At 46.8% G+C, this 71,921-nt stretch overlaps 1 protein-coding gene across 3 annotated transcripts; it reads left to right on the top strand.

The window, feature by feature from the left end:
- The first annotated feature begins 35,106 nt into the window (after positions 1–35,106).
- Dhrs3 (dehydrogenase/reductase 3) lies at positions 35,107–70,856 on the top strand. 3 transcript variants are annotated; one of them, XR_004386994.1, is made up of 7 exons: positions 35,107–36,256; positions 61,912–62,055; positions 62,651–62,770; positions 63,095–63,333; positions 67,249–67,374; positions 70,345–70,529; positions 70,687–70,856. XR_004386994.1 is itself a non-coding variant. In XM_032895020.1 (6 exons), exons 1-6 carry the CDS (start codon positions 36,062–36,064, stop codon positions 70,427–70,429), a joined length of 909 nt encoding a protein of 302 aa, XP_032750911.1. In that variant the 5' UTR covers positions 35,107–36,061; the 3' UTR covers positions 70,430–70,856. The 3 variants fall into 3 exon arrangements, 2 of the variants coding, with proteins under 2 accessions (XP_032750911.1, XP_032750917.1); XM_032895020.1 differs by having other exon boundaries at positions 70,345–70,856; XM_032895026.1 differs by having other exon boundaries at positions 62,496–62,770; positions 70,345–70,856.
- Positions 70,857–71,921: the final 1,065 nt, after the last annotated feature.

Here is a 71,921-nt window from a genome sequence, read left to right as displayed (position 1 = left end):
CTTGGCCATTACATAACCCAGAACAGATGTCTAGCCCCCTGTGACAGAACACAGCAGCTACTGAGAAGGAGAATGGCAAGATATCACAAAGGACATGGAAGTTTGATCAACAGGCAACAGCGGCATAATACACTATGTATTCCTCAGTTTGCTTAACAGGCAAAAAAAAAAAGCATAAATAGAGCCACTAAAGCCTTCTAATATCAAGAGATTTTCACTGTACAAAATCTAGCCTTCAAGAGGGACTGGTGATAGTTTATTCTGCCATATCAATCCCATAAGCATGCAATGGTCATAATTCCTGAAAGTGAGTTAGAAGAGAGAATTATACACATCTGGATATTACATCAGCATCAGTTTACCATATACATAAAGACATTATTCCTACCATAGACTGCTACCCAGCAACTTATTGTTGATAAAATTCCCTCCCTGGAGTAGGACATCTACCCCCTCCTCATAAATTCCTAAGGGCAAACCAAAGTCCGATTCCACCACATCCCATCCTGAAGATCCAATGAGTCTATTGGACTTCCTTACTGAACATGAGTCACTGACAGGAACATGAGAGACTCCAAAGCAGCCACACTGGAAAGTCTTCACCTAGAATGGATAATAATTTCCCCATAGCTGTATAGATGGAAGCCCCTCTCCATAGTCTTCTCACTTATGTATTCTACCCCCTTCCATATACCCAAGATCTCTGAGAATTACAGCAAATTTTCATACAGATGGCTGGGAGAAGTTACTGGTACCTTAGGTAATGGTTCCATGGCCCTTCCCACCTTCTCCTTCTATGAGGGAAAAGCAATAGTCAACATTCAACTAGAAAATGCAAAAATTTCCTTTGCACCCACCAGGCATGCAGATGCTACACAGAGTGAACACACCTACTTTGGTGAATGACATTGAAAGAATACATGCAAAATGAATATTCTACCAACTAATGGAGAAAGTCCTCAAAAACACACATTATACACAGACTCAGTCTAACTAGAACCCTCTGATCTGGACTAAAACTGGCTACTCTAGCTTGATAGACACAATTTGATCACATCTGAAGAAACCATTGTTCTTATCTCTAGAAATTACGTTTAGATTTGATTTGCATCATGAGCCTCTGTATTGCATGTGAGCAAGAAAAAAAGTAGTATATGAGAGGACAAAAGAAGTCTTCTTGCAAAACCAGTGAACTCTTGCTCTCATAATCAAGGGATGGGGTGTGGGACTCAGGCTGTCCCCTTTCTCCTTGATTCCACATCATGTAAAACAGTAATTTTTTTCAGGCTGTACCTTGCACAGAGAGACTACATTTAGCAAGCAGCTTTTGACTCTGGTTTGAATGTGAGCACAGAGATAGAAAAAGTCTGCATCTTGGTGGGCACATAAACAACACCACCTGTCTGGCACCACCTATAAGGACATGCTGAGAAATATCTTATTCCTAAAGATGGTAGGGGTGCCACTCTGCGTCAAAGTTAACTGGGACTATAGGGGATTTCGGACCTACTCATATATCCAGAATACCAGGTCCAAGAAAGAAAAAGCACACTACATAACAGAGTGCCTGCAACACTCTGACATGGACACCTAAAGAGGACACCTACGCTGTGATAGTGATAACAACAGCCCGACTGACCTGTCACCTGGTCACCGAGTGTATGTACCAACAGACAGGCAGAGAACTTCCAATTGCATAAGGGTTTCATCTCAGTTTCTACTGTTGACATTACCTACTTGTATTGCCATCCAACTGGATCTACTATCTTTCCATCTGCCCAGTGGTTCATTGGTTCCCTGCTTTACCCCACAACCTCTATTGTCTCCCATTTCACTTCTGAAGCTCAACTCTACCCTGACTTGGCTCAAACTTGTGACCCCGAAACTTGACTCTTAAGAGTAGCATTGTATTCCAGCAGAGAGCTTTCTGTGTCCCTATCAATTCCCGATTCTGCCTCAGTTAGACTTTTTTGAAATTTCTTGAACTCTGCAATGGTCTCTTCAGCCTTCTGTGGTCACTCTGTAATCCACGTATGGATGTATTCACTGCACAATGTGTGAGCTGAGAGTTAATGTTAACGATTAAAAGTATAATAAAAGAACCTGTGTTTGCTTTGGCTGGCTTTCATAGAAGTCAGGAGTGCTTAACAAATGAAACCATCATGCCCTGTAAATGTACCAGTATTCAATAAACTGTGATGTAAAAAACATGAATGTGTTTGATTGTGTTTTTGCTTTCTCATGGCTGGTAAACCAAACCCAGATCTCTGCCAGGAGATAATGCAAATGGCCTCTAGACCAGTTCTCAGGAGAGCCATATTCACCTCTCATGAGCCAGCTTTCACATTAGTCTACCTTTCTGTCAGCATTCTCATCTCCAAACTCCTACTAGAACGGTCTGCTAAGTTCTGCTTACATGAAACTGGAGCTTTTCTCATCCAGAGCTCCAAACTCTTCCACATTCCTCTTACAAGACAGCCTCAAAGGCCTAGGAACCACATAGGAAGATTCATCACAGCATCAACTCCACTTCTTGGTACCAACTCTCTATATTCGCTGGTTTCCTCATCGCCAAGACAAAAGCAACTTAAAAGAGAAAATCTGCACTTGGGCTCACAGTTTGAGGCATACATTGTAAAATCGTGGCTAGGGAGATGTGGTAGCAGGACCACACGGTAGCTAGCTGGTCACATTGCATGCACAGTCGGGAAGCAGAGAGAGATGGGTGAAAGTACTAAGCTCACTTTCTCCATGTTTCAAAACCACGGTTTACGGGACGGTGCTGCCCACACTGAGGTGAGTCTTATCCCCTGTCTTAGTTAGGGTTTTACTGCTGTGAACAGACACCATGACCAAGGCAAGTCTTATAAAGGACAACATTTAATTGGGGCTGGCTTACAGGTTTTGAGGTTTAGTCCATATCATCAAGGCAGGAACATGGCTGTATCCAAGTAGGCATGGTAGAGAAGGAGCTGAGAGTTCTACATCTTTATCTGAAGGCTGCTAGTGGAAGACTGACTTCTAGGAAGCTAGGAGTAGGGTCTTAAAGCCCACAGTGACACACCCACTCCAATAAGGCCACAGCTCCAAATAGTGCCACTCCCGGGGCCAAGCATATCCAAACTATCACATCCTCACAGTTAAATCTTCTTGGGACTATCCTCACAGAAATAGCCAAAGGTGTGTTTCCATGGAGGTTCTAAATTCTCCCAAGTTAAAAATTCAGGATTAACCATCACCCTACCAAATGGCCATTACCTGCTGAATGGACAAACAGCATAGATGAACCTTAATAACATGATGTTAAATGAAAAAAGGTCAGTCACAAGAGAGAGTCAGAGTCTATTCACCTGAAATATTCAGAATAAGATAATTCATGGGCAGAAAATAAATGGCTTTATAGAATTAGAAGTATATTTCAACTTTTCGTTATCTTGTTACAATTGATAACTTAAGTCACAAACCACCTTTGTTTCTCTTATATAATTTTTTTTAGTTCAAGGACTAGAAATGTATCTCAGTAGGTAGAATGCCTAGCATGTACAGGCATGAGATTAATTCTCAACACCACATAAACTAGGCATAGTGGCACACAGCAGTAACCCCAACTCTTTGGAAGTGAATCTTAGATGATCAGAAGTACAAGATCATCCCAGCTACATAAAAAAGAGTTCAAGGACAGCCTGGAATACATGAAAACTTGTCTGAAAAAAAATTCAAGGGCTGGCGAGATGCCTCTGAGGATAAAAGCACTTACTGTTCTTGCCAGTTCAGTTTCCAGCACCCACATGGTCGGTTACAACCATCTGTAATTCCAATTCCAGGGGATTCTATATCCTCTTCTGAACTCCTGGAGCATCAGGAATGCACAAGATGAACATATGAACATACACTCATATATCTAACGCGAAAAATATAAACCTAAAATTAAAATTAAACATTTGGGTTGCGCACCCTTAATCCCAACATTCAGAAGGCAGAGGCAGGTGATTCTCTGTGGGTTTGAGGCCAGTCTGGTCTACAAAGTAGTATGTTCCAGAATGCTGAGACTACATAGAGAGACCCTATCTTTAAAAAAAGAGAGCAACTTTAAAAAAAAAAAAAACTTCAAGCACTTACATTCTCACCAAATTTTACAACTCACATGTCACTCTGATTTCTTCATCTGCTACAGGAAGTGTTCTTATATTCCTTTCAAATCAAGCCTCTCCTCCATTCCACCCAGAAGCAACTGTAAAAGTAACTTTCATTCTCCTGAAGTAATTGTCATCTAGGAGGCTTACTGCTCCTTTCTCCTAACCTAGACCTAGCCCTGAAACCTTCTAGACTCCATACAATCGTATCTAGGCCTAGAATGTTTTTAGCCTCTGACACTACTGAATAAGCTCACCCTTCCTAGTGCTTTCTAATCTGCTAGCTGAGCTGGTTCGACTCAGCTGTTCTAGCTCAAACTCCTCTCCACACTGATTTAAACTCTCTCTCTCTCTCTCTCTCTCTCTCTCTCTCTCTCTCTCTCTCTCTCTCTCTCTCCCTCCCCCCCCCCCCCCCCTCTCTCTCTCTCTCTCTGCCTGTCCTCAATTATCCTTGGCATTGTTGGGGATCGAGAAATTGCCACACAAACCATATGTTTATCAAGAATAGTTTAGGGATTGGGGGTTTAGCTCATTGGTAGAGCACTTGGCTAGCTAAGGTGCAAGGTTCAGTTCTCAGCTCCAGAAAGAAAAAGAAAGGAAAAAGAAAATGTTAAAGAATAGTTTGCTGAACACACACCATAATACTGGACATCCAGGACCACAAAAAGGAAAGACGTAATTGGAACACCAGTCTACACAATGGAATATTACTCAGCTATCAAAAACAATGACTTTGTGAAATTAGTAGGCAAATGGTTGGAACTGGAAAATATCATCCTGAGTGAGCTAACCCAATCACAGAAAGACATACATGGTATGTACTCATTGATAAGTGGCTATTAGCCCAAATGCTTGAATTACCCTAGATGCCTAGAACAAATGAAACTCAAGGCGGATGATCAAAATGTGAATGCAGATCGCTCCTGAGAGACACAGCCAGAATACAGCAAATACAGAGGCGTATGCCAGCAGGAAACCACTGAACTGAGAACAGGACCCTGTTGAAGGAATCAGAGAAAGAACTGGAAGAGCTTGAAGGAGCTCGAGACCCCATATGTACAGCAATGCCAACCAACCAGAGCTTCCAGGGACTAAGCCACTACCCAAAGACTATACATGGACTGACCCTGGACTCTGACCTCGTAGGTAACAATGAATATCCTAGTAAGAGCACCAGTGGAAGGGAAGCCCTGGGTCCTGCTAAGACTGAACCCCAGTGAACTAGACTGTTGGGGAGAGGGCAGCAATGGGGGGGGAGGGTTGGGAGGAACACCCATAAGGAAGGGGAGGGGAGGGGATGTTTACCGAAACCGGAAAGGGAATAACACTCGAAATGTATATAAGAAATACTCAAGTTAATAATAATAAAAAATAAAATAAAAAAAAAAAATAAAAAAAAAAAAAAAAAAAAAAAAATAAAAAAATAAAAAAAAATAAAAAAAAAAAGAATAGTTTGCTGAACACACACCATAATACTGGACATCCAGGACCACAAAAAGGAAAGACGTAATTGGAACACCAGTCCATCCTCAAGGACATATAAAATGTCTATAAGAGAAACATATGTAAAAAGTTTTAAAAAGATTTTATAGATGTCATTTTAATTTTAAAATACGAAAATACGAATTTCTTTTTGTTATGAATTCAGGTGGGAATAAGAGCGCAGTCAGAGAGAAAATTCAGACATAAAATTTTACCCAGGATAGAGTCACTGACCACAGGATAGAGTATGAAGTTTGTGACATTAAAGTAATATTTCTGACTAGGCCTCACATAGCTTTGCTTCCTTAGAAATATAGTCAGGGGCTGGAGAGGTGGCTCGTTGACTAAGAGCACATTCCCAGGATCCATAAGATGGAAGGCAAGAAACCAAAGCAAGTTGTACTCTGTTCACACAAGCTCCCAGACACACAAACACACAAAGCACATAGTCAGGGAGAAGCTGCCTTGGTCCTAAATGTTGCTGCAAGTTGCTTCACGCATGGCTCTCTCCGAACACCTTCTCCCCACCTTTACTCCTTCCTTGCAGGAATGGCTAGGCCTTTTTAACAGTATATCTGATTAGTTGAAGCCCACCAGGACTGCATTATCTTTCATTAAGTCAAAGTCACCTTGCTGACTACTTAATCCCAGAAGTACTATTTCTTTAATGTTGCAGGTTCCATGTGTGAGATAGAGAATTACACGTGGCTAATACACCCAGGGCTTCATAGAATTATATCTACTACGATGTGTGAGAGAGTGTGTGCTGGTTGATTTGTTTGTTTGCTTTTTTTTTTTTTTTTTTGAGACCTGCTCTCACTGTGTAGCCCAGGCTAGCCTCATAGCAAGATCTACCTGTCTCTGACTCCAAGTGCTGGGAATGAAGGCACGAATCGTCACACCCAACTAATGTATATTCTTTTTATGTAAGCTGTAGAGCCAAGCTGTTGGAAAAAAATATTCTGTCAACGTTGCTTGAACAGCACTAGCTAAATCTCTCATGTAACCCAAGACATCTGAACACTAAAACAAGAGTGTTTCTCTGAGTCAGGCCAGCCTTGGGTACAAGAGGAAGACCCTATCTAAAACAAACAAACAAAAGAACAACAGTAATAGATATTTTTTTCATCTCATGGTCACGTGCAAGATAGTATAGTGCTCCACCAGACAACAGAGGAAGTGGTGTAAAATACACAGAACTTTATAAACATATTTAAAAAACAGACATCTCTCTTGTAAAACCAAGACTTTAGTTTTGGGTACAAAGTGGACAGACTCAAAATTACGAGGCTTTAGTTATTCCACTGGGTTTCTTTGCTAATGTATTAATGTTTTTTTAAAAAAAAAAGTTTGTAAGTTCAAGTTGAAAGGGCAAAAGAGGGGAACAGTTGGCTTACTAGAAAAGTATTATCAGCTAACCTTTAAGATGATTGGTCCTGAGTAAGGTAAGGGGGCGGGGGGATGGGTGGCGAACAGGGGAATTTCAGAATATTGAAATAACATAGCATGATTATTATTATAATCATAACTTTTTGACGTATTGGTAGCATTCTTCAGTGTCAGCCACAAAAACTACAGTGAGCTCATATGTAAGAGCTTCAGGAAGGACTGCCCGGTGGTCAGCTCTGACTCAAGGTATTTTAGACGTAACACTTCATGTTGACCTTTGATTTGATGGGTCCTACGTAAAGCTTTGTGGAACTTCCTAAGATTAGCATACCTCACACAAATCATTCATAACATACAGAACAAGATGGGGTATGTAGCTAGCATGTCCTTCTCTATGTCACTTCTCTATGTCAATGACTGGCAGGCAGGTTACTGCAACAATATGAAATAGTTGACAGACATGGGACAAAATGGCTACAGCTATTCTAAGGGGATTCAGACTATAGCAGGGATCATACTGACTTTGGCTATATGTTCTAATCCTCTGACTCCTTATTCTCTGACTCATTCTGTGTCTAGCTTGTTCTCTCTTCAGCCTATCTCTGTAAAACTCTCCTGGTAAAACTGCCACCCTCTCCTTTTCTCTCTCTGCACTGTGCTCTCTCTCTCTCTCTCTCTCTCTCTCTCTCTCTCTCTCTCTCTCTCTCTCTCTTTCTTTTATTTATATGAATACACTGTAACTGTTTTCAGACACACCAGAAGAGGGCATCAGATCCCATTACAGATGGTTGTGAGCCACCATGTGGTTGCTGGGAATTGAACTCAGGACCTCTGGAAGAGCAGTCGGTGCCCCTAATCACTGAGCCATCGCTCCAGCCCCTGCACTGCTCTCTCTTAAGTAGCCTCTTTGTCCTCTCTCATGAGAGTTGGACATACCCTATTCTGTCAAATATCGCTCTCTGATTCATCACTTTGTCTGCCATTCAATTGGACACCACTTTCAAACATCATTGCTTCCTTCTACTAACTAACCCTACTCTAATTGTTTGGGATTAAAGGTGTATTTGTATCCCAGATAGTGATTAAAGATGTGTCCTGGGGTTGGGGATTTAGCTCAGTGGTAGAGCGCTTGCCTAGGAAGCGCAAGGCCCTGGGTTCGGTCCCCAGCTCCGAAAAAAAATTTAAAAAAAAAAAAAAAAAAGATGTGTCCTAAAGGCTGAGTCACATCACAACTAGAAACAGATTTTTGCAGAAAATAATACAATCTTGAGGTTCACAGTATGATCAAATACCCTGCATCAGGCAACCACTGCTACAAGTTTTCTCCCATGCTGGGTTAGTTTTGCCCATTTCAGAGCTGTGTCTGAGTAGAAGCACAAGTATGGTTTTTGTGAAACCTGGCACGTGAAATATGCCTTCGAGATTTATCTGTTATTTCAGATATGTTAGTCTTTCTATTCTTTTGATAATTAAATTCCAAAGCATGAAAATACAAGGTCTGTGTATCTATTATCCTATTAGTGGATATTTCAGATATTGCTGTTGGGATCTGGGAATCACTACACAAACCACTTTTAGTCAAACAGGGATGGTTTTTGAACACCACACCCTAAGACTGATCGATAGAGCTGCAGACCAGAATTGAGAACTGGCTGTCACCTTGAGCCAGGATTCCACAGATCTTTTATACCCTGAAATCCACAAATGTATGTGCCACGTTATTCCACCAATGAGAATTTAGGGATAGGGGCTTTCCTTAGGAATGTGTCTTCGTTGTACAATCATCCTGTTCCCATTGGTTGAGGTATTCAACTATGGCAGTAAACTTGCTTGTCTGACATTCATGTCTTAACAACCAGGATATCAGTTACCCACATACGTATCTGTTTCTGCCAAGCAGGGTGTCAATTCCTAGGGAGGTCTTGGTAACTTCAACTTTACTCTGCCCCCCCACTCAAAATGGAAGTTTTATTCCAAATAGCTTCTTGTATTGGTGCAGGTGTCTCTCTTATGTTGGGGTCCATCCCAGGGGCAGCTTATAAAGCAGAAAACATAAAAATTTATACATAGGTGCAGGAAGTGCTACCTGGTTGTTGGTTCAGGTCCAAGTTTATTGTGGCTAACTACAAAGCATTTCTAACTGACTTCTATTGTGACTGGTTTCCAAAACACTAAAGCACAGAACATAACGGAGTATGCAATCAACTTGCGCATGAGAAAGTTTTCTAGTAACAGCACATGTGAACGTGTCCTTATGATATTAGTAATAGCATCAAATGGCAAGCTAGACAAGTAACACTTACCTAGGCCTTAACAATCTTCAACTTTTTATATTTCAGTTTTTACAAGCAATTTTATAGGCATATTTTTCTATATCTTGCAGAAACCTCTACTGCACTAGTTATCTTTAATTGTCAGCTTGGCACAACCTAGAATTACCTGGAAAAATAATGTTGATGTCTGAATTGTCTTGGCCTGTAGGCATATCTATGGGGGATTGTCTTATTGACACTAATTGATGTGGGAAGACGTAGCCCACTATGGGCAGTACCATTCCCTATGCAGGAGATCCTAAACTGTATGAGAGTGGAGAAACTGGACTGAGGACAAGCAAGCAAATTAGTATGGATGTATTCATTTCTCTTTTCTCATGGTAACGAATATAATATGAAGAGTTGTTTGAAGCTCTTGCCTTAACATCCCTGAAACTGTAAGACAGATAAAGTAGTCCCTTTCTCCCCTGAGCTGTGTTTTTTAGTGCCATTTATCACTGCAACAGAAATGAAACTAGACACCTAGCAGAGGAATTAGCGATTCACAAGTTCCTATCCTCGTTGGAAGGGAAGCAGGTACAACAAGGTTTGCTTTTTAGATGCTGATAACATTCTACTTCTTCAAAAGTGTGTTGCCTACACAGATGTGCTCCCTCCCTGGGACTCCATTAAGATGTCCACCTATGACCCATGCCTACTTCTGAATAATTATTAAATCAGTAAGCACTGGAACAACTGACACAAGTACAAGATCAATCAGCATAAGCTATTTGCTATGAAAAACACATATTATACCATGATCATCACATATGTAGTGTCAGGAATCTTTATAAGTAGACTACATGCTGTATAACTCATTCATTCAAATCAGCTGTGGGGTGGTGCACGTCTGTCATTCCAGCACCAGAGGCTAACACAGGAGGCTCCAGCTTTGAAGCTAACCTGGGTTGTATCGTGGCATACTCCTTTAACCTCAGCACTCAGTAGGCAGAAAAGGTCATTTGTTTTTGCTTCATCTCCTACATTCTTGTGTCAAATTGAATAGTGGCCAGCTGACTCAGTTGCTGGTGGTAAATTGAGCACAGTGAAGTAGATGAGAAGCCACATGGATGAAGGACTCCTACTCAAATCTTCGTGTAGGGAAGGGCATCATGCCAATGAGGGGGTTGGGATGGGCACAAGGCAAGAAAGCTTTGAGTATTCAACACACAAGGTACTCGTCCACTTTGCAATGATTTTCTCGAATCTGTTGTTCATGTGCATGCACATGCATGTACTGGTGCATATTCACAAACGGGTAGAGAACAGGGATGCATGTGTTGAAGTCAGAGGACTTCAGGTGTTGGTCCTCAGGTGTCTTCCACTTTTTGTTTGAAACCGAGCCTTTTCTTGGTTTGGAGCTTGGCAGTGAGAGCTTCTGGGAATCAACCTGTCTCTACTTCCCACCTGTGACACGTGGCTCTTGAATCTCAAAAAGGTGATGACACAATCCGAAGGACTTCTTTGAGACAAAACATTTTACTTCTGCAGAAGGGTGTCAAGTACACCCAGTGGGTTATCCCTAAGGCAGACGGGTCCTATGCCTCACCCTGAGTTAACAGGACTCAGTCTCATATTCACGCACTAAAGTAGTTCTAAGAAGATATAAAACTTGAGCATATATTGTGATTTCAAGAACTGCTGACGCTGCAGAAATGTGAATTTCTTCCAAGTGGCTTCTTTGCCTTTTTAATGAAGTTTTGTATGATGATGATGATGATGACAATGATGATGATAACAATGATGATAATGGCAATGACAAAATGTTTACAATTTGCACACATCTCTCATCACTGGAATAACAGGATTATAGGACCATAGTACTACTCAGCTGGCTTTTTATGTAAGTGCTGAGGACCTAAACTTACTCAAAGCTTCTTTTACTCCCAACAGACAAGAAATTGAGCAGCATAATCTGATGTGTGTGTGTCCATATGTATATACGTACATTATTCTTATTGATATGTGTGTGCATGTGTGCCTATGTGTAGTTACATGCACATGAGTGCAATGTCTGAGAAAGCCTGAAGCTGGAATTACAGGCAATTGTGAGCTGCATAACATGGGTTCTGGGAACAGAATATGGGTTCTCTGAAAGAGCACAGGCTTTCTTAACCATCAAGCCACCACTCCACAACAAAGTTTTGTTTTGTTTAACAATTTTTATTTTATATCTTTCTCTGTGTATCTGGGAGGGGGTAGTTTGTGTGTATGGAAATGTACACGTGAGATGTGAGTACGGGTTCCATGGAGGAGAGAAGAGAAGAACATTAGATGCCCTGGAGCTTGAGCCCCAGGTATTGTGAGCTACCCCACCTGGGACCTAGGAATTGAACTCAGGTCTTCTGGAACTACTGAGGCATCTCTCCAGCCCTTGTTTATTCTTTCAACAGATATTTGAGGGTCTATTCTATGTCGAGAATTGCCTTAGGCCATGAGAATATGTGAGTAAACGTCTTAATCTGTTGTCCCTTGCTGTGACATAACACCTAAGACTGGATAGAATGAGGTTTATCTTGTCACATTTCAGAAGTTTAATAACAGAAATTCAGGTAGTCACATCCAACAAGGGTCTTGTGCCACTTAAAATCATGTTGGAAATCAGAAAAAGAAGGAGACACAAGCAGAAGAAACATGAGAAGAGGGGCCTTGGTTTATAATTACCTACTGCAGTCCTACTGTAACTACTGCAGTCCCTCAAGAGCAGGATTCACTCACATGAGAAACCCACTAGTCCATCCATGACATCTCTGTCCCCATGTCATCAGCTTCCAACACTCCTGCATTGTAAAACCAGGATCCAACACAAGCTTGGATTGGGACAAATTATATTCCAATACAACAGGTTGTTTACTCCAAAGCCAATTACATGGAACAGACATTTTTATGACTATGCTTTGCCAGGGTCTATTTTATGCCATACATTGTCCCTCACCCTTAATTCAGTGTCTCAAACAATTTCACACAAAGTTATGAGAAGGTCATTCTGACTATTCTCATCTTTCCCATGAAAACAGTCAAAAAGAGGTTTAAGTAATTCCATCAACGCTTGCACAGCTAAAAGGGGCAGGGATTTGAGTTCAGACAAGCTAACCCAATTTACAAAACTCCATTACCATGTTGTACATTGTGATGGAGTTCTAGTTTATTCCTTGCAGACTTCCATTTTGTCCAACAGGTATGTAGCATAGGGTGTCCCTTGGAGAGCCATGTAAGCTGGCCCCATCTTCCTTTTAGCACCTATAAAAGCCAACACCACTCACAAACTCTGCAGATTGCTTACCTCACTTCTGTGGCCTACAGGAACTAACCCTGTCAACATAGGCACTTATAGACAAATTCCTGAAAACCATGAACAGCAGCATCCAAAGAATCCACTTGCCACCGTGATGGACAGAGATACAGAGACAAGCCTCCTCTATAAGCACGCTCATCACAGTCCAACATGCATCATCCAAGCCATGGTGACATCCCAGAATAGTCAGTCTGGGTCTGGAAAGATGGCTCAGCAGTTAAGAGCACTTACTGCTCATGCAAAGCATCTGAGTTTGATTCTCAACACTTATATTGGACAGCTCACAACTACCTGTAACTCCAGCTCCAGAGAATTCCAGGCTAGTTTGGTCTATAGGACAAGTTCCAGCATTTCTTGGACTACACAGAGAAAAGCCCCCGCCCTGTGTGTGTGTGTGTGTGTGTGTGTGTGTGTGTGTGTGTGTGTGTCTGTCTGTCTGTCTGTCTGTCTGTCTGTCTCTCTCTCTCTCTCTCTCCCTCTCTCACACACACACACACACACACACACACACGGACACACATATACAGATAATTTAAATTAAAATCTTTCATTAAAATTTTCTTTCATTTAAGTATTTATGCCCACCACATGGGTGGAGTCAAAAGCCAAGTGAGAGAGGAAAAAGATGAAGTGTTCCTAAACATATAACAAATACTGTTGCGTGTTTCTACATTGTCTTAAGCTGGCAAGTTGGGAAAATAATGATAATGGTGGTGGTGATGGTGGTGGTGGTGATGGTGGTGGTGGTGATGGTGGTGGTGGTGGTGATGATGGTGGTGGTGGTGACAATGGTGGTAATGATGGTGGTGATGGTGGTGGTGGTGATGGTGGTGGTGGTGGTGGTGGTATGGTGGTGGTGATGATGGTGGTGGTGGTAATGGTGGTGGTGGTGGTGGTGGTGGTGGTGGTAGTGGTGATGATGGTGGTGGTAGTGGTGATGATGGTGGTGATAGTGATGATAGCAACTATTGTCATTGTACCATTCCAAAGATCAAATTCTTCTGTGCACTCACCTCGCAACTGTAAGAAAAGCAAAGTGGTCTAGCGACACGCCTCCAGTCCATCTTTGGGGAATTGACACTAAGTTTAAATTAAATAGCAGCTGGCTACGCATAAGCCAGCAGTCCTGGTGGAGGTGTGGTCCTGCCCATTGCTGAGCTATCATTATGCCAATCTGTCTCTTCAGCAAGGTGGTCGGACAACTTACCAGAACTGTGTGGAGTCTCTTCCTGAGAGACAAGCACTCTCTGGCAGGCACCAGGCTTCAGCCTTTCCTTGCTCCCAGCATTGAGATTCCTGGGGTAATTCAAATTTCTTGGGGCCAGCTTTTTTGTTTTCCATAGTTGGATGGAGGGGCACAGGTGTTCTCTTTTCTGCAAGAAAAGAAACAGCAGAGCCATTTGCCTTCTGAGTTCACAAATCTTGACCAGCTTCTATCCTTCATCCTTCCTTCCAACACAGGGCCCTAGGGGACAAAAACATTGAGGGGAGCTCAGCGCTTTAGAGTTTTAACACCTCCCTCCATCTCTCCCAAGACCTCCACCCCTGTGGCTTCAACAAGACTATATTTGGCTGACTTCACACTTGGAAAGGCTGTGAGAGAAGTCCTGGGAGATGGGCAGAGCAGCATCATACTAACATTTCCAGTAGACACCAAGGGAAGTGTGCACAGGCGTTTGGACACATGTGGGTTGGGAGGGCTGGTTTGCTTTTGTTTCATTTGTTTTCTGTTGGTAGGGTCAGGCTTACCTGAAACTCTCCATGTGGAGCTGCCCAGCCTCAAACTTGCTGTCTCCAGAGTGCAGCAATTAACGGAGTACATTGCTACACCTGGCAACATTTGGGATTCTTGTGGCCAAAACTCTGGCTGCTCAGAGGTTCATTGCAGCTTAAATAGTGGGTTTGCTGAAGACTCTTCCTCCATGTGAACTAAGCATGTTAGTAAAACAGCCAGTAGAGGTGAGCACACAGAAATGAAAACAAAGCTAAATCACTTTTCTTTAAAAAAAAAAAAAAAAAGAAAGAAAGAAAGAAAGAAAGAAAAAAAAAAGAAAAGAAAACTCACTGCTAGTGACTCCCCACCCCCAAGTCTATGATATTGTGTGTTACTTTTGCACAGTTGCCATAGCAATGCAATAAACATTTAAAAGTCCAACTTTGAGAAGCACGGGTCCTGGATGAATTTGCATAAGGACTACAGTGTCCTCTAGAGGTAGATACTAGTAACGTCACTACTTACCAATGCCAACACCAAAATCCAAAACCCAGGTTATTAAAACGACTTGTTGGTATTTCCAGAACCTGAAACAGAGGGGCTTAGCCCAGAAGACGCAAAGCTACTGTGTCTCTCCAGCTGTACATATAAACAGAAAGACAGACAGAAGCTCGTCTTTTGGCTATTGTTTGCCTCCCGCGCCAGAGCAAAATGTATCTTTATTCTTTACTGCATCTCAAATCAACTAAGAGCCATGTCTCTGGGTGGATCTATGGGAGGTAAGGGGTTTGCAGTTTCCAGGAAGGATTCAATGAAAGAGGGACAGTGTCTTAGTTAGGGTTGTACTGCTGTGAACAGACACCATGACTAAGGCAACTCTTTTTTTTTTTTTTTTTTTCCAGAGCTGGGGACCGAACCCAGGGCCTTGGGCTTGCTAGGCAAGCACTCTACATCTGAGCTAAACCCCCAACCGACTAAGGCAACTCTTATGAGGACAACATTTAATTGGGGCTGGCTTACAGTTACAGAGATTCAGTCCTGTATCATCAAGGCAGGGAGCACAGCAGCATCCAGGCAGTCATGGTATAGGAGTTGCTGAGAGTTCTATTCTGAAGGCAAACAGGAAAAAACTGATTCCAGGTAGCTAGGAGGAGGGTCTTAAAGCCCACAACCACAGTGACCCACCTCCTCCAACAAGGCCAAACCTACTCCAATAAGGCCACATCTCCAAACAGTACTACTCCCTGGGCCAAGCATATTCAAACTACCACACATAGCCTCCCCCAGAGTGAATAGCCACTTCCAAAAAGTGTGGCTGCTGAGTGCATGGGCTTCATTGCTGCCAACCTTGCTGCCATTCTTACTGATATCAGAACCCAGCTTCTACAGCATTCCTACGTGGACTGAAGATCAGAATCTTTACACGAATCCTCCAGGCCTTTGATGCCAGACTGAAACTATGAAGTATCCAGGCTACGCACTGGGCAACTACAAGGTTCTCAGCCTGTAGACAGCCATTATTGGACTACCCAGCCTGTACTGTGTGAGACAATCTAATGAGTCCCATTTGAAATAGATATGTTCTGTTCCCCCAGAGAACCCTAATATAAATGCTGTCTGGGCACACCTGGCCTTTGGCATGGGGCTTTTCTTTAACCAAGAACTAGTGATCCAAAACGCATCGCTATAGCCCAGGACTTTGCATGTGCTAGGTAATGGAAGGTACAAGTCTACCACTGAGATCCTTGCAGCCCCACAGTGGGGTTTTTTAACCCATAGTGTGAGGCAGGCAAGCATGGGGATTAGTTTAGCAGCCTAGGTCTCTAGTGGGAAGTGTTATGCTCTCTCTCTCTCTCTCTCTCTCTCTCTCTCTCTCTCTCTCTCTCTCTCTCTCCTCTCTCTCCCTCCCTCCCTCCCTCTCCTCCCTCCCTCCCTCCCTCTCCCTCCCTCCCCTCTTCTCATAGTGCACTTGTCAGCCTAGCCCCTTCACCTACCCATTCGATGTTCACACCCTTCCCCAAACAATGTACCTATCAACACCTGAACCTCGTATGTATATCAGGCCATACATACTTGAGTCTCTTAACAGTACTATAGATTTCTCTGCTCTTAGTAACAGTCTAATTGAGACAGCTTCTAGTCAAATACGTTCCCAGGGTATCCTCTATGAAGAATAAAAGGGGCGGCCAGCACGAACTAATGTCAGGTGCATGTGCAAAAAGGCAAACTGTGCCCTTCAAGTGAACATTCAGAGCTAATCCTTTATTTTCAATGTTAGACCTATGCATAACTGGGCATGCATATAATTAAAGTCAGATGCATTATGGGAAAGGATGAGTTCTGTAGGAAGAATGAGCATATGACTTAATCTATCAATCAAGATACAGAACCCGGGCTGGAGAGATGGCTCAGTGGTTAAGAACACTGACTGCTCTTCCACAAGTACTGAGTTCAAATCCCAGCAACCACATGGTGGCTCACAACCATCTGTAATGAGATCTGCTGCCCTCTTCTGAAGACAGCTACAGTGTACTTATATACAAGATACAGAACCCCTCAAGCCACTCCCCACAGTAGTCAGCCCCTCCTTCCTTTAGACCCTATAAGAAAGAGACACCAAGCCATAGCCTAAGATCCTTCAGTATTCTCACTCTTTTGAGCAGCTGTTAATCTTGATGATATATCCTCTCTAATCCATACTAACCCTTCATTTCTAATAAATTTCTATCCCTTTGCAACTGTGTAGCCATTATTTTCAGTTCTTGTAGTAATAGGCAAAGATCCTAGAAACATCCACTCAGACCCTCCCACCTCTAGGAACAGTTGTTCCAGAGAGCCCATTCTAAAAACAACAGCCAGCTCCCAGCATCCATCACCACGTAATTACACCCCAGCTACCCAGTAAATCTCCATCTTGCAATGTCTTGGGAGAGGCAGGAGAGAGAAGGACGAAGCTAGAATTTCCCAATAACTTGTTGTGCTTGGCCCAAAGTATCTGGAGAAGATGTGATGAGGCTCATGCCCTATAGGAATGCCCTGGTCTCACCAGGCTATCATGAGGCATGTGCCTGAACCCCTTTCCCCACTGCAACCCATTCTGTGGACCAAGCCAGGCCCTGCATGCTGTAGTGTAAATCCTCCCGACTACCCCAGGCTTGGGAGCAGATCCCTTGGGGTCACTACCAAGAGCCAAGAATTCTGAGAATTCAGGGTGGAGGGAGCTCTCAAGAAAACAAGTGAGTGACTTGATCCTTGCACCAACACATTTCTATTTTCAGCCTGGGACTAGGCTCATCCCCCTTGGGGAGAAGACCAGGCAGGAGAGAGCAAAGGCCAAAACGTGCATCCAGTTTATTATGGCCTTGAACTGTGTTGACTGTGGAATAAAAAGAGCTCAAGGCTTTCCTGGGTGTGAACTTCCCTTAGAAGAAAGGAGGAGGCAAGCAGTGAGGCGGCAGTTTTGCCTCAGATGGAAACTTGATGGGGTTTCAGACCCAAAGGAATGTCCTCCAAAATGAATGTGGCCTTTATTCCACCACCACACAGCATTTTCTAGCACTGAGTTAGACCCTGGTAAACGCACAACGAGCATTGTGTCTGTTTTATAGGCCAGGAAAACAGGGCGCGGAGAAGTGTCTGATGTGGATGACAGGAGCTGGGGGAGCAGCTCATGGTAGCACCCAAAACCCAAGGTTTGCTCCATAGCACTTCATAACCTTGGGCATAGCGGTGTATAACTCTAATCTCAGCACTTGGAAGTGGAAGAGGATGAGAACTTCGAGGTCATCCTTGTCTATCAGGGGAATTTGAGGCCAACCTGGACTGAATGGACCCTGTCTCAAAAGAAAAAAGAGAAAGGAACAGAAGGAGGTGTAATTTGGTAGCAAAATGTCTGTCCAGCGTCCAACTTTCTTTGCTGATATTGTGATATACAATACTTAAAAGCAATTTAAGGAAGGAGGAAAAGTTTATCAATAAATACATTTTTATTTCACATGTACATGTGACATGTTTGTGCCTGAGTGTGTATGCACGCAATGTGCATGCAGGAGGTCTCTGGAGGCCAGAAGAGGGCAACAGATCCCCTTGAACTGGAGGTACAGATGGTTGTGAGCCACGATGTGGGTGCTGAGAACTGAACCCAGATTCTCTGCAAGAACAAGTACTCTTAACCACTGAGCCATCCTTCCAACTCCAAACTTCAGAGTGAACATCTCCTTTCTATTCCCGTGTCCCCCATGGTTTTCTGTCTTCACCTCTGGATCATGTACACATGCCACCATTGTCATCTAATTCTATTCTAATCTCTGTCACTAACATCATGACATCTAATCAATTGTTTTAGTAATTTATTTATTTTTATTTTATGTACATTGGTGTTTGGAGTACATGTATGTCTGTGGGGGGGGTCCTATCCCCTCGAGCAGGAGTTACAGACAGATGTGAGTTGCCATATGGGTACTGGTCCTCTGGAAGAGCAGTCAGAATCCTTAACCACTGAACCATCTTGCCAACCCAAGCACATTATCATCTTTTATTGTTTGTTCATTCGTTTGTGTTTTTCAAGACAAGGCTTCTCCCAGGCTGTCCTGAAATTCACTCCGTAGACGAGGTTTGGCTTCAAATTCACTGAAATTTGCCTGCCTGTCTCCTGGGTGCTGGAATTAAACATGTGTACCACCTCTGTCCTATTCCTAATTAGTATTTTAAAGATCTGTTTATTTTTATTTATGTGTGTGTGTGCCATGAATGTGGGAACCAACAGAAGCCAAAAGAGGGCTTCATATCCCCTAGAACTGAAGTTACGGAACCTTGTGAGTCCTTAAAGTGGATGCTAGGGAATGGACCATCTAGAAATGGATCTTGTGGAAGAGCAGCAGGCACTTAAAGGTTGGGCCATATCTTCAGTCTCAGATTTACTTTTTTCTTTGTTTGTTTGTTTGATTGGTTGGTTGGTTGGTTTGATTTTTTTCAAGACAGGGCCTTACTATTTAGCTCTGGCTGCCCTGGAACTCAGGGCCTTACTATTTAGCTCTGGCTGGCCTCGAACTCAGAGATCTGCCAGCTTCTATCACCCAAGTGCTGGGATTAAAGGCACGCCCAGCTCTACTTTTATTATTTTTAATTGTGTATACATCTGCATGTGGGTATGTACACGTGAGTGTGGGATAGCAGACGGTGCCAGGAAACTCTGTAAGGTTGAGTATCTTCGGCTCCCAGATACCCACCTGAGAGGGTAGGCGGCTCCTTGATCCCTGCCAGATTCCTGGCCTGGAACATGTGCCACACTAAACGTGACCTGTGGTCGCATAGCCCAAAACAGAGTTCTCCATACTAGTGAAGTATCTAGAGGTCCTGAGGGTTTAGCTAATGAGCTTCCCTTCCCAGACATTCTTTCCTACAAAAGGTATATAATCTCGGGTCCACCCTAAGGAGGTGGCATGCACCCATTTCCCACGATAAGCAATCAATAAACAATTTGGAACCAATGACTCTCTTTTATCAAGAACCACTGTGAGGAGCACAGGGAAGGCTTTTGACTACTGAGCCACACTGTCTAAACCTCCAGCAGAAAGCCCTTCTACGCTCTCAGACACCAAGCTAAGGACAATCACCAGTGAGCTAAGCTGGAGTTCCCATTTCTCCAGCTTGTCATCCTCAGTCCGTGGCTTCCAACTCCTCAAGACCCAGAGATGCCTGGACATCCAGGAGTTTGAGAGTCCCCTGTCCCAGCTTCATATTGGGCCTGTAGACTCCTGATCCTTGGTTCCTGACTCTTCTGTGTGGTTTTCCAGCAGCAACTAGATGCCCAGGAGCTTAGAAACCCCAGCTTCGGCTTCACCCATCCTAGGCTGTATTTTCCCACCCCACCCCCACCCGGGTTGGTGTTTCAGTGCTTCCCTGTAGGCCAGCGGTGCAGGATAAACACAGTCAAGTGCTCCCTGAGTTTCCACTCCCCAGCAGCGCTTCTATACCTCAGCAGTGTGGCAGAACATGGATACACGCATGAGTACAGGTGTTCATGGGGGTTTGACACATCAAATACACTGGAGCTAGAGTACTCATAAAGCTGTGAGCCCCCTAGGCATAGTGGGCACATCTATAATCCTAGCACTGAAGACATAGGAGAACTCTAGAGGCCAGCCAACCTAGCTGAAATGGCATGTTCCAAGTCCACTGAAGAAACCCTATCTCAAAATTTAAAAGGTGGAGAAGTGGAAAGGGAAGATATCCTGAAGCCAACCTCTGGCTCTGCACGTGTTTTCGAGGGCAAGCATACCTGAACACACATGTGCTCAACACACATACATACACAGGAAAACAGAAATAGTATCTCTATACCATCAAACTTAACAGGAAAGCCATTTAAAGAACGAGACATGTCTTAGTTCCTTGTGAGCAGAGTTTTTAATCTTATCAGATTGTAGGCCCATCCAAGACACCTCTAAAGGGAGCTGGAGGGATGGCTCAGTGATAAAGAGCACTGGCTGCTCTTCCAGAGGCTCTTAATTCAATTCCCAGCACCCACATGGCAGGTCAGACCTGTCTGTAACTGTAGTACCAGGGCTGATAACCTCACACACACCTACCTGCAGGCAAAACAGCAAGGAGCATAAAATAAATTATATATATATTTTTAAATGGGGGAAAAAACAACCTAGACATCTCTGGAGCCATCCTACAACCCAAATCATCAGAGAGAGAGAGAGAGAGAGAGAGAGAGAGAGAGAGAGAGAGAGAGAGAGAGAGAGATCTCTTAGCAACCCTTTGAGATGTCACCTAAGAGTCACCCAAATGTTATATATGGTTTCTGCTGAAATTATGTACTTGTACTTGGTATGCTTAGAGCCCATGTTTTTAAAACCTGTGGTGTGTGTGTGTGTGTGTGTGTGTGTGTGTGTGTGTGTGTGTGTAGATGTGTGTATTATATGTGTCCATGTACATGTGTATATAATACATGCATGCAGGTGCACCCATGGAGACCAGAGGCAGTTGGTTTCTGAGTGTCTCCATCAGTCATCGTCCACCTTAGCTTTTGAGGCAGCATTTCTCAGTAACCTGGAGCTCACCAATTCAGGTAAGCCCTGCTGCCCAATGGATCCAAGGGATCTGCCTTTCTCCATCTCCCCATCTCTGGGATTACACACATACCACTTCCCCCAGCTTTTACACAGTGCTAGGGATCCAAACTCGGATCCCTTTGCTTGCATGGCAACTGCTTTCCTCACTGAGCCCCTAAAGGTCAACTGTTAATAAACTCCAATTCCGTTTCAGTCTGGCTCAGCCTGAACTCGTTTTCTGCAGTGAAATGCATGATTTCTTTCCCAGTCTTTTAACTCTCTAATCGATGGAGGAAAAAAATGGACCTGCTCCTGCACCTCTTGGTGACAAGGACACAGCTCCACACTGCCACCCTCAGAACCCTGGGAAGTTACCTGTGGTTTGTGGGGGACTTCAAGTTAGAGCAAACTGGGGTCTGTGACTTTAACACTGAAAGGAATGTCAAGACTAACCACTGTGGAATAGAGCTGGAGATTATTGGAGATATTTTTTTTTATCATTAGTTAATGTTTTACTTCACAGATAAAATAATGGTATAGTATTGTAGAGTTTAATAATAGTAAAATAAAATATATTTTTTGATTTGTCAATACAAAATGAAAAATTATCAAATATAATCATTAGCATTGTCATTTTAAGCTTTTCTAATGTTTATGTTGATGTTTATGATATTATATAGATAGTATTGATTGTTGTTAACTTCATGAAGTTAAGTTAGAATGCAATCATTTAGAATGCTATAACTTCATGAGATTTATTGACAAACACAGAAATGTTATAGAAGAGTTTTAATCCAGCAGTATGGCTGCTCTGGCAATAGATGACATCTTTCTAGGTGTATGTGATCTGGCTGGAATGAAACACCTTTAATCCCTCTGACTGGACTACAGATACATCCTTTAATCCCACACCATGAAGATAAATTCAGTTTCAACAAAGAAGCAAGCAGCCGTATTTGAAAGTGATGTCTGATTGCAGGGCAGAGAAAGTGACAAATCAGGGAAAGATTTGACAAAATAAGTCAGAGATGGGATACACACAACTCACACAGGAACACAACTCACACAAGAACAGACAGGAAAGAAAGCCTACTGAGGAACAGCGCATAGTGAGCCAAATATGCAGAAGGGATCTGTGAGTGCCGTGGGGTTGTGTTCAGACACTGCAGTGGAGTTCAGTTGAGTTCAGTTGAACTTGGTGCATTTCAGTTGAATGCAGTTCAGTTCAGTTGACTTTGTACAGCTTCTTTTACTTTGTTTTTTTTTTTTTGATATTTTAATATAAGCTTAAGAGTGGGTGCTCAGAACAAAGTCCAGCACACCCAAGTGGGGTTATGTGCTTCCCAAGAGAGTATGGGAAAGTAGGACACGTCCAAGTGTGAATACAGGCTCCTCAGGAGAGAAGGAGCAATGAATTGTCCCAGCATCTGTGCTGGTTTGTAATTCTCAAGTTATAGCCCTAAACATAGCTAAGGAACTATTTTCCCTCTTTTCTCTCTCATGGTAAGAGGTCTATGTGAGGTGGTTCTGGATGGACTTAGAATAAGCAAAGATGAACAAAATGCCACGGGTGTTGCATGAGGGTTTCACTGTGTGTCTTTCCCATGAATGAGGTTTCTAGGAAGGGTCCTCCGAAAGTTCAGGCTTACAGCTAGGAATAGGAAATGGCCTTGAAAGGCTGATTTTGAGATGGAGCATCAGAAGCCATCTAGGAAAGGATAAAGGCATGCAAGAGAATTTTCTAGAGATGTTCCGCTTTTTTGCATTGCCTGCCATGGGTGAGCTCTAAGAATACAGGGTCCTTGGAGACTTCATCCCAGGATTGCTTCTTGCTGCTGATACACCTTTCCTGTCACTATTACATAGCCTAATGATTCCTGAGCATCAGCCCACCCTAGGGGGCAGATTTTCTGCAGATCAACATGAAGATGTACTCGTGTAGTAATGCTCTGTAGACAAATTGATGATTACATAATCCCTGATGATTTTATTGAATTCTTAAATTTATACAAGTAATTTCAAGTCCCCTATAAAATAAAAGCTGCAAATACAGCTCTATAAACCTTAGTGTGTCACAGGCTAATTGCACTAGAAAAAGAAAGCAGGCTTGGAACAAATATATGATCAAGTGAAACTTTCCTTCTAGGGTGGGAAAAAGGCCTCTGTCTGGTAACTAAACGCCATAAACTGGGAATGGACAATTTATTGTAGGTACAAGGACAGAAAATAAAATATTGACTAGTTTGTCTATACAAAACTTCAGAATAATAAGACACAAGGCAGATGATTTGTCTCTTGACAAAGCCAGGCTAACTCATGACTTAAAAATTATTGCTTTAAACTTATAATGAACTCATGGGGGGCTAGTAACAGATAATGAATGTTTAGTCAGGTACTACTCTTAATGGAAAGGCATATAAACAATTCTGCTGTTCTTCCTTAAGTCTTATCGATTTATGACATGAATTATTGCCTTAAACTTACTATGAACTTATTGGAATGTTAAAGTATTTAGAAAATCATGTGATCAATTATCCTGCTGTAATGATTATACTTTATAGTTGTATGAGGTAATTTTTTTAGAGAGAGTATATATACTGACATCAGAAAATTAAGGTGTTGGAACTTCTTTTCCTGCTTCATTCAGAGTGAGTGGGTGTTCATTGTGCATGCATGAATTTTCTCTCTTTTTCCTTCTTTCACTCTTTCTTTCTCCTTTTTTCTTTTCTCTCTGGTTCATAAAGAGTTAATGAACTTCAAGCCTCTCACATGGCCAGTGAGGGGCCCTAGAGCCAGAGAAAAAAGAGCCCCAGCAACTAAAACTTCTTTATTGACTCCCCTGCTGCTAACAGCAGGAGTTAATTGTCAGAAACCAGTGGCAGTTAGCCACAGAATAGTCAGAAACCAGAGGCTTTTAGTCACAAAATAGTAAGAAAGAGCTACAAGGCCACAGGTCACCAGTGTCCTACCTCAGAACCAAAGAACCTCTAAAGGCTGGCAATGGAGTTCTGTTCCACTACAATAGGAGGCCCCAGCCATAACTACAGACACCTGGGTGAAGGGCTTCTCTCTTTGTCTTGTATCCCCGCAAAATTTTCCTCTCCTTTTTCATCCTACCTGACTTTCATGAAGCCTGAGTTTTATTCCTAGCATAGCATAAACTGAGAACAGTGGAGCAGACTTGTTATCCCAGCACTTGGAAGATGTAGGCAGGAAGATTGAAAGTTCAAAACCATCCTCCCCTATATAGTGAATTGGAGGCTATCTTGTGTTACCAAAAGAAGAGGAGGAAGAGGAGGGGGAGGAGGAGAAAGGGGGGAGGAAAAAGGGGAGGAGGGGGAGGAGGAGGAAGAGGAGGAGGAGGAGAAAACAAAGAAACAAAGAAAAAATATGATGGTTAGATCAACAGCTAAAGCTCTTGCTGTTCTTCCAGAGGACCAGAGTTCAATTCCCAACACCCACATCAGAGAGCTCCAAAGAACTTCTGTAACTCTAGCTCCAAAGAGTATGGCACCCTCTTCTGGCCTCTATGTGTATGTGCACACATCCATACACACTGACACATGAAAAATAAAATGTATATAAAGATGAAAGGTACTTTAAACTCCTTCTGTTTTTACAACTTTTCTGAAACTTTAATACTGAGTAAGGAGAACTAAGCGGCAGGTGAGTGTCTAGGGGGAAATATGGCAGGGGCAGGGAGGGAACTGAAGAAACAGTAAACACCAAGTGTCAGGTGATGACCATGTTCTTAACAACAACCCTACAAGATAATCAAAACTCATCTTAAACCTGAGGAAACCAAAGCATGTGATGTCTAGCTAAATAAAAAATATTTTTTAACCTTAAAAAAGTATTATGGGGGCTAAAGAGATGGCTCAGCAGTTAAGAGCACTGACTGCTCTTCCAGAGGTCCTGAGTTCAATTCCCCGCAACCACATGGTGGCTCACAACCATCTGTAATGGGATCTGATGCCCTCTTCTGGTGTGTCTGAAAATAGCTAGTACACTCATAAATTAAATAAATCATTCTTTTAAAAATATTATGGGGTAAGCTGGGTGGTGGTGATGCACTCCTTTAATCCCAGCACTTAGGAGTCAGAGACAGTTTTATCTCTGCAAGTTCGAAGCCAGCCTGGTCTACAGACTGAGTTCCAGGACAGCTGCATGCTGCGTGACTATGGTAGGAAAGAAGACTGACCTGGACCTTAATTAATGGACACCTTCAGTTAACTTCTTTTGTAGGGAGAAGGCCACAAGTTCTTTCTACCTTTTATCCTTTTAGACAGGGAGGAATATCTGTGCCATGCAGACATCTGTCTACATACAAATATGCTCATCGCGTAAACAAAAGGCCAGTCTGAATTTCACTTCCCTCCTTTTTCTGAAGTCATTTGAGGTTTACTTAGGCAGCATCAACTTCTAGAAAGACCTGCCAGGTGGGGCGGCTTCCAGATATTCACACTCTGTCTGTCCCACTTAGCTGCCTTTCAACCAAATCGGCCTCAGGAATATCCTTAGAGAGAAAGGAGTGAGGGTAGACAGGTAACCATCCGTACCATCAAAACCTGTTATTTTCTCTCTGTCTCAAAGGCCTCAGCTCCTCACAGCTCCACAGACACCAACATTCACCTGGAAAGAAGCAGAGACCCTGCTGTATCTGAGCACTGTTTTTATAAACTCATGAAAAGAGGCTTTATTGGAAAGAACTTAGGCAGGAGACGGGCACAGGGCCTGCGACACGTCTGGCGGTTTCCTGTGGGTTCCTGGCAAGCAGTGATCATTAGCAGATTCTGTTCTGGGCTCAGGACTGGCTCCAAGTGACGGGGTTTTATGGGACTTATGCTCTTGCTAAACACAGCATTATAGGATGGATTACACGGTTCTGAGGAGCAAAGGGCCTGGCTCCTTCTCTGACTTATTTTCTGAAGTTCGTAGAGGCTTCATGGTTAGGGCCTCTGTAACCTTACACCGGGACTCCTGGTCTTTTTAAAAGCCTACTTTTTTTGAAAAAAAAATAAAAAAAAAAAGTAAATCACTAGAGATAAAAAGAAAAACAATCACTAGGTGGATGCTTTCCAACAGCTCGGTGTACAACACTGGTGATATGTACATAAGAAGGTATTTGAATAGAGAGACTGCACGAAGCGGTCTGGGTGTAGCTCATTTGACAGAGTGCTTGCCTAGTACACATCAAACCCAGCAGCACATAAACTGGGTGTAGTGACCCACACCCATAATTCCAACACTCAGGGGGCAGAGGCAGGAGGAGTGGAAATCTCCAGCTGCACAATAAGTCGGACATACACACACACACACACACACACACACACACACACACACACACACACACCACACACACACACACACCCAAGAAGGGGGCAGGGAAGGAGGAAGAAAGATGGGGAGGAAATCATAAACAGTGCTGTTATCAAGAGAGGGGCAGAAGGCTAGAGAGGTGATTCAGGAGTTAAGAACACTTGATCTTGCAGAGGACTGGAGCCCAATTCCTAGTTCTCACTTGGTGGCTCACAACCATCTGTAACCCCAGTTGCAGAGGATCTGATGCCCACTGTTGACCTCCAAGAGCTCCTGGTGCACATACATACGTGCAGGCAAAACATTCATACACAGAAAAAATAAAGAAGCCTAAAAATAAAAAGAAACAGGCAGTGTTAACAGGCTGCCAAGTCCTGCATTCTTTTTTTTCTCTGTCTGCAGGTATGTGCATGCATGTGTGGTCATGTGCATGCATGTGTGGTTATGTGCATGCATGTGTGGTCATGTGCATGCATGTGTGGTCATGAGACGCATGTATGGTCATGTGGATGCATATATGTGGCCATATGCATGCATGTGTGGCCATATGCATGCATGTGTGGTCATGTGGATGCATTTATGGTCATGTGCATGCATGTGTGGTCATGAGATGCATGTGTGGTCATGTGGATGCATATATGTGGCCATATGCATGCATGTGTGGTCATGAGATGCATTTGTGGTCATGTGGATGCATATATGTGGCCATATGCATGCATGTGTGGTCATGTGGATGCATGTGTGGTCACAAGACGCATGTGTGGTCATGTGGATGCATATATGTGGCCATATGCATGCATGTGTGGTCATGTGGATGCATGTGTGGTCATGTGCATGCATGTGTGTTCTCATAGAAAGAGACAGAATTGGAGGAGGATACTTTGAATCAAACCTCAGCTAAAACCTCTATATCTGTTACTCCTTGTCTCCATGACCTTAGCTGAGTTCTTCAACCTCCTTCCCACTGATGCAAGATGGGTTACAGGCCCTACCTCAAGGGAACTATTCCACTAAGTGAAATTAAGTTAGAAACTAAACAAACGTAATTTCTGTATCTTGTTACCTTAGGTGCTTCATCGCTATAGATGTGGGGAAATGGCCTTCTGCCATGAATTGATGAATGTCCCCACAGGCTGCTGTGTCAGTGGTTTGACCCCCATGGAGGTGCTATTGGGTGGTGATGGGCCTTCAAAAGGTAGAGGCTAGAGGGAGGCTTCTAGCTCACTTGGGAGCATGCCCTCAAACTGTGAGACCTAGAGCTCGCCTGTCTGTCTTCAATGCTTCTTAGCTCATGCAGGTAGCTCTTTAGGTAGCTCTCTGAACATAATGTTCTACACTCTCCAGAGGCTCTATGGTGACCACTCCAAAGCTGTGAGGCAAAATAAACCTTCTCTCATTACAAGCTAATTGCTTCAGCTACTTCAGGACAGCCATACAAAGCGGGCTAAAATAACTTCTATTCCCAAGGAAGTAAATTTCAAATATAAAAGTTTGTAAATAACCACATTACTACAAAGGCAGAGGATATCATGTATCCCAGGCTGGCCTCGAATTTGTTATATAGACAAGGATGTCCTTGAACTTCTGATCCTCCTGCCTCTACATCCCCAATACCACTGTGCCTGGTTTGTGTAGTGCTAGGTATCCACCAGTGCATGCTAGGCAAGCACTCTACTAACTGAGCCATATCCCCAGCATTCAATTATGTTTAGATGATGTCGACTGTCAATGGCAAACCTGTGCTTTTGATCCATTCCTTCATGACAATAGTCTCACAAGCACTGATACAGGCTGCAGGATCCCAGCCTCCAGAAAACCGGCTCCTTGCACCCGTGTTCCCATTCCCATCATTCAAACCTCCATGATGTGGAGAAGTGACTCCTCTCCCCTGACCTCTGTAGCTTTGTCTGCTAAAGGCGTGTGCACGCACATCTCAGCAGTAGACAGCATGGCAACTATGCAAAGCAATGGAGCCTGTGTTTGGAAGAGTCTCAGGAAATGGTAGTTATTAACCAAGTTGGAGACAGCATTTTTTTAAACTTATTTTCATAAAATTTTACTGACTCGTTTACTTTTAGTCAAGGTTTCACTTTGTAGCTCAGGCTGGCCTGGAACTTATGATCCTCCTTCTGCCAACCCCTGGAGGACAGGGCTACACGTAGGAAACCAGAGCCTCACGTGTTAGAGAAGCACTTCACTATCCCTAGACTGAGAAAGCATGCATTTGTAGCCAAGATGGCTCAGAGGATAAAGCAGCTTGCTGACAAGCCTGGTGATCTAAGTTCAATCCTCAGACCCTGCAAGGTGGAAGAGAGAATCTACTCAAGCAAGTTGTTCTCTGACCTTCAAGTGCATGCCATGGCACACATGTGTGTGTTTGCACACACACACACACACACACACACACACACACACACATACAAATACAATCTAAAACAATGCATATACATACACCCTCATATTTGTCTGCTCTTTGTGTTCATTATTATTTTGGGTTGGGTTGGGTTTTGGCGTGTGTGTGTGTGTGTGTGTGTGTGTGTGTGTGTGTGTGTGTGTGTGTGTGTAATTAGAACGAATCTACTCAGAAGCAGAAGTGGCCAGAGTCTTTTCAGTGACAGAGTGGCCGTGAATGGAGTCACAGCTGGCAGCAGCACCTCTAATTGCCGTACCCACTGGCAGGCAGCAGGCCAGACACAGCTAAAGAAACAAATGGCCAAGTGCCAGGGTGGAGCCTTTGCGCCCCACAGAAGACAGGAACAAAGCTCTGCCTCTGGCCAGAGAACACTTGTGTTTGTGTTCACAGGAAGTCTCCAGACACACCGATTGTCAGGAAGCAACAAGCTTAGGCTCAGCACCCAAAGCAGCTCCTGCAGGTCGAATGAACCCTGTGTTGCCACTGGCAAATCTGGGGCCATAGGGAAACTACTGTTGGCCTCTGCACCCTCATCCATTAGGAGTAAGTGAGATGTGAACTTTGAGAAATTAGAACGGCATCTAGGGCATAAGAGATGCTTTCAAAATGTTTGCACCCGCTGGGTCTTTTTTTTTTTTCAAGAGTTCTTTTATCATTTTGAGTTTTTTATTTTTTAATATTTATTTCCATGTGCGCTTGAGTGCACACACACGGAGGCCAGACGGCAACTTGCAGAAGAAGTTGGTTCTCCTTTTAGACGAGGTTTCACTTTGTAGCCCAGGCTGGTCCTGAACTTAGGATCCTTTTTCTGCCAACCTCTGGAGTACAGGAATACAGGTAGGGATGGAAACCAGAGCCTCACATGTTACACAAGCGCTTTACTACTGAGCTCCACCTATCCCTAGTCGGATAGCCAAGGAGGCCGGAGGAGGGCATAGGATCCCCTCGAACTGGAGTTACAAACAACCGCAAACTGACACGGATACACCAACTCTCCCACCACCTCCCTGTTTCTGCCACGTCTCCAGCCTTGTCTCTGGCCATGCTTACCCGTCCCTGGCATCCACAACTCTATCTGCCCCTGTGTGTCAGCTCATCCAGGCCTGAGACCTGAGCAACACAATGTAAGTCTTAGCCTAGGTACAGCATGGGGTGAGAGTATAGTTGCATGAAAAATACCCACCTGTGTGCTCAGGGCCCTGGCGGTTAGAGGTACTGAGTGGGATCAAAGGAGCCAGTCTACCTGCTTCTCCTTCCTCTAGCCCTAGCAGCCAGGCCTGGACAGAGGGAAAAGAGTCCTGTCGACAGATGTTCTATATTAGAAGAGGAGGTGTTTTATAGAGGGGTTTGAAATAGTCTGGGGGCTTTGCAGACTACTTTCCTGTATCCTGAAGGAGCCACACACACCCTCCCCACAGGGGCCTCCACCCATCCAAAGTCTGCCTCTCCTTGTTTCCTTTGGCCTGGCAAGCTGCCTAGGCTGATTGCCTCGTACAGCTCACGTGCCCCAGACATCCACCAATTGGGAAGACCCTCTAGACCACAAACCTTCAAACTTTTCAGCCTAGAACTCACTATTGACCTGGGGCAGACCTCAAACCTATGATCCTCCTGCCTCTGTCCCCTGAATTACCGGTGTGTATACCGCATCCAGCTCAATGTAAACTTGGGTTCTCCACTAGAACAGATATTTTTTTCCAGACCCCATTCATTCAACTCCTCTGACTTGTTCTCTTCAGGGGGTAGCTCTGTGCATCTGGTGTGTGTGTGTGTGTGTGTGTGTGTGTGTGTGTGTGTGTGTCTGTCTGTCTGTTTATGTCTCTATCTCTGTCTATGTCTTTCTGTCTGTCTATCTCTGTGTATCTGATGTGTATGTATATGTACGTCTGTGTATTCTGAACGTTTCAAACTCTGTTCCAGAGCTCAAGAGCTGGGCCAGGCTGGGAGCTCAGTAATAGATCCCTTGCCCTGGCCACACCCTGGCTTCTATTCCCAAAACTGCAAAAAATGAAGGAACTGGAGATGGGTGAGGGGGCAGAGTAGCTCAGTAGTGGGTACCAGTATTGGCTTCTAGGATACAACTTCCCAGATGCCAGTCCCTTTGGAGGGAAGGGAGCACTGCAGGTCGCCGAGCTCATTGCTCCAACTGTCTGCCTGTAGCATGGAGTTACCCTGACACTGAGCAAGGCTTGAGGCCTGCCCTGCTATGTCTTAGAGGATCCTTGAAGGCTCAGTTGCAATGGCGACAACGCTTGGTGCTGGGTGGAAAACAGAGCAGGCTCTGTGGTCAGTAAGCCGCTAGCTGCCTCAGGACCATGTAAAGGGGACTCGTTAGGTAGTCCGCCGCCGTGTCTGAGTGCGCAAGCTCACTCATGGGAGTGACTGGCTAGCTGCCAAGCAAGGATCCACCCACCAACTGGCCCCGCCCACTTCCACCCGCTGTCCTGGGACTATAGGAGCACTTGGCCACATCTATCCTTTTACATTGATCCTGAGAACCAAACCTCAGGTCCTCATGCTTGCACAGTGTCTTGATTAGGTTTTCTTTTGCTGTGATGAACTATCATAACCAAAAGCAACTTGGAGAAGAAAGGGTTTATTTCACGTCTACTTCTACATCATAGACTGTCATCAAAGGAAGTTAGGACAGAACCCTAGAGGCAGGAGCTGATGCAGAGTCCGTGGAACCGGGCTACTTAGTACTGGCTTGCTCTCTATGGCTTGCTCAGCCTGCTTTCTTATAGCATCCAAGACCACCAGCCCAGGGATGGCACCACTCACAAGGAGCTGGACCCTCCCACATCAATCAGCCTAAAGCCTGATACTACGGAGATGATTTCTCCATTAAATTCTCTTTCTCTCAGATGACTCCAGCTTGTGTCAAGTTGGCATAAAAACTAGCCGGCACACACAGCAAGTGCTGTTACCCACCAAGAAACATCTCCCCAGTCCCTAGACAGCCTACCAAGAAACATCTCCCCAGTCCCTAGACAGCCTACGTAAGTCCAGCAACCTCTTTTCACTGTCCTTAATTGCAAACCAGCACAGTTGGAAGGCAGCTCAGCCACAAGGTTAAAACTGGCCCTACAGGAGGGTTGTTTCTTGCACCTCCCCAGCTGTGCCCAGCCCCAGCAGGGCTGAGTCATGGAAAAGTTAGTTCTGCTCACTTCTCCCATCAAGCCCACAAAGGCTCCTTTCACGTTGTCAGGAGAGAAATGAAAAAAGTATGGGGCCCTCCGCCCAAGGCTGGGCTGCAAAATTTCAAACTTCTCTCTAGAGTCAGACGCTGCACCTCCTGCGTCAAGAAAGCAGAATGGACAAATAGCACATATCTCATACTACAGTGTTCTTATTGGAACCAGCCTACTTAACTGTGCATCCCTACCCTAGTGCTTCTCCATCCCTGTCTTCCTGGGAACTGAGGTGTGGGGAGCGGGCTGGATAGAGACAGTTACAGCTCATCTCTGGAAAGCTGATGCTGGAGGAAGCCTTAAGCTCACAGACACCAGGACTGCAAAATCCACATCCTGACAGTAGACCAAGTAGAAACAGGGCCATTCCTTATCCTAGACCAGACCCCTGGATCTGACAGTCCCTTTTGGAATTGCCTGGCGGGTTTTTGTTTGGTTGTTTGTTGAAGGGGTTGTTTTTCTTTTATTTTGGGTTGTTATCATTGTTGTTGTCGTTGTTGTTGTTGTTGTTGTTGTTGTTGTTGTCGTCGTCGTCGTCGTCGTCGTCGTTGTCGTTGCTGCCCTCTGACTCCAGCTCAGACCCAACAGGGAGCAACCTGAACGAGTTACTTGTATCTGTTGGGCCCAACTTCCTTTTTGCGTTGAGAGAGCACGTGACACCCACCTCCCCAGACCATTCAGGAAATTAGGGCACCTGTGAAGGTCCATTGGGGCTCACAGTGTGTCTTTCCACCTCTGTCCCAAACACACACCTATGGGGACATGAACAGGAGTCCGTCCTGGTCACTCAGCTGGTCTGGCATCTGAAGCGAATGGGATGAATATGTGTCGTTCTTTGACTGGCTGGATCTCTGGGTCTTAGTGACCTTTGCTCTGAAAGGAGGCTGTGATCTTTACAAGTCCTTAGCTTTGCAAGGCTTGGGGTGTTCGCCTTAAATGGAGAGAAAGGCTCATTAGCCCCACCAGGGTGTTGAAAACTCTAGAAGCTTAGAGGTGCAGTGTCCCATATTAGCCACTAGGTGTCTCCAAGGATAAAAGATGAGGGCAGAAGCGCTGCAGAGTTTTGGGGTCTCCTCTAGTCTCCTACAGAGGCCTTAGCAACTACTGGGCGCCAAGAGTCTGACTCTCCCTGGCTGCCGTTTCTTTCCTGTTGTTTTATAGACCTGGAAGATGGGGAGAAATGGCCACCATGGTGGGGTGGGATCTAATGAAGGCAATGGCCAGCCCTTCGGACAGTCCTTTAAAAAGAAGAATGGAGCCTGCGGGGACTCTTCATTGCAGTCCTTGGCCAAGCCTGTCCTCCACCTCTCTCTTGCCTTCTTGCCAGAGTGGGGTGGGATAGGAAGAGAAATTAGGTCTGGATTGAATCCCTCCCTCCTGTACTTCCTGGCTGGGTAACCTGGGAAATGAGATGACAAAGTCCCCAAAGTGAGGTCAGCTAGAGGGCGGAATGTCAGACCAGATCACAGGAGAGTGGCTTCCTAGCCCCTTCATCCCTTTTGCCTCCACCAAAAACTGGGAGTTCTCAGGACAACTTCTCCCCAGAACTACAGTAGTTGACAAAAGAGGAGGTGATCTCCACCACCTTCCCAAATCGGCACTTCTCAAAGGGATTTGTTCACACCCAGGCAGGGAATAGTAAAAGCACAGTTAGTTCCTTGTGCACCCAGGGCCTGCTGGATCAGTCTTTGGGGCTGAGGCCCAGGAGTCCCAGCCTGAACACGTCTAGGGCTGGAAAGGGCTGCCCCAGATTACAGGGCAGGCTCCCTGGCTGTCTCTCCCTCTCCCGCCCAGAGATGTGCAGAGGGGGCGGGCGGCAAGTCTCATCAGCACTTTTAACTGGGCCTGCTTCTCTGACTCACCTCCTAGACTTCCCGCAACAGGCAAGTCTAAATAGCTGGGTCCCTCCCTCCCAACAGGGAGACGTTCTTGCAAGGGGTGGGCAAGAGGTTACAAGGTGGGTGTCTAACAGGTCTGTGAAGGAAGGGCACCCAGAGAGGGGGTGAACCGAACAGTGGCATAGGTCTGAAGACGTGTTATTTACAGGCTTTTGTTATTAAGGAAATTGCTGTCAGTCAAGGTAATTCTAGCCCAGATAAGCAATAAATATGCTCCCAGCTAATCTTATGGGGATTTTATTGGCACCTGGGGTTAGAGGTTCCTTTACCCTGCTCCCCTTTCTCTCAAAGCAAAATCCTGCTTCCAAGAGGTCCCTCTACTGCAACGTGAGAGACTTCACGTTGACACAACTTCAGATGCACACTCTTTGAAGGAAAAGGGGAATCAAGCAATGATGAAACCTTAACTTCCTGGTCCTACCTGGAGGCAGGAGGATGACCAAGTGACCTGAAATGAACCCTTGGCGACCCAATTGCAAGCTTCCCCTCGGCTTGCCCCGCCGCTCTGGGGTGGTCACCTGGCCCAGGCTGGAAGGAATGTCTGATCCTGTAAGCTGGCTTGCCTGAGTTGGTTGCAGCGTGTTCGAGTTCCGGCTGCGAGCCCTCGGGGACTAGGGCAGCAAGTCCCAGCTTGCAGAAAAGAGAAGCAAGTCCCAGGAGAGTGCAAGACGCAGCGAGACCGGGTGCGCGCCCAGGCGCGTGCCCCGCCAAAGCGCAGGGGGAGGGGAAGTCGCCGCAGCCACTCAGAGGCACGGTAGTGAAGCCTCCCAACAACTTTAACTGTCAATCAGACTTAATGGGGGATTAAAAAAAAAAAAAAAAAAAAGGAGGGGGCGCCCTTTAGGTCCTCGCCGCAGCTGCCCCGCGAACGAAGTAATACGGCGGTGCAAACTAGGACGTCCTATCCACGAGTGCTCCACAGTCCGGGCTCGTCCAAGTTGGAAAGAACAAAAAAGAAGGCAATAAATACTAAAGGGGAGGGGGGAAGAAAGAGGGAGCCACACCGAGCGGCAACTCCCAGCCCGGGCTGCAAGAGAGGGAGGAGGGAGCCGGAGAGAGCGGGCGCGCGCGAGGGCGAGCTGTGCACGGGAAGAAACTGACACCCGGACCCCCCACTTCTCCTGCACGGTGCTGGCAATCAGATCGCGTTTAAGCAATTTCCTGAGCCCAAGAATAGCAATGAGTCGGGAGACTTTCGCGGACTGAAATTGGGAGCTGCAATCACTCCCCAGGTTTTGTGTGTGGTGTTTTTGTGTGTGGTTTTTTTGGTTTTTTTTTTTTTTTTTTTTTCCATCCTTTCTTTTTCTGGAGAAAGTTGGAGGGGCGCTTCAATTGGGAAACAGCTTTTTGTTTGTTTGTTTTTTTAATCTTGCACTTTGAAACCGCGGACTGTAGCTGTGTGCGCGCTTGTGGTTGGTGCTTTTTTTTTCCGTCCCTGGCCTTGCCTAAACTCCTCTGTCGGTCTGTAAACATTACCTGTGAATTTCCCAGCCGAAAGGCTGTTGGGGGCAAGAAACTTCTTGTTAAAACTTCCCACCCCTGGACTCCCCTCCGCCCCTCTCACCGTCCCAATCTTCTGAGACGCTTTTTTCCTCTCAACCGAGCAGAGTTTATTTTTTTTTCTTTTTCTTGTTCTTCTTTTTCCCCCCATTTTTCCTCGCCCAGTCCTTTGCATCTGGAAAGAGATCAGTTCAAGGTTGGCCAGGTGGGACGCCTCTTTTTCTTTATTTAGTTTATTATTGTTTGGGGGTGTTTTCTTTCTTTCCTTTTTTAATTCCTGTTTTGCTTAGTCCGGGGAGTTTTGTCCACCGCCTCCTACCTCCTCCCCCTGTGCCCGGCTCCGCCGCGCGGAGGATGGTGTGGAAATGGCTGGGCGCGCTGGTAGTGTTCCCTCTGCAAATGATCTATCTGGTAACCAAAGCAGCCGTGGGACTGGTGTTGCCCCCCAAGCTTCGGGACTTGTCGCGGGAGTCAGTCCTCATCACCGGCGGTGGGAGAGGCATCGGACGCCACCTCGCTCGGGAGTTCGCAGAGCGTGGAGCCAGAAAGGTACACGGCGTGGGGGCGGGGTGGCACTGCGACACCTGGAAGTGGGCGCGGAGGGTAAAGGGACTCTGGCTTGCGAGGAGGGGGAGGCGGTCGTGGGGGGTGCTCCCACCTGCTGCGGGTGCGGAAACCAGCGCCAACGATCTGAAAGTCTTAGGCCACCCACTCCTCGCTTCACCTGGGACTGCGAAGCAAGTCGGTTTCAACCTTCGTAAATTTCCCGGGCACCGGACACGCTGTTTTGGCAGGCCCTGAGCTGCTTGGCTCCCCCAGGATTGGTATCTCGGTGGCTATTTACCCCTACCAACTACCACACCTAGGATACCCACAGATTCTGCCGCATAACTCCCTAAGGTGTAGTACCTCCCCCACCCCGCCCTCTCTCTCTCTCTCTCTCTCTCTCTCTCTCTCTCTCTCTCTCTCTCTCTCTCTCTCTCTCTCTCTCTCTCTCTCTCTTTGCGGGTACCCTGCTGAGAGCGGTGTGTGCGCGCCCCTGGGTAGAGCTGGAAGCCAAGCCGCCTGCTAGCTTGCGCTTGGTATTTTGCTTGGCAACTCGCTGGCTAGTCCCAAGCTGAGAGGTTGCGCTCTGCAGGGACATAGAGGGGGTACTCGGTTCAGATTTGTAAAGGAGGGAGTTGACGTGGATGGTCTATCCCGGCTGAAAGACTGGGAGGCCCAGGTGCTTAAAATCCTGAAAGAGGAGTAGGGGGGAACCAGCCCCTGATAAAGAGCCCTTGTCCTCACCTTCAACCTTGACCCCCCACCCCCACTGGATTGGAAGGTAGCACTGTGCCCCACTGACCACTTCCTCTTATTATGTGGGTGACGCCAGTTCCCCTTGCTCCAGATTTTGGAGACGTGGTGTAGCAGAGTATTGGAGGGAGAGCCAGCTGTCACCCAACTTGCAACTGCAGACCAAGCTGACTCACCCAGTGGCGAGAGCAATGGAGAGGGATTTGAGGCCGGCAGGCCGGACTGTCTCCAGCCGGCCCGCGAAGACGAAGAACAAACTAGGGAATTAGTTTGAAATTTAAACTGTTGCTAAGGAGGGGGGTGGGAGGACCAGGCTAGCCAGCTGATCTGACATGGAGCCGCATACCTTGGGGATTAGAGTAAACACGCTCTGTGGAAAGCCAAACCTTCATGTAATTCCAGGTTGCTTTTGTTTTGTTAAATACCGCCCTGAGATTTACAATTCCTTCGGTGGCTGGGACTGAACTTTGGAGTCTGAACCATCATCCAAAGCTGATTGCCCATTAACTCTCCCCTGGCCAGGCTGTTCTAGCACAGCTGGGGCCGGGGTCCTCCAGCTGTCCAGGGCTCCTGAATCTCCTTGGGTGGTTTGGACAGCTGTTTAACCTTGCCTTTGGAAGGGGAGTTCAGAAGTGTTTTTAACCCTTGGAGTTGCTGGGAAATAAGGGTTGTTCTCACCAGTTTCTCTTTTGGGGGGGGCGGGGGATGCAGAGTAGGGTCTCTGAGGAACTCTTCCAAAGCTCTTTGTTGGGGGGATACCAAGAAGACAGAGAAGGGGACCCTCGTCGAGGGGATACTTGGGGACTGTTGCTTATGCTTGACACAGTGTGTGTCTCCGTTGCCTGAATCTCCCAGCTGGCTCTGGTCCTGCCGCTCTTCCACTGTGCTTGTGGCAGACTGCAGTAGCTTATGAGAAAGGCTTTGTCAATCTGGAAAAACTTGACCGACTGTAAACAATCCTAAATTAAAGGCAGAAGTAGGCTGGTTGGGGGGAAGGGGGCATGAGTGCCGAGTGGATCCGACAGGTTCATACCCTGGAAGGCACAACCCCACCTATCCTGGAAAAGACAAGCTTTTCCAGGGAATGAGCCCAGGCTGATGAGAAATAGGCCTTTAATTGGTGGCACAGTCACCCAAAAGAAAACCGGGGGGGGGGGACTTCTGATGCCATTCACTTGGCTGGAAGAATAACCCCCACCCTCCCAGAGCTCCCTGGAATTATAACCATGTGCAGTTACTGGAGCCACTGCATTCAGTAAGTCTTTTTCCAGGTCTTTCCGTGGGAAGGGGGACTCCTATCCTCTTGGCTGAGTGCAACTGGGGCCAGTGTAGGGACAACCCCCAGACCCAGGAGTGTTTAGGGCCCTGTAGGCTTGACAACAAAGGGTTGAATGCTGTGGGGGTTGGAAGTTTGCAGTTGATTGGGGGCACAGGTGTGAACTAGGCACTGGGGGTTGGCCTAGGAGTGTGGGAGGAAGCCAGGAGAGGTCGTGGTGTCCCAGGTGCGAAAAGGTAGTCACCAGCACCAGCCTTGGAAAAAGTAGAGGCTGCCACTGAGAGAGATCCCTGCCTGGATTCTGTTGAGATTGAGTCTATGAGAGATGCCGTAAATGGAGAAAGAAAAAAGGCTCAGCCTTCTGCAAACAGCTGGCTGGCATGTCCAAGAGGGATAGCCCAATTTCCCATAATGACCTTGAGTTAAAGAGGATATTTGTAGACCACGGGGAGCCTTGGACTACAAAGCTGACCCAAATAAAGGGTTTCTTAAAAAAAAAAAAAAAAAGAATTATTTCATTTGTGTGTGTGTGTGTGTGTGTATGTGTGTGTGTGCACGCACGAGCACACACAGAGACAAGTGCTTGTAAAAGGCAGAGGTATGATCCCCTAGAGCTAGAGTTATAGCCTGGTGCGGGTGCTCAGAACTGAACTCTGGTCCTCTGAAAGAACAGCATATGCTCTTAACCACTGAGCTATCCCTCCGGCCCTTAACAGTGTCTTAAGGAACACTGATGTCTGGAATTCAAAAGTTCTCTTATCACAAAACATCTCTCCCTACCCACAAGACACCAAGATGAGCAGAGACGGAAACAGTAAACCTCAGGGACTCAGGGGCAACGTTGTTCTTGTTGGTTCATCCCCTGAGCAAAACTCTTTTTTATTTTGCTGTGCCCCCATAATTGCTCCCCACAGAACAGTCAAAACTCAGGCCCATCCTCGCCGTCTGTGGGTTTAGCAAGGTTCTAACAGGAGCTCTTGACTGAAGCAGAAGGAAGATTTGTGGGGGAGGGGGGGTCGTTTGGAAGAATTTGGGTACCCCACCTGTTGGTCCAGCTAGAGGTAAGCATCCACATACCATGACTGAATTCCTACAGAAGCAAGAGTACCAGGTCACGTATCTCCACGGAGGGCCCAAGGTCCTATTTCAGGGAGGCAGTATAAGAAGCAGCCAGAGTTGCATCTGCCTCTGTATTAGTGCATTTCTAGTACGTGTGAGCATGAAGCAGACAGCCAGGGCCTGGCCTTCAGGTCCATTGGTAAGTTTCATTCTATTCCCTTCCTTCCTGTGGCCTCCTTCCTACTAAAGTGGCTCATACTCCCCATTGCCTTGACTTCAGACCCAGTTCAAAGCCTACCCATGGCATCCGGCAGGTGAGGACGGCACAGCTCTGGGCTGGCAGCAGAGATATAAGGCAGGTAGAGATTTATCACACCTCGATGGTACAGCAAAGGCACAAATTAGTACGTGGCAGCTTCCAGTGGCCTTCGCCATAACCACACACCAAGTAAGTAACTTGTGACAGGTGACGTATAGAGAAGCGGAAGGAACTGGACCTTGTCAGTGATTGTCTTAGTCTTTCCTGCTAGTCATCAGATCTCTCTGACTGAAGAAAGAAAGGTTGGGAAGACACACTGTCCTCCCCATTCATAGTACACTCCACACCCACTTCCAGCCCCTTCAACAGCCCCTAGCTTGCCACCAACCATACACTTTGAGAAAGCAGTCTCTGCACTTATAAGAAAAAAAGTGTCCTTCTACCTAGGAAAGGGGTCTGGTTGACACAGTCCTTAGAAGTCATCCCTAAAGCCGTCAGAGTCCTTCACAGTTGATGGGTTTCTCCTGGAGATTTTCAGGTTGGTGAGATGTCTCAGCAGTTAAGGGGGAACGGATTATTCTTCCAGAGGACCTAGGTTCGATTCCCAGCATCGACATGTCATCTCACAACCATCTGGAACTCCAGTTTTAGGGGATCTGACGCCCTCTTCTGGACTCTGCAGGCACTGCTTCGTGTAGTGCACCCACATGCGGACAAAACATAAACAAATCTCAAAAGGGGGAAGTGGTTGCTGCCAACACTTAGAAGACAGCCAGCCCTCCCGGCATGCCCTCACCAGGACCTAGGGCGGTTACGGCTTGCCTTTACCAGGTTTTTCAGGGTACAGTAAGGAAGTATAAGTAGGCAAGCTCATGTTCACAGCCTTCACCCTCAGGTTTAATGTTAACATACTGTGCGTTTCTAGAAATGCATGCTGACATCTACTTGGGCTCCTGGGTCCTGGTGATACTTTGAACTGTAAGGCTGGCTGTAATCATCTGTGTAACTGGTGGTGTGAATGGCTGAGGTCACGTGTCTGATTATGGTCATAAGCATGTCTGTCATTGTGCACAACAGTCATCCCTACCCCGGGCTGTAACACTGTAGGAGAGGGAAGGATGACACGTGGCTGTGGCAACATCTGTAGTCCGGTGACACACATGCCCTTTTGCATCATTGTTTTGGGTGGACTCGATGGCACTCGGAGGCAGGCGTGACATGTAGCTTGCGTCCAAGTTGAAGATGAAGTTGGGACAAAGGCCCATCGTTGAACCCCTGATTCACAAACCCCAGTTTCACAGCCAGAGTTTCTCTTTCTGAGCCAGATAATCTCAGCTCCACCCAACTGCCTCCCTCTGGGTCACAGAGAGGTCAGACAGGAGCTATTAAGTCCTGGGGCCTAATGTACAGAGGGCTCTGGAGAGGGAGTCTGAGGAACAGGGCAGGAGTCAACAGGATGCAGGCAGGATGTGGATAAGCCCGCTTATTCAAAGAACCAAGCTGCATTTAAATACAATGGGCGGAATGCTTGCCAAAGGGTCAGACCAATTTTAAGTCAGGCTTGGCAACCCAGGCTTATAATTCCGGCACTTGAGAGGAGAAACCACAGAGATCAGGAGCTCAAGGCCAGCCTCTGCTGCATGCAGTTTTATTTTGTTTTGTCGTTGGTGGGTTTTTTTTTTTTTAATTTTATATATATGTGTGTATGCCTAAATGTTTGTAAGAACCCCACCTGTGTGCAGGTGCCCTTGAAGGCCAGAAGAGGACTTTAGATCCCTTGAAGCTGAAGTTACAAGTGTTTGTGAATTTCCCTGTGTGAGTGCTGGCAACAGAACCCCAGTCCTCTACAAGAGCAGCAAGTGCTCTTAACTGCTGAGTCATCTCTCCAGCCCCCAGAGCAGGCAATGACTGAACAGGTTTGAGGCCATCTTTGGCTACATAAAGCTATCAGCCGTCCCCTAAAAAGGAGTGACCAGCTGGAGTAGAACACGAGAGATGCATGACCCACTGTTAAAGAATTGCTAGTGGGTTCTTAGGCCCAAAGTCTGGGTCCTGGACACCCTAGAAAGTTAGGCTGCATGGTTCCAGCTGCATATGCAGCAGAGGATGGCCTTGTTGGGCACCAATGGGAGGAGAAGTCCTTGGTCCTGCCAAGGCTGGACCCCCCCAGTGTAGGGGAATGTCAGGGTGGGGAGGCAGGAAGAGGGGTAGTTGGAGAGGGGAATGCCCTTATAGAAAAGGGGGATGGGATGGGGGCTTATGGATGGGAAACCTGGAAAGGGAATAACATTTGAAATGTAAATTTTAAAATATCCAAGAAAGAAAGAAAGAAAGAAAGAAAGAAAGAAAGAAAGAAAGAAAGAAAGACAGACAGAAAGAAAGAGAGAAAGGAAGAAAGTGAGGGTTGTCCATCCTTTCTCAATACATCAATTAAACAGACAATTACTAGCAAGTAAGCCCATCTTTGGGGTACTGTTATGGGGTTGACCTCTTAAGTAAAGAACCAGGAATATACATAAGTAAGTCCTGGTCAGAAATAAAAGAGGAGGGGGGAGGTGCAAGTTTCTCTCTTTAGGTCATAGGATGAGCCCTCGCTCCCTCTTGCCAAAAATGAGACCACCAAGCTAGAGCCTCACACTAAGAAATGATCTATGACCTCTGAACCTGCAGGGACAGAAAGGTCACTATGCAGGGAGGGACATTTTTGGAGCTTTCTGGAGGAAGGTGACTACCAGGGGGGATGCAGTAAAGCCCTACTTCTTCCTGGATGGTGACCCCATGGAAACTAGATCATGGAGTCTCCCTTTAGTTATCTTTCTACTTTCAATGTATTAGCATCTTCCAGGATCACTTGTAGCTGGGGATGGAGGTGGGGTGGGTCTATTCTATGTTACTTTTACCATAGACCTGACTACCGCTATAGTTGTCTTGGCAACCAGGCCAAGGTATTTTCCACTCCAAGATGGGCAAGTAACTGTTGAAGGTACAAAGATTTGGTCAAAAACTCATGGAAACCTTTAGGTACTTATGGATAAAATGAATGCCCATCCTTGGGAACAGTGAAAGCCAGGATGTGATGAGGAACCCATGATCGTGGTGAACCCAGAGTCATGGGTTAACATGGCAGCTCACTATACTGTGTCTGCTGTTTGACAAGCCTGTACATCAAAATCCTTTGAGAAAGAAGAGGCCTGTCCAGGCTCTGGCTTTTCTTGTTTTCGGGTCTGGCATGGTGACTGATACTTGGTGGCACTTCGTGAATGACTATTGTCTGAATAGACACAGGATCCACATTCCCTTGCTATTGAAAACTCATGTTTACTAAGAACCTACTACATGCCAGGGACTCTTCTAGTCACTTCACACATGGCAGGGCCACTATCTCCTGATAGCAGCCTAGATTAGTCACTATTTTTGTTCTCACTACTGTGGCAAAATACCTGACAAAAGCAGCCTTAAGGGGGAGAAGGGTTTATCAGTTTGAAGGTTACAGGCCATCACGGTGGGAAGGCATGCTGGCGGAAGTGTGAACAGCTGGTCACATTTCCACAGTCAGGAGAATTCTGATTCTCAACTCAACTTCTCCTTTTTATTCAGTTCCGGACCCAGCCTATGTTCAGTGTGGGTCCTTCTAGCCCAATTAACATACCCAGATATTTATCTACTGGGTGACTGTAGATCCTATCAAACTGACAGCTAATGTTAATTGTCATATCTTCCAATGGGACTACCATTGTTGTCCTCTTCTGACAACCAAGACTATAAGAAAACACAACCTAAAGTCAGCCAGCTATGGGCCAAGATGGCTCCGTTGGTGAAGCATGATGCCTGAGTGTACAGCCCCAGTACTTATGTAAAGAGCTAAATGCAGTAGCTCACACTCATTTGTTTGTTTGTTTGTTTTAAAGATTTATTTATTTTTTATAAGTACACTGTAGCTGTCTTCAGACACACCAGAAGAGGGCATCAAATCTCTTTACAGATGGTTGCGAACCACCATTGGTTGCTGGGAATTGAACTCATGACCTCTGGAAGAGCAGTCGGGTGCTCTTAACCGCTGAGCCATCTCTCCAGCCCCTCAGTAGCTCACACTCATAATCCCAGCACTGGAGAGACAGACCTGCAAACTGTGAAGCTTGCTCAACAGCTAAGCTGGCTTACTTGGTGAGCTCCAGGCCAGTGAAAGTCCCTGTCAAAATAATAATAACAATAATAATAATAATAATAATAATAATAATAATAATTAAAAATGAAGTAGAGTTTGAAGAAGACAACTAGTGTCATTTAATCTCTGGCCTCACATACACACACACACACACACACACACACACACACACACACACACACACACACACACAATCATAGCTCCTAAAAGACCCCAGAGTGTCTGCCCCTAATAATACCTTTGCTGCCTCTCATCGCATGGAAGAAACTGTTCACAGCCTCCCCGGAAGGTACATAGTGTGTGTCTGTCACAGTGTGTGGTCTACCCTGGTCAGACAACAGCAGTGCCAGCTCCTTTGGTAGAGTTTGGAGGTGTCCTGACTGTTCTAACAATTCTGGGATTGGGTACCTCAGATCTCGCTCCCATGCTCATAGAGTGATACTGAGTTCACCCTGCCCTTCCAGCTGCCTCACTCACCACCCTACCTTTATTAGGCAGACTTCCCCCGACATGAGGCTGCTCACACTGCTCCTTGGTCATCCTCAGTAGAAACTACCAGAGGATACAGGCCTACCTGTGTCAGCCTGTCATCCTGGAATAGCCCAGTAGACTTTATCAGGTCATTTGCCGACACCCATGGGCATAAAGGGTGGAAGAGACTTCTCACTGTTGAGAGGAAACCTCTACATTCTCCAGAGTTAGTAGTTCAAAGGGCCAAAGTAAACAGCCACCAGAACGGCCCAGTGGCCATCTATGAACCTCCCGTGCAAACTATGCAAAGGTGTAAAGTCACTATAACAGGCTAGTAGAGGAAGACATTTGCTAGGTCAATGTCTGGGGCCATTTTTATGGGTGTGAGATCTGCTTTTCCTCTGGCAGCCTCAGGCCCTTGAGCAAGCAGTTCTGAGGTGGCACAGCCAGCTCCCCTTCCACCCCAGCACCTCACTCCCAGCCCCCCCACCCTCCACCCCACTCTCTTACAGCTCCTGTTAACTAGCACACAGAAGCCTACAGCCTGTCACTTGTCATAGACACACTGAAGGTCAGCATGTGGGTAGGGCAAGTATGACCACAGAGGGCAACTTCACCTTCACGTGGGCAAATGGTGCCACCAGTCACACCCATGTGTGGCCCCATCCACCCTGGGCCCCACCTCCCATGGCCTCAGCTAGCAAAAACCTAGCAATCTGTCCTGCCTATCATAGTCACTTCCCGATGAACACACAATGGAGTGCTCAAAGACCTTAGGGATGGCAGAGCATAAGTTCTGCATGGGCTGGAGACTTTGCTCTCTTGGCGGTTTGCATGTCCTTGGCTCTGGCATAACTATTGTCTTGCATCATGGATGTGTGCTTCTCAAAGAACAAGTGTAATGAAGCAACTCGGATTTTGAGCTCAGGAATCAAGAACAGCAAAGTTCACAGGTAGACTCTCCTGTTTGCTCACCAAGTCACCCCTGGCAGGTTGCTAAACCTCTCTGACATTCACTTTCCTTCCCTGCCAAATAGAATTAAGTAAGATAATTTGTGTAAAGTTCAGAGCACAGGGTGAGTGATCAAAAAGTGTCGACCACAATGGCGAAGCGACAGGCCAGAGACTTTAAGGAAGAAATAGTTTGTGTCCTTTGAAAGGATGCCGATAGGTTGCCATGGGTTGTTAAGCTGTTGGTCCTGGTGGGGACCCATGGACCATGCCTTCCACTTGAGTGTCCATGGTCATGCTACTGGTGCTCACAAACTCAGTGCTTTCAGAATAGGGTACACTGTCTCTAAAAGGGTTCTAGAGGTCAGAAGCCCAGCCTGGGACTCAACCGGACTAACTACAAGGTGTCAGAACTTTGTTCCTTCTGGAAGTTGTTTCCTTCCCCTTTCAAACCCCCTCTCTCACACACACATATTCCACTGAAGTCCTTAGTTATGACCCTGTAGTCATAACTAATGTAGTCATAACCCATGTAGTTGTTCAGGCTACTCCTCCATTCCATGAATGTATCTCTGTCTTCCAAGCCTATCTGGAACTGCATCAGACTTTTCTGTCTCCCTCATCCATTCAGCAGGAGCCAAAACATAGACCCCTACACATCATACATGTTGAGCAGGCACTCTGCCGGCCCTTCATTTGCCTGCTTCTTAAATTTATTTTCTCTTAAACTATGTGTATGTGAAAAAAGGGGTATGTGCATTTGAAGGCAGTACCCATGGAGGCAAAGATAGGGCGTCAGATCCCCTGGAGCTGCAGTTACAGGTGACCGTGAGCCACCATGTGTGTGCTACAAACTGAACCTAGGTCCTTTGCAAGAGTAGTTTGAGCCGTTGACCATGACACTGTCTCTCCAGCCCTCCTTGCCTGCATTTAAGGCAGCCTGTGACTTTATGCAATAGCTTGAATAATCCAGGATCCCCCATCTGAAAACCAAAGGGGTCAGCACATTCAATTCCCCCGGCCTTTCACCCCCTTTCCCATGTAAAGTAGCATGTGCATAGTTTGGGAGATCCAAGATGACCCCTTGGGGGCTGGTTTCCTGTAATTCATTCCCCTCTTCTTGTGTAGGCCTTGGTGTTCTTATCTATGAAATGGGCATGCGTAGCCCAGTCTCCCAGAAATTTGGGGCTAATGCTCAGGCTCTCTATCAGGTAGGTGCCTTGTCTCACTCAGCACCTGTTACAGAAGCCACACACAGAGTCTTTGGGGCTGGAAGATCTCACAGTCCCAGCAGGCAGTAGAATAGTGGCTATAGACTCACTGGGGAGAGTTCTCCATTGGGGAGGGAAACGCAAAATGGGTGTTAACTCTGTCCTACTGAGCCATGAAAGAGGACACTCTGGTCTCCCTGAAAGTTCTCCACAAGGGTAGACTGTGGAAGGGAAGGGCATCTGGAATTCTATGAGGACACAGAGACCTTGCAGGAATTTCCCAAGTGTGACAAAGGGCCAGCTTCTTCATCTGCTGTCTACCAGGGGAATTGCCTGCATGCCACCTTAGTGTGAGAGCAAAAGCCTAGGAACATGGGGATTCTGATGGAAAGGTAGTGCAAGGAAGTGGCCACCATCTTTAACCCCACTATTAAGAAAATACTTCCCTCATCCTGAGCATGGCCTGAGCAGGGTCCAAGTAAGATATAAGGATGAGGTAGATGTAGCCACTGGCATTAGGAAGCATGGCTAGGAAAGAATATAGATGACAGGCTGGCCAGAATAGAGTGTCCAAGAGAGGTGAAGAAAAGGCAAGGGCTGAACCCCTGAGCTGGTAGCTATAGATGGAGTTTGGACTTGATTGGGGGAGCACTGGGGAGCCCTAGAAGATTTTCCACAGAAATGCATGACAACGGGGTTAAAGGACAGTGAGAGGAGACCTGTAATAAGCACTCTCTGAGTGGCGGGATGGGTGTCTCCCTCTGTGGTTACTTATATAGGGCTAGTCCCCAGGAAAAGCCCTGCCCTTCCTGATGCCCCACAGCTGCCCTTCCACTCTCCTGTTCCCTGCAGGATGTGCTGATCCAGCCCCTTCCTGCTGTGATGCTCCACTTCCTCTTGCATTTCTCAGCCCCTGCATGCCCAAGTCCTGGCTCTGACAGCCCACTAGCAGTCAACTGGAAGGTCATCTCCATGGCCTGTGACCTATGTCCTCTCAGAAAGTAAATGGGCCCCTTAGCAAACAACCTTAAGGCTCACTGAGTTCCTTGCTTGCCTTCGGGAGGTGAGGCAATAAAATGCTTAATGAGCTAAGTCTCCCTGGGAACCAGCAGCCCTGGAGTGGCATGGGGGAAGTTCATCTTTCTCAACTGCAGCTTCATTCTCACTTCTGCTGGAGGTGCCACCTGCCAGGGCCAAGGTTACCTAACCAGTTCCTGACTGTACTCTTGATTGGCAAGCTTCTAGGGCCCCAGTGCCCATATCTAAAACGGGTCAGAACCAGCAAGAAACCCAACAGATAAAGACTGCAGTTGCATAACCCTGGTGACCTGAGTTCAATCCCCAGAACCCATGTAAAGTTGGAAGGAAACAACAAATGCTGCAAAGTTGTCCTCTGGCCTTCGTCCACGTGCTACAGCACACTTGCCCCCTCAATACACCCTGCATATATATGCACAAGAATTTCTTTGAGAGATTAAGATGGATTAATCTTTGAGAAATTAAGGCTCAGTGCTTAAGAACGCTTGTTGCTCTTGCAGAGAACCCAGGTTCAGTTCATAGCACCCACGTGATTGCTCACAATTGTCTGTAATGCCAGTTCCAGGGGATCGGATGCCCTCTTCTAGACTTTCTGATACCAGACGTGCACATGTATATATGTCCATACACAAATATCTATATGCAAGCAAATACTCCATCCGCATAAAAGAAAAATAAGTAAATCTTTAAGAAAATTTTATGCATATATGTGCTCTTATTCTTTGAGCCATCTCCACAGAGCATTTTAGATCTTGAATGGCAGATCTGTTTCCTGCTACCCAGGAAGGGCAGAAGGCTCATGGCTCAGCAGTAGCATTGAGTGTTGCTGGTGTGAGTGCTGGTGTGATCAGGTGATCGCACCTGGCTCTCCACTTGGTTTCCTTCTTTAAGGTCACTATGATTAAATTTTTCATGATTGCTTGAGCAGAGGACTTGCCATTCTGTAGCCGGTCCTAGTGGTAATCAGCGGCTCTACCAATGCTGACAAAAAGGGGGACATGATGTCATTAGCACGCACATGCTCACCAGGCACCCAATTACCCAGAATGCCTGCATTCTTTGCATGCGGGGGGTGTGGTCAGAAGGAAAGATAATAAAGTTTGCCAGAGTAAGGAGAGGGACGTAAAGACCAAGTCAGTCAAAACTGCGCCATGCCACCTTTCAGGGGTGATTGTTGTCAGGGGTCGCGGGATTGGTGGCTTGGTGGGTAAAGGGCTTGCTGTGCAAGCATAGAGGACCTTGCATTTGGACACCCGTGTAAAAGGCATCGATGCTGTGGGCATCTGTAACGCTAGTACTGGGGAGAGGAGACAGGTGGAACCCAGGATTCTGATAGCCTGTAAAATCCATGTCCAGTGAAAAGGTTTTATCTCAGAAAATATGGTAGAGAGCCCTAGAAGATAACCTAATGTCAACCGCTGCCTTTGTACACACACACACACACACACACACACACACACACACACACACACACACGGGTGTGGAATCACTTCAAGGCTCTCTCCCCTCCACAAAGCAGGTTAAGCGTGAGTTTCAGGACCCACCAAGGCAGTCAGTATAAAGGTTCCTGAGTCCCAGAGAACTGCTTAACTCTAAGGGGCTGAAGCCCCACCTTCCCCTTGAAAATGACTGAGGGCCAGTGGGCACAGCAAATGCCCTAGGCTTTCTGTGGCTCCGGGCTGTCCCTAAGCAGGGCCAGCATCTCTGGCTGCTCACCAGCCTTCCTGCTCCAAAAGCATTTTCTTGCACTTTTGACCTCCCCAGTACAAGGAAGCCAGCCGGAAATGACGGAGCCCAGAGACCCCAAGTGACTCATCCAGCCACATAGCTTGTCCACTCCTGAATAGATTCCTGGGAACCCTGACCAGGCTGCTTCCCACCCAAAGGGTAGCATAGCCAAGGAGCTAAACAGTCTGTCTGGGAACAGTAGGCGTCATCCAATGTGACATACACCTGGAGAATATTACTCCCTTCTTCATGAACTTTCCATAAAGTCCAGAGCCACGGCAGACGCTGGGAGCCACAGTAGACGCGTCCTAATACACTGGACAAAGACCAGAGCTGACCTAAAGCCCTGCCCCTGAGCTTGGCGGACCCTTGAGAAAGGTACAGGTTTAGGATACCCCTGCAGTCCCTACTACAAGGAAGGCTCATGGCAGATAGTGGAAGCTACCAGTCCCAGAGAGATGCTCCAGGAGAGGCAAGCCCTCCAGGAGAGGCAAGCCCTCCAGCTGGGCGGGGCCTGTGGCTGGGGGTGTGGTGTGGCGCACAGTTCACCCAGCGGCCAGCAGACTGGCTGCGTGTTGCAATGTCTGGTGGCTTTTGCAGTATCCTTTCAGCGCGTGCAGCTGGACTGCCCTCGCTGAGGAGCAAGGAAGCAAGCATATGGCTGGAAGAAACCTGATGTCTCTTAACAGGCTGCATGTCCCGGGGCTGTTGGCACTACGTAGTCCGTTTGCAGCTCTGGGTTCGGCCACCAGTCAGCAGCATCCATGACATCGGGTGTATTTGCTGCCAGTCTGGTCATGGAGGAAGAACCTGAGGTCTGAGTGGCCAGAGAGCTATACCCCTTATCTATCTTCAATCCTTTACTGTCTGAGCCCAGCACCCATCTCCTGTCTCCCAGCTCCTTCCCATCTGTACTGGATATGCCACTCGCCCCCACCCCTCCCCTATCTCCACTCAGTACCTCATCCCCTTATTCCTCTACCATCCTCCTACTTGTACCCAAGATCCTAACCCCAGCCCTGTATTCACCCCTTACCTTGTCCCTACACATATTTAGGACCCAAATACGAGCCTCCTACTCCTTACCCCTGCACCTATCTTCAGCCAGAACCCCCCACCTCACCTCTGCCTGCACTTTGTATTCCAACCCCAAGCCTCTACTAACCTACATACTTCTCCCCTCCTCATCCAGCCAGGAACCCTAATTCCTCCCCCACCAACCAGTGCCTACCCACTGCAGTCTACCACCGAGCCCCCTCTGTCCCCTCATCTGCCCCACTTTCACCAACACCCCCCTACCCTACCCCACCTCCACTTGCAGAAAGACTTCCTGGAGCCTCCTGCCAGCCCTCTGAGTGCAGTGCCTGGCTACTGTCTCCATCATGTGAGCCTGCTGGCCAGTCTTGCTCCCTCTGCATGGAACACACAATCGTAAGGAGGCAGTGTGGTATCTGTTAGGCGCCAGGGACAGGGGCTACTCTGTTACTGAAAACTGTTTACAACCTAGGTGGTAGGCCTACCACTCCCCATCCCTCTGCTTCACCAATGGCATGCTTTCAGAAGTTGAAGCCACCTGAGGACTTACATCTTTCTCTCCTCAGATATCCAGACTTTGCAGAGCCCCTTTTCCCCAGTGCAGGAGGAATGGAACTCTGGTAGGCAGCTTTCTTTTTGCAACTTCTCCTCAGCCCTTTGTGAGCCTGGTCCCTGCCCTGGCAGCCCACAGCCAACCCTGCAAGCCTCCTAGATGCCTCTTCTCCCATCACCCCCTCCCAGACATTACCTGAGCATACTAAACCTCCTAACAAGTCCTATTCAACCTGGATCCTAAATTCCCTTCCAGGATTCAAAACTTGTTCTAACATCCAAACCAGAGGCTGTCACGTCTCTGCTCATAATACTACCTTCACCAACACCCTCACTATCATACTCAAAGTAGAATTCAGTGCCCACACGGGCTGGTATCCACTGTTTGGCTATGACATACGGGCCTCCTTCTGGTGGTTATCACCACACCATCATTACCCAGAGCTCCTTCCTGCTTTCCTGCTTGGTGGAGGGGGGCTGTTTATACATCGGCTGCCTCTTTCTCCAAGATAATCTGCATGACTCCCTCCTTCACACCCCTCAGGTTTCTGCTGAAACCTTATTTCCAGCAGCCTACCCCTTTAGTGCCACTTCCATCTGCCCTCTTTCTCTGCCCCCTGTGCAGCTCTCTGTTCCTCCTGGGATACTTACAGCCACCCCTATTTTGCACGGTCATTGGGAGTTTTGTTTAGAGGGGATTGTATGTGCATGCGTGTGTGTTGGTATGTTTGAATGTGTGTGTGTGTGTGTGTGTGTGTGTGTGTGTGTGTGTGTGTGTGTGTGTGCCTGTATGTGCATATGAAGGCCCTAGATTTCTTCAATCACTCTTTGGGTTTTGTATTGAAATAAGGTCTCTTGCTGAACCCTAAACTTTCTGTCTGGGCCATTCTCCCAGGCCTCTTGTGCTGGCGTTATAGGTGGGCTACAGTGTAGCTTTGGGAATCTAAAATTTGGTGTTCATTCTTACCAGGCAAGCACATTAAGACCCACTGGGCTATCTCACCAGCCTATAAGGTCAATTGTGTTTCATCTTTCCTACCCTTCCCCCCAGCCCTACACTCACACACACACACACACACACACACACACACACACACAAACACACATCCAATGCAGACTGAACACAAGAATGGGATGAACTGATGCCCAGCTGTACCCCAGAGCAGGCAAGTGTGCCTTATAAACAGTTACCACTCAGTAAGCAGTCCATGGATGAATGAACAAAGGTACAAACTCTGCACTAGCTTGGCTTTGAAATCCATGTACTGCTTTGAAACTTCACATGGGGCAACTGGCATAGGTTCCTTGAGTTACCTGGGTTCAAATCCCACTTGGCTGGGAGGTCATACTGCCCCCATGTAACATGCCAGGAGTGGGTAAATACTGTCTCCTGTTCTCTCCTCAGCTCCTACCCCACCAAGACCCCCTGGCCTTCTGCTCCACAAGGTCCGAGTGGAGGAACTAGGGTAGAGGTCACAGGGCTTCATCCAGGAACTATAGTCTGTGTGTCTCCACCTTAGTGGCTTGCCCTTTGCCGTCTGTGGTAATAAGTGATATTTGTGGAAAGAAGCAAGGGCCTTTGTTCTAGCTAGAGAGAGCAGCTGACTCAGAACCAGTGTGAGAATCAGGCCAGGGCCTGTTGGTGGGAGTAGGAAAACCCCAGTCATGTCTCACTTGGTTTTTGAGCAAGGCTGAACACTGCCCCTTGGCAAGTAGCAGTTTTAGGATCTCAAGAGCCATGGTGGAAAGACAGGAACATCTGTATCAAAGAAAAAACAAGGGATGGGGGTTGGATCAGGGGTCAGTCACTGGGACTGACTTCCTGAAGGCCTCTTGAGTATACACTAGAGCAGTCACGGGGAGATGGGATGCCCTTCAAGGACGGGGCACAGAAAAGTCACATTGAGGTAGGAGGACCAGGCTGAATGATTGCTCAGGTGGATGCTGATATGTCCTGAGAGGGCTGGCAAATAGCAAAAACGTGGCCGTCACTAAATTTTACTGAATTATGAAATCCAATAACAATGACCAGCTTAGGTTCTAGAAGGGTCTCTGGCTGTTGTATGACAGTTTACCCAAAGCAGCAGCAAGGTAGGAGAGCATCAGCTGGGGCCATGGCCACAGTCTGCTTGAGGAGAGGAGGCTGGACCTAAAGTGGCTAGATTCAGAAGGTGGGTGGCAAGGATTCTGATGGGCTGGGTGCAGAGTTCGAGAAAAGAACCTATATGGGACTACAAGGCATCTTTGGGGAGGACAGAGGAGGCATCTGCAAGTGGCAGTGTGGACGATGAGACCCGGTGTTCTAGTGACTGAGCCCACAGCTCCGTGGCTCTCTGGCGTCAATGTCACAGGGTCTCTGCGCTCATCTGTTGAATCAAGATAATAGGATTCACCTATAGTAGTTGCAAGAAATGACCACAAGCTAAGTAATTTATAACTACAGGTCTTAGCCAGGCGTGGTAGCACAAGCTGAGGCAGGTGGATTGCCAAGTGTAAGGCCAGCCTGAGGTACAGAGTGGGACCTTGCCTCATGGGGAAATAAACAAAACAGGCAAGAACTACAGTTTAGTCTGTCAGCGTTCTGGGATCCATTCCCTGATAGATTGATTCCTCTCTTTAACCCTTTCATCTCTAATGAAAACTACACAGGTATCACTAAGCAACACGTCCAGGTAGTCCAGCATGGACCCTAACACATGACTGTCTTTCCTTGGGGGCCTTAACTGTGTCATAACTGCAAATAAGGGTACCGTCTTGAACACTGGCTGTCAGGACTTGCACATAACCGCACAAGGTCACATACCTTCCCACTCTTCCTGTCATGAGGATTTAATATAAGATTCCCTAAGATTCCCTTAGGTTCCTTCTAGAACCTAAGCTGGACATAAGATAGGGACATGCTCAAAGCAAGAGCCCAAGAAGTGGTGGCCATGGCTTCCCTCCCCCACCTGTTTTTCCTATCCTGCCATCAATAGGAGCCCATGACTTCTTGGCCCCTTTGGTCCACCCTGCAAGGCCTGGGCATCCTCACAGCCAATGAGGATTGTCACTCTGGCCTACTTAGTAACCACCTGGCCAGCGGGAGCAGGAGTCACACAAATACAGGATTATGCTGCCTCCCCCCTTCCCTGGGAGACCATCCAGACAGGCACATGGGTGTTGTAATATCCGGATGCGTTGCTTAGCGATACCTGTGTAGTGAACAAGCACACAGGATCCCTTTGTTCATGCAGGCAGGCAGTGGCCAAGGACGCAGGTTTGAGAATCAGACAGCGTATGAGTAAATTGTGTGGTCTTCTTCATCTGTGCCTCAGTTTCCTCCTGTAACCTAGAGTTATCAGAGCCAGCTGGGACATGTGGTGACTCATTGAAGGGCCCAAAGTCCAGGCAAGTAGCACCTGGCCTGGAAGAAGTAACCACCTGGCTCCAAGTTGCAGCCAGGTGCTTACGGATGAGCTTTGTCACTGCTAACCTGGGGTTGGCCATGGGATCCTGAAATAAACCTGAGGCCATTCGTATTATAAAATAAATATTAATATCATTGCCATTAACAGAAACAGGTGCTCCTTCTCATAAAAGATACTACCACCTAGGACTCAGGAGATGGCTTAGTCAGCAATGTGCTTACTGTATTTCCATAAGAACCTGAGTTCGGATCCCTGGCACCCATGTAAAAATCTGGGCCCAGCATCACAAGCCTGTAATCCCAGTCCTGGGGAGATAAAGATGAGAGGATCTCTGGGGTTTGCTGAGCAGGTAGTCTTGCTGAATCAGTGAGCTTCAGGTTCTGTGAGAGCCCTTTGTCTCAGGTAAAAGGCAACACCTGCTGCCACTCTCTGACCTCCAAACAAGAGTGCGTGTACGAGCTTGTGCGGGGACACACACACACACACACACACACACACACACACACACACACACACACACACACACACACACATACACACACACTTCCTGTAAAGCCAGAGCTGTCCGTGGTGGTGCTGGAAGGACCATCTGAGGTCCTGTGTCTTGCCTCCTGATCAGAGTACGCTGAATGCAGTAGCCACTCCTCCCTGTCTGACTCCTGTGAGCATGGTGCATGGAGCCTTGGGGAATGACACAGGGAAGGAGGCAGCTCAGCAGGCACATGGTCATCACTTTGAATGCTTGTCATTTGGAAAGAAAGGGGCTTCTTGTCTGTGCCCAGGGTGACAGGACAATGCTGGCAATGAGTGAGGACTGGAGTAACCATGTATGGCTTGTCATAAGAAAAGGGGCCTCCGGGGGTTGGGGATTTGGCTCAGTGGTAGAGCGCTTGCCTAGGAAGCTCAAGGTCCTGGGTTCGATTCCCAGCCCCGGAAAAAAAAAAAAGAGAGGACACTGTGCATGGGCAACAGTGATGAGATCTTTGCTGGCTCAGGAATCTCAGACTTGTCCATGAGAGCAACCGATGCATTCCCTGGAAAGAAAAGGGGCCTCCTATCAGAGCCAGTTAGGAGCTATAGCTTCAGGTCAGATACTGTTTGAACCAGTTTTTGTAGAGGCAATAGTTCTAGAAGCTTGATTAAAGTGACACTTCCGTGGCTAGCTGGGCAGGCAGAGAGGGTCCTAAAATATGTCTTCCAAGATACCTTCGTCTCAACAGCCCCAGAGGCTCCTCCTTAGAATTCCCAGGAACTTCCAGAGCCCATCTTGTAAACCTAGCCTCCTAGAGAAATTTGCCCATTAAGGTCCTGCAGTTGACCTTGCAAATTGGGTAACTTGGACCCTTTTGCCTGACTGGCCCATGGCTGTGGCTAAAGGATGGGGGAAAGGTGAGACAGAGACCACTATGGTTCTAGAGTTCTGAACCAGACAAGACTATGTCTAGGAGCAGTAGGACTGAGTGCCACAGTGTCCCCCATCTTTAACTTTGAAAATGTGTTCTGTCCCCAGACCTGTAAGGCAAGCTACTTGGGAGGCCAGTGTAGAGGAATCCTATGTTCAAGGCCTGCCTGGGCTACAGAGCCAACTCAAGGCCAGTGTGGCCAACATTAAACCCTGTCTCAAAATGTTTTTAAAAAGAAGAATGGTTGGAGAATTACAGCTCACTGGCAGAATATTTATCTAGCATGTGCTGGGTCCAGAGTTCAATCCCTAGTGCCACTAAGATAGATAGATAGATAGATAGATAGATAGATAGATAGATAGATAGATAGATAGATAGATAGATAGATAGATAGATAGATAGAGTGTGCCATGTTCATGTTTCAGACACCACAGGTAGTCCCCCCAGGGTTGCACCCATCCCTTTTTGTTCAGGACCACCCTAACTCTAACTGTAAAGTAGACTGAAATTCCCAAGCTCACTCTCACCCAGCCACAAGCATGGCTCTTAATTAGCATCACCCTATCACCTATCTGCTGTGTTGGGTGTGGGAGCAAGAAGCCATACCCCTCCCAAAGCTGCTCTCTAACCCATTCTGCTGCCCTGCCTAACATGCTTGGTGTCTCTGCTTGGCATTTTCCTTCTGTCTACAAGGCCAATATTATCAGTCCAACTGTAAGCCACAGCATTCATGGACCATGAGCTCCTTGACCTGTCAAGTCTTGGACCTGAGATTACCTGCTCATGTCACTGGTGGGATGCCCCGTCTCACCCTCCACACTCCTGCCACACATGCAGTCAATCTCTCGGGTATCTCCCTGGATACGGAAGAAAAGGGTGAATAGGGAGGAATAGCAGTGTCCTAGAATCAGCAGACTTTTCTAGAAGGGCCAGCACCACGTGACTGGGTCAGCTGACCATGAGCAGTGCTGGATTCATAAGATGAATGAGTGCCTGAATTACTCTGAGCCAAGGCAAAGGGCTTCCAAATGCTCGACACACTCATCTGTCTGCCAGTGGAAGCACAAAACAAGGGCTAGTCTTAGCAGGGAGGAGCGGAGTTTCTGAGTCATACGGCTGTACAGATAGGAGAGGCGTGACCCTGGGCAAGTCACTTTATCTGTCTGAGACCTATTGTGCGGGGAGTAACATGTCCACCCACACCGTGTCGGCATGAAAGAGGGCATTCCGTGTACTTGACAGAGGGCCTGGCCCACAGAGAGGTATCTGTTGATATTAGCTGTTACCGAGTGTTGTAGGGAGGGGAGGCTGGAGAGGCTTCGGAACTAGGGGCAGTCAGGCATGGCTCTGCAGAAGGAATAGGAGTTTGCAATGTTTTCGAGAAAAACAATGAAGAGAGATAACAAATAGCTACCTTATCACAGGTAAAGACCTTAAAGAGGTATTAATGAGGGGTTGGAGAAATGGCTCAGCAGTTAAGAGCACTGGCTGTTCTACCAGAGGACCTGGGTTCAATTCCCAGCAACCGCATGGCGGCTCACAACTGTCTGTGATTCCAGTTCCAGGGGATCTGACACCCTCACAGGCATACTACCAGTGTTCATAAAATAAAAAATAAGTAAGCTATTCTTTTAAAAAGAGGTATCGAGGAGCACTAAAGCTAAACAGGGGTTATTGATGCTGAGTTACAATGGGGAAGTTTTATATTATGCCTCTGTTCTTATTGGTGCCCGTGTTGCTTTGAGACAGGGTCCTTCTGTGTAGCCCAGTTTGGCCTTGAACTGGCCGTCCTCCCACGTCAGCCCCCTTATACTTCAATTATTACACCTAGGTTCCGGGTTGTTGTTGATGCTGTTACTGTTGTTGATTTTTCCTTGAGGTTTGGAGTGGGTGACACATCACGAGTGAGGAAGTCAGAGGACAACTTAGAGTAGTCAGTTTCTCCCTCCGCCACTCGAGTCCCAGAGATCGAACTCTAGTCATCGAACTTGGTGACAGCACTGAGCCATCTCACCAGCCCCTGATTTTTAAGACCAAAGCCACCTTGTTCTTTAGAGATGTTTCCCATAAACAGACATAAAGAAGTGAGTGGCAGAGAGATCTGACACTTCCCCCGGTGTCCATCAGAGGCTGCTTGCTTCCTTGACCTGTTGAGGTGTCAGAGGTGGGCTTTTCTGAATTATTCCATGCAGCTCCCCTTTTGTTTGCACTCTGAATCCCTGAACATCTTTCGTAGTAGCCTTAACACACTTGAGTGACTACAGTCCCTTAAGTGACTAGCGAGGATGTCGAGGATGATACTGTCTATCCTTCATCCCCAGAAGAATCCCAGCAGAGCAAGCCTGCAGGACAGCCAGCAGGCACCAACACTGTGCTGAGTCCCCCCAGGGATTTGGGAGGAAACGTACAAGGCTTTACTTTGTCTTCAATACTACTAGGGATTGAGATTAGGACAGTGAATAGCAGTTGTCACTGACCACCTATGCTTAGAGCCACACAACAGTGATGTTCAAACACCAGCTCTGTCACTCTGTGTGTGTGGCCTCGGATAAGGTGCTTAGGCTTCTCTGAGATACAATTTCCTTCCCTGTGAATAGTCAGTTCGGCTGGCTCCTGGGATCCCCATGGGTCCTTTTGTTTATTCTTCCTCCTCTGACCCCCTAGTTGTGACTGATCCTTGATCATTCAACCTTCCCTACAGGATTGGGTTCCTGTGGTGGGAACTGTGTATCTTTTGTTCTCTTAGGTCCTAGTCCTGGGCTCAGTAGCCACCCATAGTGTGTTCTCTGGCCCTGGCAGATAGGTGGATGAGGTTGTGGTAGAGACATCAATCTGGATGAGACACAAGGAGGGCTTCCTAGGCCGGAATGAGTACCAGCAATGACAGATTTAGAGTGGGGTTTTAGGTCTTTCATACTTAACCTGCAGAGGGTAGACTCTGGGTTCAGATCCTGCCCCCACCACACACCAGGTGTGTCTTTGGATGCCTGACTTAATAATTGAACCCCGATTCCCAAGTATAGGTAATATACATCTCTAGCGGAGAAGAGCTTCAGCTGCTGACACTGGCAGGTAAAGCAAAGCAGGGCAGGCACTGTTGGTAACCCACACCAGGGATCAAGACCCTTTCCTTCCTCCTTCTGCTCACCTGCCCTGAGAGGGGAAAAGAGCAGAAGCTCACTGTTTGAAGCCCACTGTTTAACCTCACAGGAGACTGGAGGCCAAGAGATGTGAAGACCCCAATCCTGACTTTATTAGCTTAGTCTAACCTGACCTTGCCAGCTGGTCAGCCAGGAAACTTAAGAGGAAGCTGAAGTAGTCGTGAGGACAGATGGACATAGTGTGTCCTATCCAAAGACCATATGCATCCACCAGAGGACCTGAGGGCACAAGCCCATAGGGTTGTACATGTTCATAGACACACACCTCTCTCTGCTCGCATGCAGCAGAGATTCAGGCTTATAGACACATGTTCACAGATGCATACACACAACGCATGCTCACAGACGTAGACGCCCACAGATATGAAGCCACAGATGCACACTCTCAGATACACAGTGCACACTCAGACACACATACATTCACAGTCACGCAAATGCATGCATGGACTTATGGACACACAGGTGCACGCTAGGTCAGGTTCAGAAGTACTAGCACTCCCAGACCCAGACACACAAACACCATATTCGGAGATTTGCTCCGACGGATGCAGCTTCCCCCCGGCACTCATCTTTGCCCAGCACCATGGCTAGCTCCTTGTCTGTACTTGCTGGGTTGAGTGAGGATGCTCTAGGAAACCCTATGCCCCACTGACTCCTGGTCCACACAGACTTACTTATGGAAGGTTCTGTGACTGCTAATAGGGCAGTCACAGAGGGTCTTTTAGCTTCGAGGGGTAGTTTAATACCCACCTACAGTATCCCAGTTTTGGCCCTGTCATTCATCAAACAGGCGACATGTGGCTCAGTAGGCACTGAGATACTAAAATGAACAGAACAGAATTGGATCCTAGGGACTCGAGGTTCACAGAGACACTTAGCCAAGGTACCAGGGAGAGAGGTAGAGCCACTCTGCCAGCACACAAGGGGCGACCTCAAGAGGACCGGGTTTCTGATTGTGGCTATTGCCTGTTTTTGGGGGACAGTGTGCACAGACCTTCACCCAACATGCCTGACCACCGCTATCTCCCTGGGCCATCTTCCAGCCCAGGTGACAAGGCTGGTCTCCTTAGTTCCTGATTGCAAACATTCTGAGTAGACCATGGCACATGTTAGACACTGGAGCAGACCATGGCAACTGGCTGTCTCTGAACAACCAAGAACCAGGAGGAACATATTCCTCTAGAGTCATGGAGCAGCCAGGCTCCTTCTGATTTGTGCTAAGAAAACCACAGGAGTTCATAATGACATCCAGCCCCCTGTCGGTGCTTTTAAAGAGAAAAGAAACATAGATCTGTGGCTGAAAAGATGGCTCAGGACTTAAGAGCACTTGCTGCTCTTGCAGAGGACTGGATTTAGTTCCTAGCACCCACCTGGTGCTTCCCAAACAGTTTTAACCAGTTCTAGAGGATCCCATGTTCTTCTGGTCTACACAAGTACTTGTTTGCATGTGGTACGCATGCATACATCAGGCACACACACATACACATAAAATTAAAATAAATGTTTAAAAAAGAAAGAAACACAGACTCTTGCTGGAGACTTGCTTCTCTTATGCTGATTTTCCTGAATTGAGGTGTTCCCTACCTCTATCTCTGTACCATAAATCTGCATCTCTGTGTTGCTAGCTCCCCAGGCACCCAAACCTGGGCTCTTTTGTAGGGGAAGATGTGCTGTTCTCCTTCAGATCTAGACAATACTAGCCAGGCTTCAATTCCCAGTCTTTTGTGGACCATTCATACATCTCCTTTAGCACCCCGCTTACAGGTCCCATCAAGGTCACTAGGTAACTCTTTCACCTGTCACCTGATGGCTAAGGAAGCCCTTGCTTCTCAGCAGGAGCCTCACTGTCGGTCTCCTGTCTGTCCTTGCATCCTTCCTTCCCAGTGGGACCACAGGGAGGCAGAAGCCCTCCAAGGCCTTGTGGAAGGAGAATGTGACCCCCACCCCATCCTTCCTAGTGGCTGGTGGGAATAATCACAGCTCCAAACTTAATTGGTGAGAAGGCTAGCTGGTTTCTGACAGAACACATCCTGGAATATTGCCTCGAAGAATCAAGTAAAAGGCTAGAACTGGGCTGGCAGGAGGTGTCCTGCTGGGAAAAATATGTCAGAAAGGCTTGATCTTCACACACCAGCAGACTGTTCATAAGTGTGCTCAGAAACAGCTGGCTCACTTAAGAGTAAGTGATATCCCTCTTAAAATCTTGTTGGGGCAGGAGACATCGCTCAATGGTTAAGAGCACTTGCTGTTTCTTCCAGAGAACCTGAGTTCTCTTCCTAGTACCCAGATCGAGTAACTCCAGCTCCAGGGAGCTCTGACACCCTCTTCTGGTCTCTCTTGGATCCTGCACCCATGTGCACACACCCATACACAGGCACATAGACATATACATAAAAGTAAAAAAGAAAACTTATTGTTAGCCAGTGTGGTTGCTAGTTTGATACAAGCTAGAGTCATCTGAGAGGAGGAACTCAGCTGAGCAAATGCCTTCATATGATTGGGCTGTACATAAGCCTATAGAACATTTTCTTCATTCGTGATTGATGGGGAGAAACCCAGCCCATTGGGGGTTCTACCGCCTCTGTGCCAGAAGTCCTGAGTTCTGTAAGAAAGCAGGCAGAGCAAGCATGGAAGCAAGCCAATAAACAGCAGGCATCCATAGCCTCTGCCTCAGCTCCTGCCTCCAGGTTCCTGTCCTGAATGAGTTCCTGTCCTGACTTCCCTTAGTGATGGACTGTTAGTAACCTGGAAGTTTTAGCTAAATAAACCCTTCCCTTCCCAAATTGCTTTTGGTTGTGGTGATTTATTACTGTGATAGAAACCCAAAGTAAGATAGCAAGCACAATGGTGTAGCAGGTGAAAACAGTCCTGACAACTTAAGTTTGATACCCAAACCCACAACAGAAGGAGCAAATCAACTCTTAAAAGTTGACCTCTAACCTCCACCCATGGACTGGCATGCACTGTGGTACACTCGACGTATACAAACAATAACAACAACAAGAATGGTAATAATAACACTAATAATACAGTTGATATGCTTTGGGCATTCACTTTTAGATGGAATCAAGGTAACCAGCATTTTAAAGACTATTAAAATTCTAAATTCCTGGCAACAGTCATTGTCTCAATCATCTGTACCACCTATTTCAGAGCCACCTATTCCATGCTAGTTTTCTCTCCTTCCAGATTGTTCTCTGGGGCCGGACTGAGAAGTGCCTGAAGGAGACAACAGAGGAGATTCGGCAGATGGGCACAGAGTGCCACTACTTCATCTGTGATGTGGGCAACCGGGAAGAGGTATACCAGATGGCCAAAGCTGTCCGAGAGAAGGTTAGTAGCCTGGCAAGTCTGGCCACAGCACACTGAATTCATATGGTCTGGGAGGGAATGGTGTCATGGCGGACTGGCTTTATACAGGGCACCTTTTGGGTACTTTCCATGAAGCTGGTCCAAGTTACGTGGACAGGGACTGACATTAATAGCCCAGTAAGAGTAGGCCCTCTGTGGTCCCTTGGATACTTAGACACTGTTAGTTTCTCTCTGAGACCAAGAGGAGCAAGTGTCCCATTGCATTCTGGGAAAACCTTTTCCATAATCCAAGACATTTGGGCTGGGTAGACGACTAAATGCTAATAGAGAAAAAGAATTCACCCTGTTACACATCCCACTCATGGTAACATTAACCATTTTTATGTGACCATAACCTCATTTATTATAAATATGCTATGTTCTGGGTATAGTATGTACCATAAACTATTTCTAATCCTCAGACACAGCTGGTATGGCACCAGCGCCATTTATAAACAAGACTGATGCTCAGAAAGGCCATGTGGCTGGTGGTTGCGGAGCCTGGTCTGTGCCCCTCCAGGTACAGCCCACAGGGACTGGCTGCCCTCACGGCTCCACAGCCCCCTCTTGCCCACAGGTGGGTGACATCACCATCCTGGTGAACAATGCTGCTGTGGTCCATGGGAAAAGCTTGATGGACAGCGATGATGATGCCCTCCTCAAGTCCCAGCACGTCAACACCCTGGGCCAATTCTGGGTAAGAGTTTTTCTGGCCCAGAGCCAGCCAGAGGCAATGCAGGAAGCCTGTGTGAGGTAGAGAGAAAGAGAGGCTCAGTGGGACTGCGGATCATGGTAGCAAGGATGTTCCACAGCAAAATAACTAGATAAAAGAAATGACTGGCAGGGAGACATAGGAACTTCTGACTGGCTAACCTAGTGTTCTGCAGTGGGAGGTCTCAGTGATTGAAGGGTGTCACTAGAGTAACTATGCATCCAGAGTAGGCTGCTCTCCACAGTACAAGGGTACAGGGCTTGGCAGAAGCTGTACCACTACAAACTGACCCCTGCTATCTACCCTCAGACCACCAAGGCCTTCTTGCCACGTATGCTGGAGCTCCAGAACGGCCATATTGTGTGCCTCAATTCTGTGCTTGCACTGTCGGCCATCCCTGGCGCCATTGACTACTGCACGTCAAAAGCATCAGCCTTCGCCTTCATGGAGAGCCTGACCTTGGGGCTGTTGGACTGTCCGGGTGTCAGCGCCACCACCGTTCTACCCTTTCACACCAGCACCGAGATGTTTCAGGGCATGAGAGTCAGGTCAGTGGGAGAGACCAGCCACCCCTCCTGAGTCAATCCAGCCAGTGGTCTTCACAGGAAGAAGCCCCCAGAGTTCCTTGGCCTTGGTCTCACACTCTCAGACCTCATTTTCCACTCCCAAGGCAATGGGATACGACTGCACTGTATCAGTTACTTTTCTGCTACTGTAGCAAAGTGCCTGACCAAGGTAATTTAAGGAAGGAAGGGTTTGTTGAGGTTACAGTCTGTCCTGGTAGAAAGTCATGGCAGCAGTAGCAGTGAGGCAGCTGGTCACACTGCATTCACGGTCAATAAGCAGAGAGAGCTGGATGCTGGTGTTCGGCTCCCTTTCTCCATTTTGTTCAATCCAAGACCCGCTTCCCACATTCAGGACCCTACTTCTTAGTATAGGGGATCACACAAAACTGAATGGGCATCACTACCCAACAACAAGAAGGGAATGAATATTCACATGTGACCTGCATAACAAAACCCATACCCATAATCCCGAGTGAAAGAAACCATGTGATCGCATTCTGCACGGTCTCACACGCACGGCATTCTGGATCAGGCAAAACAATGGTGCTAGAGACAGGGTCGGTAGTCTAGAGCTAGGGAACTGTGTGGCGGTGGTTAGACAAGCAAAAGTTAATTGAGCTGTGAGCTGAAGATGTGAGCCTTAATTATAGAGCCAAGACAGGCGAGGTGGTTTGGTGGGTAAAGGAGCTTGCTGCCAAGCCTGACCATCTATCTGAGTTTGATCCCTGATACCCAAATGGTGGAAGGTGAGAACTGACTCCAGCAAGGTTCCTTCTGACTACCACATGCATTCGGAGGCACATGCCCACTTACACATATACACAGCATGCACACAACCATCACACACACACACACACACACACACCAATAACTTTTTAAATTAATAAATGGAAATTATAGCCTCATGTGAAGAAATCCCAAGGCCCACTTGGGCTTAGTGTTCATGCTCAAGTGTCTGCCTGGGGTGGCATCATGCTGTCGCTTGCTGTAATGTGCCTGCCGTGTGATACCAGGCTTCATTGCCAGTCTGTAAAATTGGGTGATGACTGACATCACGGACGGTAAATGGCACTGATACTGAACATTGTATCGGTACACATCACACATCACACACCCAATTTAGGGGAAGATTTATTGCCTCTCAGAGCTGTGCTTTGCTTATCTGTAAAATGGCAGGAATAGTATTTACCAGGTAGATTGCTGGTAAAGTGAGAGATAATAATGAACCTATCGTCCCTAGCACAAACCCTAGCGCACTCAAGTTCCTCATAAGAGAGATGTCTCCCCTGTTATCTTACCTTTTGAGACAGGGTCTCATCTGTAGCCCACGATGGCCTTCAACTTGTGGTGATCTCCTGCCTCGGCCTTGTGAGTGCTTGGGATTAGAGCAGTGTCCTGCCACACCCAGCTGTTGTTATTTTTCCAAGACTAGACATGGTCTTGATGAGTTTTGCTAGAAGACAGTCTCTTTAGGGTGTGTCCAGAAGTAGACAGTTCTACCTAGCATGCAAACAAACCATCACTCATTCTGAATTTCAAGGAGGTTATACTAGTGACTGTACTGATGCCCTGGAATCAAATCCCAGTTCTCTGTAACTCCTAGCTAGTGACTTGACTTTTCTGTGCCTCAGTTTCCGTGTTTATGTTTTTGTTTGCAGTAATTGCCAGTAGTACCCCTTACTTCACGGGTTGGGGAAGAGCCTGGGTGGCGTTGACTGGCTCTGCCTGCTTATGAGAACTAGGTGAACATTAGGTGTATACTAGCAAGCTACCTGTAGCTGTGCAAGTGACAGCCAAGGGTTTTTTCTGGAAGACCTACGTATGCTTTAATCAACTCCTCTTTATTGAAAGAAAAAGGAAAATAGAAGAGCCGTTGTCTTGTCCTGTGGCCATCTTAGCAGTTTCCTGGGGATGGTGATTGGGCTAGGACCATCCATCCAGCAAGATTCACTGTATCAGAGGCTACCATTGTTTTTATATTTACTGACTTACTCTGTATTCTAGCCATTCCTTGAAAATAGGCTGTAAACCCATTTCACAGTTAGGGAACTGAGTGTCAGAGAGACATCATCAGTATGAGGCAGCACAGCTGGAATTGGGCCAGATGAGCAGGCTTCTTCTGGTTACGTCCCAGGATCCTCTGTTTTCATCCCAGTCACCATGGAGAGAAAGAGGGATATCTTAACAGGTTTGAGGCCTCTCCATTGGGTTCTTCTGCAAGGGTTTTACCAGGAAGGGTCCCCCAAAGCCCAGACAGCTGGGCCTTGCTGTGCTGTCTCCCCTCTCCCAAAAGACAGTACTGGACACAGGGAAAGGCTGGAGGCGGCAGATATGCTATTGTGTGACTGGAGTTGCAGTGAACTACATCAGCATGCCCTTCTCTGGAAAACATAGGCTGCAGGTTTATGGGGCTCCAGGAATTGCTATCTTGGCCTGTGAAGAAAATCTAGTCATCAAAGTATGACCTGAGTTTGATCTCTGGAACTCACATTTATAAAAATCCAAGCCAACGTAGCATACACTTGTCATTCCAGCACTGTGGAGGCAGATATAGGCAAATCCCTAGGGCTGGTTGGCCATTCAGGCTATCCAAGTTGCAAGCTTCAGGCCATTAAGTGACCCAGGCCATAAAACAGTGTGTATGACTCCTGAGAAACAATACTGAAAGTTGACCTCTGCCCTCCACACACATTCTGCCCATATTATTTTCCTCCACACACATAAACACTCATACACACCCACATATGTACACACACACACACACACACACACACACACACACACACACGCCCCAAAGCCATACTTGTCACACAACTGAAAAGGTATAGGAGGGTTACAGCCTTTGAGCTTGCCCCTTGCTCAGGAATGGCATCAAACCTGATGACTCACAACCCTTAATCTTAATGGTACCAGAGCCCTGTGAGGGACAGAGGTCAGGGCTAGCAGCATATACCTTCAGAATGAAGACGGCCAAGAACAGAAACATTGGAATAGTGGCTAGTATTTGCCACTGCTTTCCTCTGCCTGTTTCCTTATCCATAAATTACAGAGAATATTTGTGCATGGGCCCGATACTCAGGGAATTATTATGGCATGAGTCTGGGACCAGATGCCTTTGAACAAGCATGGGAAACCTCCATTGTTCAAGTATCTGATCACTTTGGAAAGACACTTTGTAAGTGACCGACTGGTTAGTGAACCAACAGGCTGAGTACCTCCCTAGCAGAGAGGCCCAGCAGAGGAGTGGGGCAAAATAACAAGTATTTATTGAGCCCCTACTGTATCTAGGTACTACTAGATGCTGATGATACAACAGGCATCGAGATTCACTAGGCCTCTACCCTCTGAGGGCTTCTAATCTGATAGGGAGATGGACCATTGACAAGGGAGAACTTAACATACAAGGTCAGTCTAAGTTCAGTTGATGTGGTTAGGCGAGTAGAACATAAGAGCAGAGGCTACCCAGCCATGTGAAAGGATGGGGTCTCTCCGCAGAAGAACTAGGAGTGAGCAGGCCATAAAGATGATTGGTAGGAAAGAGATACAGTAAGAAAGGTGGAAAGATGGCCTATGCTGCGGAATGTGGCGGGAGTCCAGTGTGCCAGGAAGCCTGGAGGGCGTTGAAGAATGAGCCCAGCAGGGTGGACTCTAGTTCTATGACTCTGTCAGAGATACTATCTGCTAGTGGGCACACTCCACTCAGGTGGTGGGGATGGGTAGCGCAAGATCGAGGGAACATGGGTCTCTAACAGGAACGGACTGGGAGAGAATCGCACAGTCTCGAGTTCCTCACACAGAAGATCCAAAATAATGCCCTCAGAAACATGAGCCACTCACCAACATGCCCAGCAGAAGGGTCAACTTCTCCAGGAGAAACCAGTATTTTCCTGTTTTCAGGTTTCCCAACCTCTTCCCGCCACTGAAGCCAGAGACAGTAGCCCGGAGGACGGTGGAAGCTGTGCAACAAAACCAGGCCCTTCTCTTGCTCCCGTGGACCATGAATATCCTCATTATCTTGAAAAGGTATGGGATTGGGGAGAGATAGCTCTTTGTCAGGTTCAGGCCCAAATTTTTCCTTAACTTCAGTGGGCCCTAGTGGGGAAAAAGGCAATAGGCAGGAGAATGTGACTGTGAGATCGATTAGTCATGTCTGCTGGGGGCAGGAGGTTGGGGAAAAGGCAATAGGCAGGAGAATGTGAATGTGAGATTGATTAGTCATGTCTGCTGGGAGCAGAAAGTTGAGGAGTGAATGACACCTCTGACTGTACTGACCAGGAAGTAGGGCAGACTTGTTGATCTAAGGATCTCTGTGAATGGTTTGTTTGCTTGGTTCATCTGTTCTTTCTTTTCTTTCTTTCTTTCTTTCTTTCTTTCTTTCTTTCTTTCTTTCTTTCTTTCTTTCCTTTCTCCCTTCCTTTCTTCCTTTCTTCCTTTCTTTCTTTCTTTCTTTCTTTCTTTCTTTCTTTCTTTCTTTCTTTCTTTCTTTCTTTCTTTCTTTCTTTCTTTCTTTCTTCATCTTTGAGGCAGAGCCCATTGCAACTCAGGCTTACCCAGAACACAATACAAAGAAGCTTAGGTTGTCCTTGAACTTGAAACTCTCCTATCTCTCTAGTCCTGGGATTATAAGCATGCACTACCATGCCTGGTTTAAAAATTATTGAGGGATCCAAACATCTCTTGTTTATGTGAGTTTCGTCTATCACGACTTAACTGCATTAGAAATTAGAACTGAGAGGGGATGTTGGATTTACACATCAGTTTCTATTTATAATCTTTTTCATTAATAAAGAGCAGTAACCAGAACTATTAAATTATCATAAGTGTTTTATTTGTTTGTTTGCCTTTATAAGTCTTTTCAGACAGGATTTCACTAAGTATCCCAATCTAGCCTCAACTCATAAATATATTTTTATGACAAGTAACTATATTTTCTAAAATAACACAGACAAGTAGTTAGGAGGGACGCTGGATTGTGTTTCTGCAAGTCTCTCCATTGTCCGGTTTCATCTGAAACAACTAGATTCTTTTTTTTTTTTTTTTTTTTTTTTTTTTTTTTTTTCCGGAGCTGGGGACCAAACCCAGGGCCTTGCGCTTGCTAGGCAAGCGCTCTACCACTGAGCTAAATCCCCAACCCCCAACAACTAGATTCTTCCATCTGCTCTTTATTTCAGTGGATTGGGATAGTCCTGTAGCAAAACCTCTGGGAAACTGCTCTGCATGTGAAGAGAGAATAAAAAGGAAGAGCTGGGGATGTGACTTTGTTGACGGAGAGCTCGTCTAGCTTGTGTGAAGGCCTAGAATCAGTTCTTGATGCTGCATAAGCCAGATGTGGTGGTTCCTGCCTATCATACCAGCATGTGAGAGGGAGAGGCAGGAAATTAGACGTTTGACACGTTTATCCTTAGCTGCATAGTAAGTTTGAGGCTAGCCTGGGTGCTGTAAGACCTTCCTCTTAGGGGGAAGAGGGGAGAGAGGAAGGAAGGAAGAGAGAGAGAGAGAGAGAGAGAGAGAGAGAGAGAGAGAGAGAGAGAGAGAGAGTATTCTGCAATGTATTTATAAATATCCAGAAGAGATCTCAGGTAACCCCCCCTCCCAAGAATTCCTAGACCACATTTTTAAGAAATACTACTCTATAGACTGTCAGGCATAGCCCCTGCTCCCAGGTAGCTCAGAGAACAGGGTTTTCATGCCAACAGCATGAAATTTGGAGACATGTCATAGCTCTAGACGTGGAGTTTTCCAGGGTAGAGCACCTGGGAAGGTGGGCTTCATAATGGAGATATTTTCTCTAGAGTTTTCTTCAGCACTGACTTCAACCTAGAACCGTTCAGACTTAGCACAGCAAGACTTTATGCCTGGGTCCCATACTGAAGGGTAGTGCATATGGCAGTCTCATCACGACCCTCAGTACAAGGAGAGCTGTATCCTCGAAGCCATGCCTCCTGGTCCCAGTACAGTCACTTTGTCTGAGGGTCACCCTGTTGTTATCAGAAATCGACTCCCAGGAAAGCCCAACCATTGGCTATGTGACATGGAACGTTGACACTAAGGGAACAGTGACAACTGGCTCTTTGTCTTCCACCCTGACTAGCCTTTGTGCAAGCAGAGGGTGGAGAGTAGAGAACAGGGGAGAGGGCAATCTAACATTGCTCTCTTGACTGCCTGAGGGATCCTCTACGGGAGTAGGTACTAGACTGGCTTAGATGGTTACATGCTTGGTGTGTAAGCATGAGGGTCTCGATTTGATCCCCAACACCCATATCTGACCTTTATCTGTGCACCGCAGCAGGTGAATGCACACTCACCCATATGCAGAGAGAGACGGGTTGGTTTCTTTAAAGGAGGGCTGGAGACATGGCTGGTGGTTAAGAGCACTTGCTGTTCTTGCAAAACACCAGAATTCAGTTCCCAGCACCCGCATCAGACAGCCCACAACTTCCTGTTAAGTCTGGCCTCAGGGGATTCAGTACCATCTTCTGGTCTCAGTGAGCAACTTTACTCAAGTGTACAACAGGCACACATATGTCCACATACTTAAAAATGAAAAAGACTAAAAACAACAGACGTGTGTGTCTATTGGAGTTCTGGAAGCTTAGTATGGTGTAGCATCTGGCAAGGACTTTCCTGCAGCCTCATGACATCGTGGACAGTTCCCCATAGAGGCCAGAGCAAGTGTGACCAGAGAGTTTACTTCAGCAATAAAGCTACTCTTCAGATTATTTATTAATCCATGGCTGGGTAGATCTCCTCATAACCCAGTCACCTCTATCTCACCACAAAGACAGTCAAGTGTCAGCTTGCATCTTGGAAGGTACAGAGTACCTTGAAAGCACACTGGATGCTGACAGTGCAGCCCTGTCTGTTCCTATGCTTGGCCCTTTACCTAGTGAAAGTGCTGATTCTCAGGGTTCAGGGGGTATTTTGAGAAGGGGAGCCAGTTGTCTATTACCGTTTGTCACTGCTACCACTGATGATCTTCTCCTCTCTCCTCAGCATACTCCCACAGGCTGCCCTGGAGGAGATCCACAGGTTCTCGGGGACTTACACCTGTATGAACACCTTTAAGGGGAGGACATAGAGGCAGGAGGAAGACACACCTGAGGAGCTATGGAACCTGAGGGGGAAACCACGGCAACTGGGCACACACCCATGTGCCTATTCGTTGGCACATCTGCTGGGTGAGCAAGACGGTTCTTGTCCCCCAGGGAAGATTTTGCAGCTCCCCAGGTCAACTCCAGGACCTTTGTGCAGGACTGATGGGTGTAACCCTGACCCCCATGGGGAGGCAAGAGGCCAGCAGCCACCCAACAACTTTGTACATTTCTCATTCTGTAGGGTTTATCGTGAAATTGCTTCTCCAGTCTAACCTGCCTGAGCAATGTGCATCTACTATTTCCAGGAGAGTCTGCCCCCAGACACTCTGCCTTTCCCTCCACAACCCTCTCATTCCCAGCTCATGCAAACTGGTCACGCGGCAGGAATGCGAAATAAAGAGGTGGCTTTCGCAGCTTCCTTTGTTCACATGCTTGGGAGGGAGGGAGAGAGGGAGCTGGGAAGGAGCCTGTCCCAACCTCAAAGCCCCATCTTTTGAGAGAGAAGTCTGCCTTGGGGTCTATAGAGAGCAGGAGAGGAACTGCAGCCCAGTCCAAGAAGGGAGAGAGGGGAGGGAGGGAGGGAGGTGTGTCCAGGCCTCTCCAGACATGGGGCTTCCCTGGTAGGGTCCCTGAGCGCTAGTCCACAGAAAAGCTGACCACATCTGTCCTTCCTTGGTCCCACTGGGTCACCAATGTAAAAGTAAAGCCAGACTCCACTGAGCACCTGCTGCCTCCCCTACATGAAGAAGTCAAGATGATACTAGCAAAAGATGTCGTTCATCTGCGTCTCCAGAAACAATGACAATTCATCACTTAGGGACAGACAGCATTGTGGAGTGTTACAGCCCCTACAGCACATATAATTGTAGGAGATGGAAAACCCAGAGAATGGAAGGAGCTGGCATGGTCTCAGTCAAGGGTAGAGGTACCCATGGTTCTCTGGTGTGACTTTCATGCTGAGAAAATCCAATGTCACTGTAGTCTGTGTAGAGCAGGGAGCAATGTGACCGGCTAGGAATAGGATCCAAGTATTCAGCTTGTACAGGTGGGTGGCAGGGAGTAGGCAGGAGTCCCTCCAGACAGGGAGGAAAAGGTCTCAGGCCTCTGACGTAGCAAGGGGCTTCCCTGAAAGCTACACAAAGGCCACACAGACCTGTGCACCTCAGGCTGGACCCTTGTGCTCACAGCAAGGAGGATGAGATAACTCGAATGAAAGCAGACTGGTCTGCAAGAGAAATACCAGGCATCGGCTGCTTATGGAGCACTGATGGGGTACAGCCAGCCTAAGACATAGCGTTCACACTGTATCAGTTATTGATTCTCCCTGCAGCCACTGGAGGAACAGACAAACAAACAAAAAACAGCTCAGAGTGATCACTGTCTAATCACTTGGTGGTGGGTGTCAGCCAGGTAAGACCCGCAGATCACCATGGTTTCCTACAGGGAATGTGTCTGCCTTGCAACCTCAACCTATTC

This window comes from Rattus rattus, chromosome 1 (assembly GCF_011064425.1).
Source record: "Rattus rattus isolate New Zealand chromosome 1, Rrattus_CSIRO_v1, whole genome shotgun sequence".
NCBI classification, from domain to species: Eukaryota; Metazoa; Chordata; class Mammalia; order Rodentia; family Muridae; genus Rattus; species Rattus rattus.
Note: the sequence above shows the minus strand (reverse complement) of the source record. Positions and strands in the feature narration are given on the sequence as shown.

What these genes read in the sequence shown, in the direction of transcription:
- Dhrs3 (XM_032895020.1), top strand. Translation starts at nt 36,062, where the DNA reads ATGGTGTGGAAATGGCTGGGCGCGCTGGTAGTGTTCCCTCTGCAAATG. An exon ending in CCAAAGCTGTCCGAGAGAAG is followed by an intron (nt 62,056 to 62,650) that starts GTTAGTAGCCTG and finishes TCTTGCCCACAG; the next exon opens with GTGGGTGACATCACCATCCT. An exon ending in TTTCAGGGCATGAGAGTCAG is followed by an intron (nt 63,334 to 67,248) that starts GTCAGTGGGAGA and finishes TCCTGTTTTCAG; the next exon opens with GTTTCCCAACCTCTTCCCGC.